General features: G+C 41.5%; 1 protein-coding gene across 1 annotated transcript; it reads left to right on the top strand.

The window, feature by feature from the left end:
• Positions 1-28,611: 28,611 nt before the first annotated feature.
• On the top strand, positions 28,612-62,094 carry LOC121181098 (hedgehog interacting protein). The gene is made up of 13 exons (XM_041036895.1): positions 28,612-29,373; positions 33,127-33,319; positions 38,386-38,530; positions 40,618-40,819; positions 46,485-46,636; positions 48,108-48,281; positions 48,403-48,546; positions 48,847-48,965; positions 50,354-50,477; positions 51,200-51,345; positions 52,651-52,732; positions 59,084-59,232; positions 59,480-62,094. Exons 1-13 carry the CDS (start codon positions 29,104-29,106, stop codon positions 59,674-59,676), a joined length of 2,097 nt encoding a protein of 698 aa, XP_040892829.1. The 5' UTR covers positions 28,612-29,103; the 3' UTR covers positions 59,677-62,094.
• Positions 62,095-72,089: the final 9,995 nt, after the last annotated feature.

Raw genomic sequence — 72,089 nt, 5'->3', positions numbered from 1 at the left:
TTTCATGGCTTTGTGTTATTTTATTCTTGCTCTTATCACAATATTATTGTTACATTGTCATCTGGCGGTAAACTTAAAATGGTAAATGGATTGCACTTGCATAGCCCTTATTTTTACCTTTACGGACAAAGTGCCTTACAATTCGCCAACTTTCACTCACACATTGATCGTGATGGAGATGCCATGCAGCACAATGGCCTGCCCATCAGGAGTAACTTGAGTATCACTGTCTTGCTCAAGGACACTTTGATATGTAGATGGTGGGAGCAAAAAGATTGAACCACCAACCCTGTGGTTAGTGGATGACCCACTCCATCTCCTTAACCACAGCAGCAAAGTGGGTACGAAAGTCATTTCTGACTTCGGTGTGACAGGAGGGGGTTTCTCGAACCAATACGACCATCTGACAAGGACTTCTGATGGAGCATACTGGTGCCATGGGTAGATAATCCACAAAATAAAATGGATTGAAAAACAATACCAAAGTAATTTTATGGCCTCCTGATCATGCCCTTAACTTTGTAACATCAGCAAATGGCCACATCTTGGAACAAAAGCTCGTTTTCTTTAGTTATTTTTTTTTTAGGAATTTTGTCTTTATAAAATCAGGATAGAGAAAGAGAGGGATATGAAATGCAACTGGGATCCCTCGGCTGGGTGTTGAACAGTGGATATGGTGGTTATGTGGCATGTGCCTTAACCATTAAGCTACTAAGGGGTCGTTTTAAAAAGAAATATCACAACTCAAAGTTTTTTTTTTCCATTGCATGGAATTAAGTATTAAGGAGCGCGCAAGGATTTATCTACGTACTTTGTTTCGTGTGAATATTTCACTCCCACTCTCTCTCGCGTGAAATTCGAACTTGGTGTGGAAATACCTGTAGATGGCGCCCTTCACCACCATCATTAAAACACCAGTTGAAGAAATATCTTTTAGAAGAATGATATTCAATCCATTTTACTTTGGTTTTTATTTTGTTACACACCTGTGCATATGTAATTACAGAATCTCGGGTCAAAACAACACAGAATCTTCTTGATACAGGAGCACACTTCAGGTACTTCTATATGAGTATGTGTTTCCTTGTCTGACTTTGGTGTATGGTTGGTAACAAGATATGCCAAACACCATTGTTATTAGTTGACTTAGGCTTTAATGCTTTACATATAAAGAGGAAACAAGCAAGGCTGAAATTCAGTGAAGCCTGAAGTCCATTTACAACTGACAAACACCAGCTTTTTCCTGTCAGAACTTTTGTGCTCTGTTGATTTCATCAATCTGCAGGGAAAACATGTTACAAAACGTGTTCACTCCTGGCATCCATGTTCAAAGAAACAAAAGCTTATCCAAAAATGATTTTCATGTCATTGTCAGCTTCGTGTCATGATCAATTTCTGCAAAATTTTCCACACCACACTCCGACAGTTAAATCAAAACAGTCCTTGGTAATTTGGCTGTTTTCATTCACAGTCCATGTATTTATAACTGCACAAACAGACTCACTTTATGTCTCATCAGCTGACGTACGCAGCATGCCACACACATAGCAGCAGGAAGCAGCCCAGTGTAATACACTTGAAGTTGTTTACATTACATTACAGAGGGAGGAAGGTGCTCAGGAGGCACATCATCATCCTGACCCGTGATCCTGACCTGTGCGCAAGTGGATATCAAACCGCAGTCCACATGTTCCAAACTGGACTGCGGTCAAGAGCAATATTAGCAGGGGTTTGGCAGGAAACTTCAAGACTGTGATTGAACTACAGTGGCAGACATGCAAAGACGTTCAGACAGTGCAGACAGAGTGAGTGTGTCTGCAGCACCGAGGATCTGTCATCCACCACAAAACCTGTCACACTCTCACTACCTCCTTTACGTAATGCTGCATTTGCACGTCATGAAGCATAAAGTTAGGTGATGCTCTGTAACAGCAAAAAAGTTGGTAAAATCATCTGGAACATAAGACTGCGGTGACAAACGTTTCCAAGGCCAGTGACAGATCTGTGTGTGTACAGAAGCCGTCATGATCCTTGATCGTAGATAGAGTGTAAAGCACCAAAAAAGGCTGCATCAGCTTCAGTGTGTTAAACAAGGCATTCGTCGACAAGGAGGGGAGGACTGAGTAGCGATGATATTGCTGGGTTATGTAGCTGCAGCAGCAGCAACACTAGAGTGTAGTAACCCACATAAAGAGATCGCACACACCACTGTAGATTATAAAGCATCTGAAGACCACATTTGTGTGTAACAGCTAGCATTTACACCCGGGTGGCTCACAATGTTTTTTTTTTTTTACTCTTTTTTTACTCATATTTACTCTGTGGAAGGTAATTAGTGAGCTGATCAGAAACCATATTTATTCCCCTGTGGTCAACCACAGCACTCTTTCCACTTTGAAGTGTTTGCTGAGCAAAAACAACAACATCTAAATGCTTCCAGATATTAAGACAAGAACTATTCTCAGCACGCAGTGGCTTTTTTTAATCTACTTGTTCTTTCAAATGGGTGGAAATTATGGCTGACTGAAATAAAGTAATACATATGTACACATGTGCTATATATGGACTACAATATGGACAGATACCATCTCTGTGGTGTTCCACTCCATTCATTTTTCTGTACTCTTCTTAATTACCACCAATTATGGCCATTGCTGCTTGTTATTTTAAACATTACTCAGTGTAGAAACATTTTAAATATTATGATTGAGCTGGGAGGAAATTATGCATGTCCCCACCTAATAAATAATTACACATTATGTGTATGAAAAAGTGCTGTTTGTTCAGTTTTGGAACATCTCTGAGCAGCACTCTTTCAAGGAACATCTTCAATATCTTAAACCTGCATTGCATTATTTTTTTGGCAATTTGGAGGCAACGTAAACAGTTGCTTATTTACACATCCAGCAGTTACAGGGCAACATTATCTGTCATAGTCAGGAAATAATGTCTTGTTTTGTTCTGTCCTGTGTTCATGTTGTCTCGTGGGTTTTGCTTTTATTTTGAAATGTGTTCTCCTTTTGTTTCAGGTGGCTAACCCTTCCTCTTGTTTCCCGCCTGTGTGATTGTTTTCCCCACCCTAATTGTTTCCACCTGTTTCCCCTTACCTGGTGTCTATATATAGTCTGCGTCTCCCCTTGTCCTGTGCCAGTTCGTCTTGTCTTTATGTCAGCGAACCAGCGTTTTTGCCCATGCTACCTTCCCCTTGTCAAGCCAGGTTTTGTATTTTGTTGTTACTTTTCCTTGTTAGAGCTACTGTTTTCATTGCTAGATTTTCCTTTGTTACTTTGTTTAGTCATTGTGCCTTTTGTCCTCGTATGAGTGAGTTTTTGTTCTCACATTATCTCGTTGCCTCTTGGAGTGATTTTCAGTTGTACTTTGTAATAAATTGTTTATTTTGTACTTTGTCTTCGAGTCGTGCATTTGGGTTCAGGTCCAAGTACAGCCTTAACAATTATCATTCATCTTCTTCATCCAAGTCTCTGGTTCCTGAGGGAAATATCTTACTCTTCAGCTGCTAAATGCTCCACTATGTTCACCAGCTAGTCTCTAACTTTATCTGTGTGCTGTTTGGTGCTGAGCAGGTAGTGTACAGTGTGTTTTTTGAACTTTTTGACTAAAAACAGCCTGCTGTGACCAAAAACTACACTACGAGAGCGGTGAGCCAAAGCAGCAAAGTTGGGGTTTGGACGGCTATACAATGAGCTGAGACTCAGTCTAAAGCTCCGTAAAGCTGAGCTGAACTGAGCTGCAGATTCTGGTCATAATTGTCTGTAGGTTCATCGCTCTGAAAATTAAGCACAGAACTTAAAACATACTGATATTTGCTGATTTCTGTTAAAAATGAAAGCTTACATATAATGCACATACCGTACAAGTGCTGCTGAGCGCACACACACACACACGCACGCACACACAAACATGCGCACACACTGGTCAGAGGTCTGTGGTTTGAGCTGTGTTGTAGTCAGACAGCATGATGAAGTGTGTAGAGACCAGAAAAGAAAGGAAAGTGCTTCCTGGGCAGTGATGTGTGACAGGAGATATCAGAGAACTGGTGCAGGGTCAGCCGTCACTGACAGCCACCACACCTCTTGACAGCCACCCGAGACCCTGGGAGTTGTGCTCAGCAGATATGGGTCAGTGGAGGCTGGAGATGTGTGGGTTCATCACCTCAGTGTGTGTGATCATCATTTATTGTTTGTGGGTCTGAACTCTTTTTTTATGTGTCTCTCTGCTTGAATCCATGCTGTCTGATTCCTCAAGGGGCAGAGCCAGCTACCCAGGTGGTCTCGAGTCGTGAGGAGAAGAGTCAGTGTGTTCAGGCAGCGAGCAGGTAACCTAAACCTTCACACCCCCTGCCTGCAGCTGCCTGATCTCCTCCCTCAGGAACCCAGGCTTCTTTTTCATGCCCTGCACTTCGTCCCCCACCCTGCAGAACATTAGCACTACAATGACCTCCACAGAGAAACTTGAGTCCATAAGAACCTAATGGAGTAAGGATGAAGGAGGAAGGCTGCAAGAAGGAGGTAGCTGATCAAAAAAGGATGGACAATTTCAAGTTTACGTTCCACAAAACTCTTGAAGAATGGGTGTTAATGGCACTCAGCTGGACCTTACGGGGGGGGTTTGTTTTTGAGTGCGGTTTTCGATATGGACTCAAGCATTTTTCAAAAGTATCCCCCTATCAGTGGTGAGGCAGGGGGAGAAAGGAGGGGACAGCCATGGCATGTAATAATGGCCTGTCATTTTTCATCAACATTCCCGACAATGCATGACCCAGACTGGAGCCAGAACACACACTTGCACAGAAATACATCACCTAGGTCAGAGGGTCGACCATCATCATGATTACTGGAGAGCTGTGTGTGTGTGTATGTAGAGTGGGGGGTATATTCCTCAGAGTCATGGCTGGGAGTTTTAAACAGGGATTCCTCTTGAGTTTGTAGGAAAAAGAACAGTGCAGAGAGAGGATGTTGGCCTTCTCTCATTCATCTCTATTTGTGCATGTTCTTCTTGTACTTTTATTTGTTCCATCAGGATGTATTTCTTAAGAGAAAGTCAAGCACACAAGCCCTTGAGCTGAGAGCCCTCTGGGAGAGGATGGCTGCGCCACACAGACCCCCACACCCCCACACCCCGAACCCACTCTTAGCCCCCTTCTCAAATTAGATCCCAGGTCTAATCAGAGACAGCTTGGCGTTGTGGGTGGAAACTAGCCACAAACCTCATCTTCAAATGACTGTTGGTTGCTGTGTGAGGCCCCCCTGTTCTGTTGACTGGGCAGGATGGAGCACTGTACAAGGGCGCTCTCAATTCTCTTGACCACACAATGGAAAATGGGAGAGAGACCACACAATAATGAGTGATTTCCAACGCAGCGGCTGACCTAAACCCAGTTTCAAAGTGAAAACTTGCTGTAGTAATACCCCGACAAGAACAATATTCAATGCAGTACAGTGTGATAGCTTTCTTTCTCTTGGATGGCAGGTCAGGACATCAAACACTAAGGTAGAGGAAAAAGTTGAGTCAACAGGCAAAGAGGTGGTTAAGGGACGTCTAAAATGACCTTGAACATAGATAGCTAGCCAGATAGATAAGGACCCCAAATTGCACAGCACACTGAAAAAAAGTTTCATTGAATTTACTCAGTTTTAATGTTGAAAGTGGTTGCACGCAATACATTCATCTAAATCCAGACATATTTTTTAAGTTGGCTGTACTAGTAATTTCAAATAAATTATATAAGCACTTTCGGCATGAAAATTACTTTGTTACTTTTTTGTATTTCCTTAGTAATTCTAACTAAACCCATGTTTAATTTACTTAAATTCATTATGTAATAAATATATTGTGGTTACATAATTTGTTATTGTGCTTTAAATTAAATTGTTTTATTCTACATTATGTAAAACATGTTAATTCAATTCACAATTTTATTTAAAACAATCAAAATGCATATGGGGGTGGCCGAGAACCCCGGTATACAACAATGAGGTGTGGCAGTCTGGAGCAATTCCCAATTCCATTTTATTTGACAAAATTAGAGTCTTGTTCAAAAACTCCACAGTAAAAAATGCACATTGGGCCAACCAGAAAGATAAAAGTAAGCAAAAAAGACGAAAAAAAATTCTCAAGAACACTTCTAATCAAAATAATTAAATTGTTTCATGCTACTGTCACAGGGAGACCCCGTGCACTAAAGTAAGGCACATGTGCGGCACATGTGCTCTTTCTCAGGTAGATTTTAGCAGAATGTTGATCCTGGTGTGAAGTGCTGGTGGTGATGTGTGTGGTATGAACATTTGGAGGAGGGGGTGAAGGAGTCACACTGTTATTGTGTATTCGATTTATTGAATTTAAATTTTGTTGACCTGTCTCCTTTGTTGTACTTCTTCCTCTGTCAGACCAGGAACAGCCAAACCTGAGCTGGAGTGGTCCATTTGGTTAAATAGTGGGGTTCACAGGGGAAGAAACCAAGTGTGCTAGAGTGGGAGGGGTGTTTTGTCTTTTGTGGTGAAATGACCTGTATAAGTATCTTGTTTAAAAAGAAATATGTGTTTTTAAAGTAAATTTAACTGAACTTCTATTTGATATTATGTTATTTAGTATTGGGATTATTGTAAGTGTGCTGGAAGAGATAATTGATATTGATTTCTTGGTGCAGTCCACCAGTATAAAAGTGAGGAGGCTGTGGTGGCCGGAGCCTAAAGGAGAGAAGCACAGCTCCTGAACACAGCTCCAGATTGTAGCTCCAGATTGTAGCTCCTGCCATGGGCCCAAACTTTAAGGGTATAACCAGAAAGGCAGTTTAGAGTGAATTTTTTTGCTCTGTATTATTTTGATTCTTCTTGAGAAGTGCTCTTGAGAATTTCCCCCCTCCCCTTTTTGCTTACTTTTATCTTTCTGGTTGGCCCAATGTGCATTTTTTACCGTGGAGTTTTTGAACAAGAGTCCATTTTATTTTCAAATAAAATGGAATTGGGAATTGCTCCAGACTGCCACAACTCATTGTTGTATACAGGGTTTCTCAGCCACCCTCACATCTACATATGCATTTTGATTTGATTTTAAATAAAATTGTGAATTGAATCAAAATATTTGACATATGTAGAATACAACAATTTAATTGAAAGCACAATAACAAATTAGTTAACCACGATATATTAATTACATAATGAATTTAAGTAAATTAAACATGGGCTTAGTTAGAATTACTAAGGAATCAGAGTAACAAATTTGTGTTTTTGTGCTGAAACTACTTACATAATTTATTTGAAATTACTCAAAAATATTAAGTACAGCCAACTTAAAAAATATGTCTAGATTTAGATGAATGTATTGCGTGCAACCACTTTCAACATTAAAATTGAGTAAATTCAACAAAACATTTTTTTCAGTGCATATGAGATCCTCTATCCTTGAACCTTCCATTTGGAAATGGAAAAACAGATACAATGCAAACATGCATGAAAAATACGGACCCAGATAATGACGAGGATCTTCCATGTGCTGCCAAACAGGTAGGACCTAAGCCACACATCTTCCTCTTCACCAAGAATAACTGGAAAGATGTCAGATTAGACATATACACGAGGGGCAAAATGCAAGGACACTGTGTACGCAGAGGGAGAGAATAGTGGGATGGTTATAAGAGGTAATTTAGGTGCAAAAATAAAAGGAACCATGAGAAAACAAAACAAGTAACCTGTATCTTAACATTAAAAACTACTAATATAGTAACAGCTATTTGACCTTGGAAGACTCAGCAGTTGACGACGTCAGCACTAAATTAGACAGCAATCAGCCGGCGATGAGCCCTCCTAACCCACTGGGATAAAACAGAAAAACAAAGCAGCAGTGGATTTCTGGCAGCATCTCTTTTGGCAAGCCTTCATGATTATCACTTTCTGTGGAAGCATTCATTTTGCTCTCAATTGTAAGACAGAAAAAAGTCTGCTCCCCTTATTACACTGGTAATGATAGATTGCTCTGGCTGAGAGCACATGTCCGGCCAGTCAGCCTGCTGCTTTGCTACCTACACCACTGATTCCAGAGCAAATGGGTCCTTATTTAAATCTTGTCAAGGGTAAAATTGGGGCCGTAGCTAGTCATTACAAAGTGGCATATGAAGCCTAATTTGGGTCATGCTGCGGTGGCTTAAAAGCACTGTGAGTAGTTTTTACTACTCCCTATATGTCTTTGTGAAAATGAAACAAATGTGCTTATTTTCATCATTGACAAATGGAAATTTGTAATGACAAGCACTCTCTCCCTAAGGATGTTTTTCTATTCTTCAACCAATAAACTTTAAGAAAGGGAGAACTCCCACCAGTCAGATGACTTTTGGTGGATGTGGATATTTTTACAACAGCAAATGAATTCTGTGAACAACAGCTTGATGTAGATGTGGCGCTAGCATTCAGTTAAGCATCCTGTGGATCCCCATAAAAGTAACGTCTTCTATGGAGTAAATGTGGGAGTAAAACATTACCTAAACCACAAAGAATAAGACACGGTATCGACTGAGCAAACATTACCATCTCAATTCTTTTTCCAGTAATGAAGACTCCATTTATAGCCAATCTTTTTCTCTCCATGGTGAAGTTATTAATCTTGAGTGCTCATTACAGCTGTTCAAACACTGGATGGCCAAATGACCCATGCACTGGGAAAACACTGCGATCTACTCTGGCAGCATGTGCTAAAATAATGTGAAAGGGAGCATAATAACGTTTGTCATAACTCACAGGACAAGGAGGACGTGCAGAGAGAGGCCTTCAAACCCAAACACAGTGTTTGTGTGTTTGACACAAACCAAAACAGGCAGCTGTTCACACCAGGCCAGCAAACAGAGCAGCGGGTCCAGTGACTGAGGCCCTCCTCAAAGTGCTCGTTTCATCTGTTGAGGAGGTCCAGAGATCAGAGAGACAGAGAGGGGTAGGCACCGAGGGGAAAGTCTCTTATGGGGCCGATGTCAGGGGCCAAAAATAGCGGAGAACGCCTCTCTCTCGGTCTCTCTCCCTCTGTGACTCATTGGGAGTGCGGTAATTAGCGAGAGACGGTTCGCCACCATCGTGGCTGGAACCACACAGCGCATGGTGGTGACAAGGCCCAAAACAAACGCTCCTTAAAAAGGGACAGGGTGGCAGGGGAGGGAGGGTTGAAAAGGAGAGCGTCGGAGAGCGGGAGAGTGAGGATATGTCACACTTGGAACTGATAGGTATTACCAAATTCTTCCAAGCAGCAGGAGGAAGCGAGAAGGAGGGAGGAGGAAACCAGAACGACAAGAGGTGAGACAGAGAAAAAGAGGAGACGAACAAGAGTTGTCTCATTGCCTGGATGTTCATTCCTTCCACATTTTTCCCCCTGAATTTTCCAGTTCTAACTGAAATTAGCTGAACAGTGGAACTCCCTACTTTTCATCCCACCTTACGGACAGAGGTCTGTTCAGGAGCTATACCATGAGAAATCCCCAGTCGACTATAATGGGCTCAGCAGGCTCTGGACATTAAATTACACTGCCTGCACATCAATTAATTCACCTCCATTTTCTCTGCAAACAAAATGGTCCATTCACATATCATTGCAGACCACGCTGAGCAAATAAATGCCTTCATCATCTCTGTATGTTTTGGGTCATTGTTTTCTTTGCATTTTGAGTCATATTGATTTATGTCTGGACCTGGTAGTGTGAATGTGTGTGTTCGATTTTAAAAAAAGATCGAGATACAGAGAAAAGAGGGAGACAGGCAGATAGAGACATGCGCATGTGTGTGTCTGTGTACATTTGTGTGTTTACTGTAGACCTTTGAGATGCTACTGGAAATAAGCCATTAAACCTAACATAGCTCACCATATAAAAACCACATAATATGTTTTGTGGGAGGGATTGTTGGGGATCAAAGACAGAGCTGCAGATATGAGTTTCTGTTCCTGGCTAGTCGAGGAGGGGGGTTGTCATACCAGACATGGTGAGCACATACATTTCCTTGGGCCCTGGGCGTGTGCTGAGGTTCTGCTGGGTGGACTCATTACTCACTGTGAGCCCTGAGCCTGGGGTTGACGGAGAAGCCTGTGTCACACCCACTATGCACTGACCATTGTGTAATCCCTCCTGGGGTTGTGGAATGAGCTTGTAATGATGACTGGTTTGATATGGCTTCACCCTCTGACACACATGCAGAGACGCTCAGGAGGCATTCATGCAGACAGAGACTAAAACCTGCTGTGATGTAAGTGATACTACCCCGCAAGAGCTTCTGTCCATTACGGGAAGCTCTCAGTAGAGTTTCATGCCCAGAAACAAATCTTTGAATCATTTAAAACTGAAATTTTGTAGCAAAATCAATTCTTTCCAAAGGACCACAGTGATCAGCGAAGTAAATCCGTGTGAATCTTTGAGCAGGTTCAGCCACTGACTGGAGAATCCAAAATGGAGGAAGCTATCGCAGTTAATTAGCTCTGTGTCACCATCTGCTTGCAGAACGCTGTGCAGGCAGAATCCTGTTGGTTGCTGTCTGCACCGGTGCTCCCATCGGCTGAAAGTTTACTGAAAGTCTGTGTAAGCCACGGGAACAATCACAATGCTAAAGCTGCCTGTCAGATTAGTGATGGTTGAGGTATAAACGTTATGAACAATCTTTATTTAGGCTTACTTTTGTAGGCGACTGAACCTAACTGAGTGGTTCAAATCAGCAACAGACTGAACTTAGTTTGATTACAAGGCATGTTAACATCATGATGTTATGAATGGTGACATGATCACTGAGTTTGACAAGAAAAAAACAAAATGGCTACGTAGCCAGTGACTGCAAATCTCTAAATTGCACAGGGAACTTGAACTATTCACATGTCCCATCAAGCCATGAAAGTGTGACAGTGAGTCAGCATGCGGTTTGTCTACTGTGACATGTCAAAATGTATTCTGTGCAAAAGCCCTATCAGCAGCCATTCATAAATTCCACCTGTAGCACTTTTGCACAATCCGTTTCCATTACGTTTCCAGATTCATGCATTCATAAACTTTAAAGAATGTAAGAAAAAAAAAATCATTTTGAAACACCAAGATGACCCAAGCCATCCTGAATCAGAAAGAGGCGTGGTGTAGCACTCTGACCTATTCACACTCGGGCAGCATAATTAGGCTCGCCCCCGTGATTTTGTCTCTTTATCAAGAATGTTCACAAATCCCTCTGAATGACATCATCTTGTTCTGGGGTGTTGTAGCCAAACAGACAGAGAGAGAAGCAGCACCAAGCGTAGCATCCAGATCCAAGTCCTCAGCAGTCACTCTCTTGAGCCAGCAGACCTGGACACCAGCAGAGAAAAATATGCCAAATACCTCCCACCCAACCACCAGCCCACCCCAACCTTGCCCCCCCCCCTCCTCCTTCTATTATTTCTGCCCCTCTCCCTGTTCTTGAAAGCTTGGTTACATCATCCTCAGTGTCCACATTTCAATAATGCCTCTGAAATCTCCCACTGGCTACAATACTCAGGGGGGCTGGGATGGAGAAAGAAAAATAGCGGTATGTGTGATAAAGAATAGCAACAAGCATACAGGAATCACTGAGCCTTTGTTGAGAGACAGGAGTTTAAAACATTTGGAACATGCCAATCGGATGTAGCTTTCTGTCTGTCTTCTCCTTCCTTCGCAATCCCTCCAAGTAGATGTGTAGCGGTAAGCGTCTGAATTGACTCAGGCCGGTCAGCCGAGCTGTCTTTTCAACCCCCCCCACCATTCAGCCAGTGGGGGGGCTCTGAGCTCCAAGCAGGCCCAGCCATAGCAGACATTTTTGTGGTGAAATCATTAAACCCACGTGCAGCTCTCTCTCTGTGGTCACTGGGGGTCGTGCTCCTCTGCCTTTAGCTGAATAAATCATAAAGTTTGCCGGGGGACCACACAAGAAGCCAGCCCAGTGCAGCCAGCCCATCCAGCCTATGCAGCCAGCGCAAAACACATGCACACGCACAGCCCCAGACGTTGTTATTTTTCAGAAAAACACCAGCAGTGAGACAGAGACAGAGGAAACGAGACAGAGAGAGGCGAGCAGGCAAAACTGCAAAGGCACAAAAATACAAGAGAAAGAACATTGCATACAAAATAATGTTAAAGCAATTATAAAATGTATAAAAGCATGGGGGAAAAGTCTTCTCAAATGGAAAAGGAATAGGTACAGGGACAGCACAGTGGAAAAAAAACAGACAGAAAGGGAAAGACTGAAACAGAGTACAGTGAAGGAAAAACTGAAGCACAAAAAAACACAGACAGAATCTGAAAAAGATGTCAACAACATTTGCTAGTAACATCAGATCGGACAGAACTGAAAAAACAACATTTTTCAGACCGGGCTCAGGAGCATCATAAAGGAGAGAGATCCTCTCTCCCTCTCTGTCTGGATGACCTCGCCAGACTGATCCTTCAGACAAGACCTTACGACTAGAGGAGGAAGCACTGTCCTGTCTGAGGATCACATACTGTCTGGGGAACACTTAAACAGGGCCGGCTGAGAATGTGTGTATCTGTTTGTGTGAGTATGTGTGTCTGTGTCCATATTTGTGGGATGCACCAATTAATATCATAAATTACTTGAACAGATCACTTCTAAAATTGTCACTGTGATTTTAGAGAGGGAAAAGCTCCTGTTTGAGGACAATTCAGAGTCACGTTTTCATGTTAATTTGTACTCCAGAAAACAGCGCTGGATGTTGTGGTGACAGAAGTATTCAGATCTTTACCTAAAGTTGCTCTAATCAATGTTTTCATATTAAAAATGGATCAAATAACTGCTACGGGGTAGCTCATAGTAATGAATCCACAGATGTTATCACCTGACTAAACTTTCCCTGAGCTTTATGGAGCTTTCTAGCCTCTTTTAGTTCACTGTTGCTCACAACTTTTTGCTTTTTGGTTCACTCTCACCACTGTTTTTAGCAAAACAAACAAACCAACAAAAAAAGCTCAGATAAAGAGACATTTTTCTCAGTTGGTGGAGACCAAAACAGAGCTAAAAGGAGACTGAACATTGGAGTTACCGTACATTTGTCAGGTGGATAGAAACACGACTCCAGGTGAAGGAGGCTGCTTGGTAACATGTTGACAACTTTGTAAGGTGACATTTGCCAGTGCTGTACATTGTACGTTGTACAGCTTTTTGTTCTGCCCTCAAGTGGTCAAAATTAATTACTGCAAGTTTCAGTAAAAGTTGCAATGCTGAAATGTTAAAAAAAAGTTCATTCACATTACATTATGTAATGTATATAATATACTTTTCCTAATCTTCAAAGTAACATGGATGTCATCAAATCTAGTGAGTAACTAGTACATCATTTATTCTGAAATATTGTTATCTAGAAGTATAAAGTAGCATAAAGAACTTCATAATTCTACCAAAGTACAGTATTTTTGTCATTGCTCTGACATCCCACCACCTTTCCAGCAATCATTTTTCATGTTTTAGGCTGATTTTTCTCCAAATCTAATTCAACTCATCAACAGACCTAAACCACCAAACCTCTGCTATCTAATTCTGTTTTTGAACACCCTGCTGCCCTGCTCTGTTGTCCGCTCTTTCTTCACCTCCATCAAGCCTTTGTCACCTGACTAAAAGGTGGGGGTCGTCACGCGTGTCATGGTGAGAAATGTAAGTGGCAGAGCAGCCTGGAGAAAGAGGAGAGGGCGAGGGTGGAGGTTGAAACTCTACCCTCACCGTTAACGGAGGCCATAGCACCTCTCGACCCCAGGCCACACATTTCTGAGTGAACTTTGGCCCTGTGACCACACCAGTGGTGCTGGGTACCTCCTCGATTCAGACACGCACACACATAGACACACACAGTATATCCTCAGACACCCTCTGGCTTGCAGGCAGGCAGCCATTACCTGGAGATTGTATCAGTGTCAGTTTGTGGGGGGATTCTTGCTCCCTGGGGTAAAGCACAGAGGGCAGGCGCCTGATCTCACTGTGAAATGTTAATGTGGAACAAAACAGGCTGAACTCTGAGTGTAGCAATATGTCGAGCCTTGCTCATTGGTTAAGAAACTCTATCCCCTTTAGCATCGACTGGCATGTGACCAAACCCGAAACAAATCAGACAGCTTTGAGTGCTTTGCAAAGCTTTTTAAGCGCTCATTGATGGTTCCACAGTTGGATCAGTGAAGCATGCTTTACAGTATATCTACAGTGCTCTGCCATCATTAAACTGAGACAAAAATCTCCTATTGAAGCTACAGCAAGAGTCTTCATTAGTACTGGTATTTCAATTTTGAAGACAGTAAATTGACCAAAGAATGCAGCTTGCTCCTTATCAAAGTCTAGAAGCCAGGGATCTGGAAATGCCTTGCTTTGTTGAGCGTTTAGTTTATCTGTCCCGTAATTGCACATTGTAAAACTGTCTCTCTGGGCTTCTTGCTATCCCCAGTGGCCAATGTAACCATCTGGCCCTCGCAAAGATCTGAGCAGGAAGTTATGTGAGACGTCAGAGGATAGGAACTCTGATAATGGATATTTAGCCTCACATGAAGTTGGCTGATTCCTCAACATTCCCGTCATTGTCTGAAGTACCTGTCACTGCGTGTTTGGCAACGTTACCAAAGTTGTCAATCTTAACGGGGATTTGCTGCTATAAGGTGTTCAACAAAAAGTTAACAAGCTTTTTTGCACAGTGCACCCTGCATTGGTGTACAGGTGGAAAGCATGCAGACCACTATGTTACTCGACCTTTTATAAATGGTTCATTGAATCAGAAATTCTGGCATCTCTTTACCTAAATGCAGGTGGATGGAGCACACAGCCAAGTCTTTGTGCACACTCGCTTTGCAGTTTCACTATGGAGAGCACCTGCTCTGTTCCTGCACAAATATGTCTCTATTATGAGTTAATGTGTCAACCACATGTCATGGTGAAAATCTTTTTTTTTTTTTTTTTTTACTTTTAAATTACTGATATCTTGTCATTTCAGGGCTTGTAAGGTTATCAAGACACGTGTACTTTGTCTATCTTCACCACTGCGGTCCCAATCATTAACAATAAATCATTCTGTTAACACATATGAGCAGGTGGCTGGCAGCCTCTTACCAGCCAAGTCACACAGACCAATTGTATAGGATGCGAGTGTGTGTGATTACATCCTGCATCCCTACCTACCCAGAGGGTGGAAGTATTTCAGAAAGCTGAAGACAGACCCACTGATATTAAGACAAGGAGGTCTGACGAGAGTCACCCCTTGCAGGGCACCCACTCTGCACAGATCCCTCTTTATGCTCTTGTTTATTATGGTCCCAAGTAATCCATGCCTTGTGCACTACACCAGGGCTGCCATATGTCAACATCTTGCTGGTGGTTTGCAGGGTTCCAAACAACAGATAGGGTGCACTGAACCTACCATGTAAACTTTATAAAACACATTCAGCAGAACTATAATTATTTACAAAACCAGAGCATGGGAATATTTTTAGTAGGGGAGGGGTGACATAACAGGAGTTTGTTGCTCACAGCATTTGTGGTAAAAACTTTATTAGGAATTTTAAATTTTATGAGCACCTTGTTATGATGGCACTTTCAAAACCATCAAATAGGTTGAAATCAAAGGAGCTCTCACTGGCTGAAATGGCGGAGAAAGCTGTATTGTGTATGTGTTTAATTTGCTCAGCTTTTTCCAGCATGGCTAACACACAGGTTTGTGTATGTCAACATTTCACCTTCAGTGTTTAGTGTCTTAACGGTCTAATGGAGGGTTCTGCAAAATTTAGTCTACCTTTCTGTAGAGCAGGCGTGGCAAAAAACGGGTGGGGAGAGGGGTTGTTGGTGAGGAGGAGAGGGGGGTTATTTTTGTGAGCACCCCTACAATGCTCCACCTGTGCCTCAGCCATACCCCAGAGGACCACCCACTTAGGGAGAGAGAGGGCAGTCGAGAATCCCTATAACCTCTTTGGGTGGGCAATAAGGCCTTGTGCTGAAGTAGAGTGTTTCAGACAACTGAAAGACTCAGGAGGAACGACTCTCAGCGAATACTATCACACCACCAGCGAAGAATAGCAAGTGCTGGTGTGAATTAAAGAGGTGCTACATCAGGGCAGCCTCTTTATGTGTGCGTGCATGTATGTGTGTGTAGTACGGCATGGATATCTACGTGTGTGCAAAGTTAATCAAGAGCAAGTGACAGGTCTCTGTTGGTATATAATGAATTAAAAAAAAACTATGCTAATTTAATTATGAAACTTAATTCAGTTAGATATCACCATGCCATAAATGACAGCCTGTCACAATTGTTCAAGCCCTCTAGACTCTCATCTCATCTCATCCCTCCCATCAACACTGTCAGAGTGAATTTCATGCAGATAACCATAAACATTAAAAACTATCGGTTATGATACCGGCATGAAACAGTGAACACCAGATGAGTAGCAGGCCTCCACGGAAAACGCACTGAGGTCGCAAAGGTCATAGACACACTTCACCATTACTGACATATGTAATGCTGAGCAGGTTTGGTGCAGAAGGAATCCTTGTGGTAATACAAAACATCAGGGACAAAGATGCAAATAAGCTCCGATTGTTAACATTTCATCCCCGGTGTCTGCTTTGTTGTATTTCATAACGAAAACCCAAAGAATATAGAGGCATTCTGACCAAGATGATAAGTTGATGATCTTAAATACACAATTCAGCAGTAAAATATATATACACATATTTTATATTAACAGATCTCTTTGGTCAGGTGAACTGAGCATACTTTTTAAATTGTTTTTAAGGTAATATTGTCTAACGATTATAGCATGTTGCCCCCCTCTGCGATGGCAGACTTTTCATCCCATCTTTTAGCGCAGCTGCCCTGAGCAAATTTGTCTGGATGTCACATCATACAAATGAGTTTGTTTTGAGCACCCTCATCTTTAGGGCTCATTCCCTGATAATTTTGAGGGACTGAGCAAAGAAAAACTGCCCACTTCATCAAAATAGAGAGAACATTTAAAGAAAATACACATTGGTCATTGAAGAATAACACATGCTGCATCAATCAGTGCTGCTACAGATCTGGCACGAATAATATACAGCATAGTGTAAATTTCTATGTAGGTAATTCTGGTTGAAAGTCAATGTAAATTAAACATAATAGTGAGGTGCAAGGATGGGCGCCTGGTTGTATTTGCTTGTATCTATCTTTGCTTATGTGTATGTGAGTGATTGATGGCTGAGGAAAGAGGTGAAGGCCTCCTCCCCGGTGGTCTGGCTGGGCTCTTAGCCACTGTGCAATGACCGCTGCTGCTGCTATCCCTGACCCACATCACCACATCATTGACACTAAACCGACCGCCAATCTTCCGTTGGCCCATTGCCTTTGGCACTGTCTGCACTGGAGCTGTTTGGATTATCACCCTGCTTCATAATGAAGACTGAACAATAATGAAGAGGAACACTGTATCCACAAACTACAAGATAAAGTTTGTTTGTCTATCATTATTGTCAGGCGGACTAATATTTTCCTCTTTTTTTTAAATGTGGTGGACAGTGCTGCAGAGGCCAACCCTGCGGTGCATGTGTTAAGTGGCAAACACAAGGAGGATAAAACAGCTCAGGAACACTATCCCGTGTTCAAATAAACAGAGGTGTGTGGGGTCTGAAGAACAAACACACATTCATTAGGTGTCTCGGTGCCTCCAGACCCGTAGTGTTTGAGCAGTGATGCACACGCACACACATGCACAGTTTCCCTTACTCTCTCTTTTTTATCTCTCATTCTCTCTTTTTCTCAGCACACACACACTCATGCAGTGTCCAACCCCCAATTAGACAATCAAACAGCTCCACTGACCCTTAGCTTCTCTGGGATTTGGAGTTTTCACCCTGACATGGGCCGCCCATTCCTGTTTACCCGAGAAACCTGACTGATGGATTGTATTGTTTGGCCTTTCGCAGCTATAATTGGCTTCGTTGTATAGGTTAAAGCTTGGGATATATTCTGCAGACCCCAAACATGCCACGCATGGCCTCTGGGTCAATAACACTCATATCAGTCCATGGCCCCCTAAATGGTAAAGGGGTCAGGAGTGAACGTCATTGGCTTGCTAACGACATCAGTCGGTGGCGATGACTTCACCATCTCAACCTCCCCCTCCATCTCTTTGCTCCTGAACCAGAGACACAAGCTTGGCCAAGTATACCTCCTAACCCCCCCAGCACCAGTAAATATTTAGCCAGGACTCCACACTGTGACACACAGCCAGTCCAAACAACCTGCTAAACAATTATCATTGGCACAATCTGTATGCTGAACTGCCTCCGTCATGTATCCATGCTTTAAAAAGCTGTGTGATATTTTGTTAACTTGAAGTGTCAAATTGTACTGATCGTGCACTTACTATCATCATGACACCACAGAACAAGAAAATATGCATTGCAAGCTGTAAAGTCAATGCTGTAAGTGTCCAGTAGCTTAGTTTGGTGTGTTTCTGCTCTCGCAAGCAACATAGTACCACAAAGACAAAAAGTCTACAATTTTGCATAAAGAACAAGTTGTAAACACACAAGACGGTCAGTCTCAAACATCGATATCACCTCAACTGGGCAAAATAGAGAAGCTGGCAGAGAAGCATCACAACAGCAACAGTACTTTGAGCAATTTTTATAAGTAACCCATCAGAGCTGCAGCACAACACTCATAAGCAAAGCATAAAATGAGAAATACTCGTTTTTCAAACATCAAGGTTGCACACTGGCTTTACAAAAAATAAAGTTTTGAAATCTTTCAGCAGTTTGAAGTCTGAAGGCAATTCTTTAAAGGGTATGTTGTGATGGAAAATAACTTCATTGTGTAGATGTACAAGAGTCATAAATGACTAAACCGCCGGTTGCTAAGCATTCAACAAAGACAGGTACAAACACATGACACCTCTCTGTTTGGCCACTGGAGAAGTTGTCACACTTGGGTATGCAAACATTTGCTAAAATATGGCTTCCTCTCGTGTGCTGCTTGCTAATGAGGCTGTAGGCACAGTGATTTAAGATTGTCCAGTATTTGGAAGTTGATCTTGGAGACCACGCCATTTCCAATAAACGAAATAATTTTCCTCAGTTTTTCATGCATTCACGTTTGTTTTACACTCTCAAGTTACATTTCCGTCTACACTGGAGGTCTACAGCAGTGATGAATCAACACGGAGCTTACAGAAACTGAGCTGTATTTCAACAATTATAGAAGTTTGTATTCTGGGACTGTGGAGACCCAAACTACCAAATACTACTCTCATCAAAATATGCTGTACTGTTCGTGGTAGCCATCCATCCAGATTTTAGGTAGGGAAGAGGGTCAGGCCAGAGACTGAAGTTACTTCTAATCACACTCATACAGGTTTATTGTGGCCCAGTATAATAATTATTTTCATCTTCAAATGTTCGTCAGGCCTGGATGCACACAGTCCTTTTTGGATGAGAAAAGTAAACCATAAACAAAATTCAGTTTGAGTTTAAAAATGCAATACTAATCTTACACCCTAAAGACGGAGACTAGTACTACAAATGTATCTGTAAGAGTGTTTTCTTCCTACATAAACCTGTAGAGCAGCCCTGTCTGGCATTTTAAAAAATGTAATCTGAAACTGACACAAGTAATAACATCAAACACAGAGCAGAGATTAGACTCAAAAGTGATTTCTAAAAGCTTAAACTGTTAGCACTTTCTAAAATCATGACTTAGTCACTGGTATCGATCCACAAACTGATAGGAACTTTAACTGATATTGTATTATTGTTATTTGGAAATTTAATGAGGCAATTAATCTCAAATTTATTGCTCACTCAAATGCTGTAATGTGTACCAAATGTTCATGCTGCTCACTGAGAACAGGACAACAGAAATCAACAGACAACAGAGAGACATCTTCATTTGAATAGCTGCCATAATTTATATTTTAACAAAAAAAATGCACAGCACTTGAACAGCACAGTGTAAAACATGAAATGGGTTCGAGAGCATTTGAATATTACTGATGGGATCCAACCGCAACAGGACTGTCCAGTTGACCACACAAATATTTGGAGTACGCAGTGATACTTGGCAGTCTCCTTCTCCTTGAAACAGCATGCGAGCCACATGTTGTGAAAGACTGGTAGGAAAAAAAATTCACTTTCCCAAGGAAAGACAAGTGTTGAAATGCATCAGAATGTTGCACTGTGGTGCACAAACGATTTATGATCAATCTATCCTCTAATTTGCTTGCTGGTTTATCTCACCAGTATTGTCAAGCTCAGTCAGCTCTCTCTTGGATATCAGGATTCACAGAGCTCTTTTGGTGGGCTGGGTGCACCACAAGAACATAAAGGCTCAGTTCATTTGGCATCTTAATAAAAAACATGCCATATGGCTTCTATGTCTAGGCCTGTAAAATCATAACAACCTGACTAATCAAAGACATTTTGTCCAAGAAATACTGATTCAACTTGTGGCTTGGTGTCGGTAAGACACCACATTTCCTTCTTTATATTCCTCTGGCAAAGGCTGAATGAAAAATTCAACATTTTACAGCATACAACCACAAACTGTACATCTATGTGTATCGATGTCAAACACCTGCTCATGCAGGCCCCCATTCATCTGACAATACTGCTGTTCACAATTATGAGGTATAGTACCAGATAGACTTGATCAAAACAGGCCCCTAAATTAAAGGGTCGGTTCACCAAAATTACAAAACAAACACATTTGTCTCACTTACCCCTTGTGGTATCCATGCAGATAGTTTCGGTTTTATTTGTCCAGTTTTTGAGATTTACCAAAACCTCCGCCTAAATACAAAGGTGTACAGAACTGTATTCCCGAAATTAAAACAAGATTGAGAGTCTACCTTCATGCTACCAGTTCAGTGAGGCTGTACTTGGGCACAGTCGTGGTCTGAATGTGTAAACATGCTCACAATGACAGTGTTGACGTAGTGATAAATTATTCCAAGAAACATGGCACTAATGATGAAACTTTTGTTTTTTTTAAATTAGGTTACAGCGTTAATCTCTTTGAGGCTATGGCCATGCACAGAACTCAAACTGCTGCTTATGGACATGTTAAATAAAAGACGCCGCCTTACAGACAAAAACATCTCTCTGACAAGGAGAGGATGGATAAGCAGCAGAGGGAAACATTTTATCAGAGACTTTGTACATTTCAAGTCATGTAAGTATACTTAAAGTCCTTGGTGGTCCAATACTGCTATCAGCATCTGGAATGTAGCACAGTGGGGACTGCACCCAAAAAAATTCTGTTCTGTATCTTTGCAATTAGCTGAGGATAAACTTCGGTTTTACACTGTCCTGATTTATCCTTTGTTTCTTAAATTATTTACAAAATGATCTTTCCCACAAGAAAGTACAAACATGTACCCTGTGTTTATGGTCACTGACTTTAGTTAATTTGTTGTCTGCTTTAAATGGCTGTGAGGGGAGTATGGAGATAATGAAGCAGCGTTTATGTTTTTGAGTGCTTAGTGGTAATAGGCCTGCAACTGTTTGCATGTTTTATGTTCTTGTGCAGATTGGTCTAAGCGTATGTATGGCAGACATCTGCAGGTTTCAGACCATATTAGAGACAGCCTGACTGTCCATGTGTCAAGGTGACGGAGGGTTTGAGGTATGAGAGGGGGACATACAGTGGCAGACAGGGCAGTGACCCCATTCGTGATGATCTGTGATGAACCCTGCTGAGAGAGGTCTGAGGCCAGGGAAGCAACTGCTCAATCACACTCAGTGTGTTTACATGCACTATTGTAAGCAGGTTATTGTTTATTTTTTTTAATTAACTTGATTTTTTTAGTCATATCAATGAGATTTCTGGGTTTCTCAGTCAGTTGAGACAGCTAGAGTCCTACTAAGAGAGTAGAGTTCCTTGGCCATGTACTTACTGTGTTTTAACACAGTAACTTTGCATGACAAAGAGTAACTGTGTATCCTTGAGTCCAGAAGAATTACATCTAAAGTGCAACTGAAAGTGACAGTAAAACAGATGAGTCTGAATAAGTTGTTTTTCACTGTTGACCTGTTTATTATTAGCAAAACTGAGATACATTCACATGCCAAGTAATGACTTTGTGCTGTGCAGCTCAGAGCCTGTTCTCCTACTGTGCTGTAAATCCAAAAGCTCCTACAATAAATCAAAGAATAAGAAGAAACTCATTATGTAACTGACTGATAGCACTTAAAATATGCCTGTCTTTGATCAAAAATATGTTAAAAGCCAGGGTTGAAACTTGATTAATGACATTAACCAGAATATTGCAGTTGATACAAACCCTGTGTGATTTTCTAATTGAAGCTGACTTTTCTCTGTAACCTGTTTTCTTGTGTGTACGAAAATGTCATGACTGACTCAAACCTGCCATCACTGGGGCCAACATGGAGACCACCTTCCGACACAACACTCACTCTGCTGCTAATGAAAACCTTAAGGCAGTGAGGAGGCAAAACACATCTGAGTAACATCCAGTTGTGCATGACCAATTTGGAGACTTTGTAGCTATGAAAGTGTTAGGCGATACATAAAGAATAATAGCAGGGACAAAGTGGAAATGCACCTGGACATAAATAATGACACATTTTGATGTCACACTGGGTTTAGAGCAAGCTAGGCTAACAAAAGCAGTAGCAAATCTGGCACATTTCAGTTTTCAAGCTGATGCATCAAAGCTACCACCAAATACCTTCCATGGCTAGTATGAACCAAAACACAAAGGAGACCACAGTTTGAATTACACGTAGGGAGGCAATATGAAAATGTATACTGTAATAACTGGGCAGTGTTTTCTAGCAGACACACTTTGGACTAACTGAAAGGGATTAGAACAAAAACATCCTGACAGGAGAAGCTGGCACATTATATAAATGACTCATGCCTGGTAATCAGATCTCAGGCAAAGGGGAAGTTTTCACTTCAGCTTTTTGATATAAAAGGACAATGGCCAGACAAGGAAATATTACTCTGAAATGAGACCTCAAAACAATTCCCTGGGACAATAAAACACAGTGGGTTCCCAAACAGTGACCTTTGTATGGGGGGATGAAAAGAAAAAAAAAATCGAACTGATTCCACACCACACCTATTTGCCTTCTCTGGAGAGCCTGTTCCATTCGCCTCTTTCCTTTTTTGATGTAAAATGATTCCAGTGCAAAGAAACTGTGTAAACCGGGATTTCACAAGTGACCACAAGCCCGGGGAAAACCATATAACGTCCACTTTTGAGAGAAGTTGTACAGCACTGCACTATCAAACCTATCATCCCTCTAAAGTGCGGAGGACCACCTTGAGAGCTACTTTTCCAAATAATGGAAGAAAAATACTTTCCATTTGCTTAATCTAAATAAGAGTGGAATTGATTAATCAGGATTATACAGTATGTGGCAGTAAAGCTATGCTGCGGGAAAGTTTCTTGAATTAAATGTTCAAGTTTAGAGTGACAATTGATGCCTTCCATATCCACCAAGCAAGCAGGAATTTGGGCCATAAACTAGCTGGCATGGTTAAAGGTCAAAACTGCTTGGAAAGAGGGAGGCACTGCTTATATTTGAAACAGTGTCAAAATAATCTCTCAACGAGCAAATCTGCAACAGAAAATAATTGCATCAGAATGGCATGCCGTTTAATTTCACCTGTTCATCTCGCCTGTCTGTATTTGAATGGACAACAAGAGTACAACACACACTTGCTGTACCTCTTTACACTAAACATTTTCACTTGAGCTGATCTGCACACACGCTAGTTGAAAGCCAGCTAATGACATTGGTGGGCCCTCATTTATCAAATGTTTTAGACAGTACATTTAAAAAAACATGGTCTTGCAGGTGCACAGACACACACACACATACACTCACAGATATACACACCAATACACACTCCTCTGTATGGCTTATTCAGATGCCATGAGATGAGAGGAGCACTCAATAGCTCGGGCCTACCTGATGGAGAGCCTGAGAGGCCAAGCAGGAACAGATGGGCTGAGGACGGCGGGGTACTGGGAATGAGGGAGTAAAGGGAGGGAATGAACTGAGAGAGCATCGACAGTCAGGGACCACCATCATTGCTGCCCACACCAGACTACACTTACCACCACCCTCCCGCCCTCATCCCATCCCACCAAATTCATTTGCAGCACAGTGATTCTCAGCTGTAATGAATCTGCAATTTGCACACATATGTACGGTGCCTAACATGGTACTACTTTGGGATCTGTTTAACCCCGATGGAAACATTTACAAACAAGTGACCACAAAGAGTCATCAATCTGCACATTAACCTCTTACTTGCCTTTGGGGGATTGTGCTATTCTCTATTATAGGGTTCAGAAAGGACCAAAGAAACTGCGACAGGGAGGAAGTGGAAATAGTCCCTTTCAAAGCCGACTACAGAGGCAATTAGCCAAGTACTAACAGAACAAGAGCTATGGTCACTTCAATTCTTGGCTTCTTTCTGCTTTAAGAATAGAAAAAAAGGCATGATCAAAGTGAAGTGAGAGATTTGAGACCCTTGAGAGGTAGAAAGACCACTTCTAAGCTCTCTGAGTTGGGACTTAAAGAGTTACTGTGCTCAAACATCTGGAAAGACGTCTCTCTAAAGTGGACAACTGATCAGTTTCCTGCATTTCCTGTCAGGAGCAGTGCAAGCCAGCATAGCTGTATTTATCTCCCTGGAGCTGTGTCATTGTATTGTGTGTATTTGTATGCATCAGGCATTGAGTATCGCGTAAACAGTTACAGGACACTTTGTCTTCTCAACTTGTGCAACCCGGTATGTGTCTCGTGCCACCACGCCAGGGAGCCCTGGGTGGCTTCAGTTACTCATGCCATGTGTATGCTTTAGCCAAACAAGGCCTAAGGACACTCCAGGGTGGTACAGAGGAAGGAGGGGCGAGGAAGCTAAAGGCGAGGTAGTGTGGTCCGATGGTTGAAGCCAGTGATTTAGTGGCTGTTGATACCGGGCAGACAGCCCAGGCTCAGTCACTGACTCACTGTAGATGACGCTGCATAAGTCACTACACTTAAAATGTCCTCATGTGTTTATATCTGTTCAAGTGGAAATCAGGCGCACTCACACAGCTGGAAATCGCTACTGGATCTGATTTTCTGGTCTCTCTCTCGCTTTTCCCTGAAGCTTTCATAAACAGATGGCAGAGGCTCATTAAGCTGTTGTCAGGACTATTAATGACATTGTGAACACTTTCCGAGCTCTGTATGCCTTAGGGCGTACGATTGCCAAAGCTGGGCCATTAAAGAAGGTGTGAGACTAACACAATGCTGCTGTGTGCTGCAAGGTGAGGGATGGATTCCATGAAAGAAAAGTACACACATGGTTGAACGGCTGTTAGCAGCAAGCTGACATTAATGATTTCATGTTAGCGGTGGAGTTGAGAAAAATGGTATAATGTAATGTGATTTCGGCACTGGAGAACTGGAGTGTTCTGGAGTGCATGCATACCATAAATGCTGTACTGTATGTGCTTAAAAAGGCGGAATACATAAAGAGGTATTGTCAGAGCAGTAGTTGATACTAGCACTACTTCAATTTAATACCTCTTTAAGCTCCTTATGTGCAAGTTTACAAATGGTTTATAGAGTCAAACGCCAACTGAAACTATAGGCCCATTTATGCTTCTGCGTTAAGGACCATGCTCTGGTCTACAGTGGCTAGGTGTGCATAGGATCAGAGGTTACACCAGTTTTATAAACTGGAGCAAACAAATTCCTATGTAAGCTATGTGAAGGTCACCATCGCTCTGTAAAAAGTAAATAAAAGCACATGTACATGTAAGCACAGTTACTGTGGGGCATGTAAAGCATGATACAGCCTGACAACACATGCTTCTAGCATTGTGGATGTGATGTCAATGGGTGAAATCTGACGCTTAACTATAAATCAAAACCTACGCCGTAGGTGGGACTCCAGTTAAATCCTTGGGTTGAGTATAAATCCAGCTTTAGGGTTCATCCTTTGAGGACCATGTGTCAGCATGGCCAAAAAGGTAATCATTTGAAAACAGAAGTGGCATAGATGTTGAATATCTTATTAAAACATATTTAAAAATCATAGCAACATGACAAGAGTTTAAAAGAGGCTGACTCCAATTTTCACAGCTATTTGGAAAAGACATTCTGTTCTGTTCATGTTCATGGATTATTACCGAGTCAAATAATGGATAAAAATCCTACTGATTGCTCAGAGTGTTGGCCACCTCTAAACAACACCCGGAGACAACTTTAGGTGGACTTATGAACTGTGAGGTGTGAGGTAGTGGTTTTGCCTGCTTGGAATGGAAAAATTGAAAAAGCACACATGGAGTTCTGTCATCAGCCCTGTTGTGTATGCTCATGATTACAATGCTGAGTTGTGAAGCAAACAATGCAGAAACAGAATAGATAGAGAGAACAGAGTTAACTTTGAACATTTCCTATGTCTGGGAAACAGTGGAGGCGACAATGAGGGGCTCGCAGACCTCTAGACTCATGTTGTTGATTCTTATGTGGTCACACGCAAACCTAACCATCATCCTCTGGGATATCCTCTCAGAGGGTGAGAAGCTGAGCACATAGGAATTTCCCCACTGACCCTGCAGAAATAAAAGGGCAAAGCAGGTGGTTTCTTTTCTGGGAATTGTAATGGTACTATCATATTTAAATTAATATGAAGTTACAAGCATGATTCTTAGTAACCAAATTAAAGCAGAAGGGGCTTTAGAGTTAACCCCTCTCTCCTGAAATGTAATGTAATAAATATGATAAAACCAAAAATGCAGAAACTAAAGTATTTTCTAATAATGTGGAGAACAAATACTGGAGAAGACTTTTTATTTGTATGGATGTTTGCTTATTTCTTCATGTGTCTGTTTGTGTATCTGCTCTGCGCCTGTGCCACAATAGGACTGTGTCAGCTTAGGTCTGTGGAACTGTGATTCTCTCTAATGGTCTATCTCTCCCAGCAGATGTACTCTTCTCTGCTCCACAGCTGCGTCCCACATGTTTTCACGCTGTTCGACAATGCAGTTATATTCTCTTTCTCTGCTTGGATCTCTAGTGTTGGTGGTGGTAGTGGTGGTGGTGGCAGATTCCTTCCCTGCATATGGTCCTGTTCCTTCCCTCTTTTACATTCAGAACACAGCAGTAGCTCTTTGGCTATACTTGGTCCTGAAATGTCTCCAGTTGGGCAACGTAAAGAATGTAGAGGGTGGGGGGTCAGATCTGGCAGGGTCTGCCATGGCTTCATAGCGCACACACAGTCATTTCCATAATTGCCCACAATCAAACCAACCCCTCCTGGATTCCACCCGCTCCAGATTCCTGTAGATAAGCTGAGCTGGGGCTCTGGTGAGTGCCGGAGACCCCCAAGTAAGAACAGGTGCCGCTAATGTAACTGATTTCAGATTCTCTGAGTATCCAAAAAAGGGGGGCTGTTGTTTCTCCAGTAATTGCCATGGTTGGACATTCCCTTTCGGATCGCTATCGTGTGACTTTTCTGAAGAGAGGAATGAAAGAGGATTTGTCCCACATTTGGTTTGGTATTATTAGGAGCCAAATTAAGATGCCTTCCAGCGTGTATAACTGTAGGACAACAAATTGCTGGGCATCAGGTCATGGCGATTGATTCACATTCTAGCCAATTTTACACTGCCTACAACACATGTAATTCTTCTGTAATTTTGTGGCTACCAGGGGAAAAAAAGCTTTTAGATCATATTTCAAAACAAACACATATGAGACGGTTTGTGATGTAGCATAACATTCCCCATTATAACAATGTTAGTGTCTTGCAGAAATATCCATTGCCTCTCCCAAAATGTCAGGTATTCAACAACAGAGACAAATGTATGGATCATTTTTCGGATAACATGTGTTCTAAAACTTGGCTCTGATACATGATATAATTATCTCTGATCTAGTAAGAAGTGTTTAAATCTTATGCACTGTTGAGGGGGGGGATCATATTCTAATTTCACGTGCTGTAGATTAATATCAAGCCGACCATATGTTTTGCATGTAATCTTTATCTTCAGCGTAACGAGTAATTACGCCATTTTCCTCTGAAACGTTGTGGAGTAGAAATATAAAGAAGCACAAAATACTCTGTGCTATCCTCAAACACCTTCCAAGTATGTCGGAACTGTACTGAAGCATGGTATTTGAGTACATTATTAACGTGAAAGACGTTTTCAGCGGCCAACAGTAGAATGAGGTGAATGAGAAGCAAAGAAGAGAAAGACGTCTGTCTTATACCACTCTATTGGACAGAGAGCTGAGGAGAAAGTTACTACTATAAGCGATTTTTCCCCTGGGCTGTTGCTGTCATTTTCCATTTACCAATCAAAAGAAGCCATTACAATTTGTTTACACCATAAATTTAAGACTAAAGAAGATTTTTGCCACGGTGAGTGCCGGTCATTTTCCTTGCATTTTCGGTCGACTAAGCCCGAAAAAGTGAGACTCCCGCCGCCTCCGCTCTGCCAGGTAAACGGTTACCTCGACGTGGACGCCGCACGCGCGCTCCCGCCAAGTCATACGTCACCGTGCTCGCTCCTCTTCTCGCGCGCTGGTTAAAAAGAAGGAGGAAAGAGCACGGGAAAACATGTGAGCGCTCTGAGGACTTTAGTGAGAGACAACTTTTATTTTCTTATGTGTTTTTTGACCCCGTGCATGCACAAACCGCCGTGCTCTGCTCAAAAGGAATTACTCTGAAAGGAACGTCACGGCTCTTTTGCAATACACGGTGTTTTGGGGTTTTGACTTTTTGTGTTCATCAGGATAAATTGTGCTATTCTTTTGCTTTTATTTTATTTTTTTTATTTCTGAGTTGCACTATATAAAAAGAAGCAACTATAATTTATTTCTAAACACCATTCTTCATAGCAGTGAATCAAATTTAGGACACCTGCTCTGGCAAACAGCATATTTGTAATTTCCTTAATAATTGGCTTCTGCTGCTCGGAGAAATATAGCCCCCCAAATAAAAACAAAAAAAGCATATATTGCATTGCAGGTTAACCTCACTTTTTTGTTTTGAAAAAAACGGGGGCAAATATCGTGGGTTTTTATTGTTTTCTCATTTTTTTGTGTCAATTTTATGTTTTTTTAAACTATGAAGCATTTGCAATTTGTGCTCGTCTTGGCCATCGCGGTCAACGTGTGGGAATGTGGAGACGCAAAATTCGGCGAGAGGGGAGAAATTAGCCCCAGGAGGAGACGATGTTACGACGGAAGCTTGCCCAAGCGGCTGAAGAAAAGGGAGCGAAAAGTGTTGCTTGACGGCAGCAGCAGCGGAGAAGTTTGCCACAGGTTGTATCCCCGTGTGTCCTGCTGTCCCACCAGGAGAGCCGCCTATCAGATCCTGCACCGCAGGGATGCCAGGGTAGGTTAATAATGTCTATTCACCACGTTGCATTTTCCTCAAATTAAAGGGACTGGGCTTTTACTGCTAAACGCCTCGGGAGATGCATTTACTGCCAGTGTGTATTGTCATTCTGCCTCTTATTGCCGACAGCTGAATTTCGGGATGGTCAGGGGAAATTGCCCTAAGCAATGCTGCCTCTGATTGTCCTGATGAAAAAGGACATACCTATAGGGGACCTATGTGTCTGTGATACCCAGTGGTAGGTGATCTTAGCGTACTTTTGAGTTTTTCAAATTATACCTATAGGTTTGCCTTGTGAATTCCCGGTTTGTTACATGCACTGTATGTCCTGTTAATTCAACGTGGTTTACGTTGTTAGTCTCCTATAATATCGCAATAATATCCTTAAAATCTTTAGACAGCAACTTATTTTGCTCGTATAGTTTAAGTTTATCCTTTCTATAAGAGATTTACCTGTTACTTCTTTTGCTTAGTACGTTGTGAAAGTAAATGAATTACCAGGTTTTGTCATTTTGTTTATCGAGTGCCTCGCTTTACACAATCTGGTGCAACTCTAATTCAGCGTGTCCAATGCGCTTCAGCGTTACCATGGTAATCACTCGCCGATTTACGTTGCTTCTCGCTACCCTCCACTACGACTGTCAGGAGAAATGGGTACTAGCTTAGCCGTTGAACCGTTTACTTGAAAAGGTAGGACTACGGTTGTACTTTTTTTTTTTTTTTAATTTTGTAAATCAACCAGCGACCACTTTACCGGAGCAGGGAGCCGATATCGAGCTGTTTTCTTGTCGTCGGTTTAACTGCAATTCGTCCTCGGTTGCGGTTTTCGGAGTTAACGTACAGGAATTTGTTTGCTTAACCACGCATCAAGGGGAAAGCTCCACCAAGTGTACCGGGCTCTCGCTTTTACCTAGCTCTCTTGACCGTTAAAGCGTCGACCGAAGTGAAAAGATAAGTGTTAAAATGTCGTGTAAGCTAAGGTTTTTAAACCTCTGGTCGGTTTCCGTTGGGGAAAAGGCAGAAAAAAAGCGACTGTGTGCGCCAAACTTGTAGCGGATTCCGTTGGATCCTCACCGGGCCATTCTCATGTAAACCACTCCTCGAATCATTCAGTGGCTGGGTGGTATCTCACTTTGTGTTGCGACAAAAAGCCATATTGCATCATTTAATTTGCTCAAGTCATGCAAATAAAAGGGGGGAAACTGAATAGGACGAACTCGACTTCTCCTCCTCCCCACTACACTGCCCACACACGGAGCCTTTTCTGATTATGGCAAAAGAATAACAACAACACCATTGTGTTTGTTGGTTTCGCTAATGGGAGAAGCTGGAGAACATCACTCTCACCCAGTCATCAGCCCTGTCCAAGTGTTAATGCCTTTGAGAGGGTGTGTGTCCTTCACTATATCCCCCTGCCAACCAACTTACACCTATTCCCCGAGGACAAGCGCTTTGTTTAAGCCTAGTGTTGCCTACATCAGTGCTTTCTCCCTCTCTCTCAGTCTCCCTGACCATATGAGGTTTGCAGGGCATCTCAGATTCCTCCGTTATTTTTCCTAAGTGTGGCATTGTGTATTAATATGTTTGTTCCGGCAATTTCACTGGCAAAAGCCATTATACAGATGCTATCTTAGAAAGTAATCATGTAACAGCTGTTCTTCCAACATGAAGCTATGCATGGCAGCTTAGTGTGAAGCCAGCTTTGAAAATGTCATGTACACATCTGAAATAAGTTAAGGACAATTTTATTTTCTTATGCCAGTGTTGCTTTGTGTTTCTGATTATGGCAGTTCTTGACCTCTTTTAGCATGTCCTTAGCAAAAGTGCAACAGCTGAGCCTCATTGGTATTTTCTCCCTGCTTTTGAGGAACATACTCACTGAGATTCAGCAAAAGACAACAAACAAAGGTCTACTTGTTCTGGTTTGGATGATGGCAACATTGGAGCCCATCCCAGCAACATATGGACACAGGGCATGGCTGAGAGAACACAAATGCTACTCTCCATGGACCTTGTGCCAGCCCATGGCACACAGAATCAATGGGCAATTTAGAGCAGGAGGGCAGGCATGCCCACAACACTACATGGCAAGAGTGTAGAGGGCATGGAGACAGAAGAACACACCACACATACAATTTCTTGTCCCTCTTCAATTAGTTCTTTATACTGCCCTTTGTGATGAGAGATTTAAGTGTAAGTGTAAGTCAGTGTATTTTCAGGCAGACCCTCAGGGTTTTGCCAGAGGTTCTGCCACCTGTTGGGTAAACACAGCTCTGTACAACTTCTAAACAGAAAATCTTTCCCTCAGTTGCAGTTTGTTCTGCAATCAGAGCAAAGTGTAAGGCGTCCATATGTTGGCCTTGGGTCCGCTTGTGTAATTGACTTCGACAGACTGCTAATTTGTTGATACCAGAGTGGGAATGATGTGTCTGTCTATCTCTAAATTGGTGTTTACACATGGACCTCACACAGAGCAAAGCACTACCAGCCTGCCTGCCTGACTGCCCAAGCAGCACAGCTCTTGACCTAAAACAGATTACATTGTGTTTTATTACAGCTAATTTGTTATGTAAATAATCCTGCTAATTTCTTTTGGATTAACTCTTTGTGTACTTTTGCGTAATGACCCCAAGTCAGGCTTTGAGGCTCTTATTTGGCTTCATTCATTTCATGCCCTGAGATCTGTCAGACATGGGAATTGTAATTTGACTTTAACTGTTTGTGAACTTGGGTGAGTAGGCAGTGAATGAGAAGATTTCTGTGTTTCTTCCTACAAACAAACAGGGTGTTCCAGCCTCAGTGTTTAACAAATTGATATAAAATGATATGAAGGGGATATTATAGATGTGATATTATGTTATTTGGAATAATATAGAAAAAGTGAAAATATCAGTGTACAGATACTTTACCATTACTGGTGAAAATTTGGTTAGAAAGTTATGGTCTCCCTCCTAATTCTTCATTCTACAGATAATGCCATGAAACCAAGAGAGTTGGTGTGTGAACAGACAATTCAGCACAAGACCAATCCTTACAATAACTATACAAACTTACCTTTTTGTCAGATCTGCAAATAATGTAGAATATAAACAGGCCCCATGATAACACTGTCATTCAACATGCGATGTAGCATGTAAAGTAATGTTGGCAGTAGGAAGCAGCAGCAACTAGGTTTATGACATCTAGTGTTGCTTCACACCTTGTTGCCAGCCAGAGACTATCTCACTTTGCATTTGACATATGGGGGCAGGGGGTTGTAAACATAGAGTTGCTATTTGAATGGGCTGTCGAATCTTGAGAGTAATTTTGTTGGGTAGAGATCCCTGCTTTTCTGTGTGGTACCTGGGGAGGGATTGGCTAAATTAGAGCTGTTAAATGGGAAAGTCTGGTGAGGGCTGGAAAGTGCTAAGACATCTGTTTTTTATGGTTGGAACAATCTAAACATTTAATTAAAATCGTTAATGTTACACATTACATGGGCTGATACAGACACATCTAACACTGAAACAGTTAGGTACAAACCTTTAGGGGCTAATTTTTGCCTATAAAAGGTCATTTGGACTCAGTGGGATTAGTTGTTATAGTCCTTGAAACTCTCAGTGTCTTAATGTGTCAGGAATTTTAGATAATGAAGATTTGAAAATGCACCGTACAATCAAAACTTTCCCTGCTTCATAATGTTTATGATGGTAAAAGTTAACAGCCCACCATTTTAATCAGGCATTGGTCCTTGTTGCGTGTGGTCTCCAGATTTTCTCCACCAACAACACAGAATGTGACCGTCTCCTGGAGGAGATCAAGTGTGCTCGCTGCTCCCCCAATGCCCAGGTGTTGTTCCACTCCTTGGACATGGATAAGATGCCACACAGGGAGCCAGACCTGCCGCGGCTCTGCCAGGACTTCTGCCGCGAGTTCTACTACACCTGCAGGGGGCACATACCAGGTAATTATACAGATAAAAATGAGCATGGATGAGACTTGAATTACAGCTCCTGTGCGGTTACCTGGTGATACGCAAGCAAACGTATACCCATGAATAGAGAAAGTAAAAACAGGCATACATTATACTTGCTCATTTCAGTCTCTCATACATTTGAAATGAAAATGACACTTTTGATTGTGATAACTTAAAATTCACATCAGGCCTCATTTCTCATTGACACTCAGCCTGCGCATGTAGAACTGGCAGATTTTTGGACTTATGCAAGAAGTGGTGCGTCAGTAGTCTGGTCTGTGAATATTTATTTATCCAGCTCTTACCTCATCTGACCTCACCTCCACTTGTTACTGAGCTCGTCTCACCCGTTTGCTTGCTTGCTGCCTTTGCTTTACTGTTGCACTTTAATGCATTAGTAAAATTACTTGCCACACTCTGCCTATACAGACACAACACCAGTTTGCCGATTAGTGTGCAGACTGATCCAACATATTTGGTCTAGCAAATAGCACGGCGATATTTGTACTTTTTATTATGCAGTTTTCAGTCTAGCCGTGTTTATGGCACCAGGTGCAGAAAGTTTTGTTCTCTTGTTTCTGTTGGGTTTGTTCAGATCATGGAAGTTTATTTTAAGCAGCATAAACTTGCAAAGATTTTACTTTTTTGAAGACCTTGAGTGTAGTAACAATACACAGATTTGAGGCATTTCCTGACATGTGAATGGAAAATATTAAATTTGCGAAGGTGGGTGTGAGAACGAATTTTTCACATGCACTAACAAAAGCAGGCCCAGCCTGACCAGTGTACCAGAAAACTTGACTGGAGCAGAATAAACTACTTTATGACCTGTTCTTGGATACCTCTCACCAGACTTAACTCCTGGAGTTGATTCTGCATTCGGGATGCATACGCACCCTAGCTGTGGTCTAGACATGACTGCCCAGCACTCGCCTTCCTCAGACATAAACTGTCACTTAAAAACCTGTGTCTCATGCTCTGCCATCAGTATGTTTTCATTTATGTAGTAAGTTCACATCAATCTAAACATAGTTGAAGTGTTGCTTTGCTGACCCCTCTTGTCTCTGACTACGAGCTCTACCCTGAGATGGCAGAATGCGCAGAGCAGGAAAAAAAATCATTGATGCAACAGTTTTCCTTGTGGATATGGTACTATTAAATGATAGGAACCCTTCTGCCCCCTAAAAGCATTTGGTCTTCAGAAGAATTTCCTTTGAAGGGATGCAAGATCAGAGGTACCTGTGCCTTCAGAGTGCATACCAAACATGATCAAACACTTTCTGACTGTCTTTTCTCCTCCAGCCAAGTCTTCTTCCAATCTCTGTCGCCACAAACTGATTAGATCTGCCGAGATTTGCAAACAGAGAACAGTTTCAAACACACTTGTCTGCAACCCACCCACATGGTATGCAGCAGCTCAAGTCAAATATCAAACACATACATTCCATCCGAGTCCATCCTAGTCTGTATCTAATGGCCTGCTGGCATATCATGTACAACACTTGAACTATATTGAGGGTGGCGAGTGGAACTCCACAGAGCATAGACATGGGGAGGAAGAAGAAGACGAAGACTTGTCTGGAGTGACATTACTTTCTAATAAGCTGACAGACATATGGGCTCAGAGAGTCAAACCAAAAAAGCTTAAGAGAGGAATCCAGAGAAGAATCCCCCCTCCCTCTGTTCACTCGTGCCCCCCCCAAACTCTCCACAGATCAGCATATGTGGTGACGAATGACACATTTATTTTTCTACAAAGGTTGTGTGTATGTAAAACTGCTGAAGTGCATCAAGATGTCAAGTACTTAGGGTGGGCCACCCAGGTTGCCTTGGAAGATAACCAGATGGAAGTATAACTTTAGCGCTGGGGAGCCGGGGATATGGACAGAGTTCTGTCTCTCGCTCTCTCTCTCTCTCTCTCTCACTTACTCTCTCACTCTGTTTCTCTCCACCTCTCTCTATCCTCTTCTACAGTGTCTCCTTTTATCACTTATCTCTTTTCTTTTGCAAACTCTTCTTCTTTCTTCTCTTTTACTACTCTCTTCTAATCATTTTTCTTGTTAAACCATGCAGATTTACAATACCTAAGTTAATTATAAAAATACCCTACTAAATACAAATAGATTAATTAGATTGAGTCCTATATGAATTTTCTGCATAAACAGAAGCAATTTAAATTACAATTTAAATTGTTGATCTGGATCTTATCATACAAGCAGTAACAGTGGGTATAACCGCACACATGGACAGACAGTATGAAAAGTCCTTAACTTTTGCTAATTCAAAATCGCTGGCCAAAAGTTTTAAAATGAAACAGTAACCTTTACGGCATCCATAACTGTGGTCCTGCTCCCATGCAACTTTCTACTGGCCCTTGATTAGGCCGTGTACTTAGCCCCCATTTCTCCGTAAAGACATTTACTGCCTTGACTCTCAGTTCTGCCTAGAGGCCTCCCACCTTTCCTGCACTCCTCTTATATCTTCCTCCCCTCGTCACTCATCCCCCCAGCCTGCACCCGAGGTCCCCAACCAGCATGGTTAAGATAACTGCAGACACAAGTGGGTGGGTGGTATAGCCAGAAATGTGTGTGTGTTTCTATGTGTGTTTGATCTTCATGTTGTGTTTAGATGTTTGAGGGGATATCCTATCACCTCTAGTATTTGGTGCGGTCAGCCCTTGCGGTTGGTGTGTGGCAGGAGAGGGAGATGAAAGGAGGGACAGGGAGAGTCCTGTTTGTGTTTTTATCACTGGTGTATTTGCTCTCCCCTGTCCTCTGAGGGACTGACTAAAGAAAACAATATTGGCAAGATTGTTTTTAGGTCGCAGAGGGCCTCTGAGACCCACTGCACACTTTGCTTTTTGCCGGGAATGATGTTGTGACTTCAATTGCTGGAGGTGTAGCTGTATGTGACTACCATGTTTATGCACTTTTTGCTCTAGAAATTAAGCGTTTTAGGTAAAAAAACAAAAAAGAAAATAGGCCAAAGGGATGTGATGAAAGATGTGATGGCAGTTTTACCTTGAATTTGCATGCTAAATTAGTTGAATACAGTCAGTCAGTATTGGGGCTCATTATGTTGCAATGCTACACTCTTTTCTGCAGTTTCCTTAGAGCTGTCACCCTCCCAAAACTCCCCAAACCCCATGGAGTTTGCACTCTGACAACTTCAATTAAATAAATCAAAAATCAAGAAAGGAAGAGCAGCAACAATTATTCCACTCCAGCTTACTGATCAACTTTAGACTTAAATTTAGTTAAAACTCATTTGAAAGCTTTCCACTTGTCTTTCACACCTAAGCTGGAAAACTCAAAAAAACAGTTCTACTAGTTACTGCACATCATCCACCTGCACCTTACTCAGAATATATCTGAATTCTCTTTCTTTTTAGCTTAGTTAGTTCTTTGTACAGATAAAGTAATTATTGTGATTTGTGTACTGTTTCCAGGCTCTCAGTAGTAATGACTTCACCCCACTGTTGTCAAATGCTTGTTCATGTGGGGAACTGTTGGGTCTTTCTCTATAATATTGTAAGGTCTTGACCTTAGTGTCTGAAGTGCCCTGAGATAATGTGTTTTGATTTGTCACTATATAAATCAATTTGAATTGAATTGAATCATGTCTTTGGCAATATAGACAAAGTATTTGTTTGGCAGTACAAGCAAAGAATATCTTTCACTCTGAAAACATTTTTGTTTATTCAGAATTTCATGCCATATGTAACTGGATGATTATTTCATTACCCATGCTGTGCCCATGTGTTGCTCAGTAATGCAAAACAGTCAGACCTGTTTGAAGGATAGAACATGTGGTTATAGAACAAAGACATTTTTTGGATCTGTAAGAACTGAGGGAATAATGAAAAGTTTTTAGCTCAAGTTAATTGAATAAACAGTTTTTTTGTATAGGGAAAACTATCATCCACCATTGCTAACTACAGTGGAGTGGCCTTTTGACATGTGACATGGTGTATACCTCAGCTTGTGTGTACAGCGAGAAATAGCTTATAGAAATAGAAATAGCTTTATACATTTTTTAAGTTCTGAGGTTATGGCATAATATGACTACAAATTTTACTACCATAATTTCACATTATGCGAAATATGAGATATTCTCAGTGTTTCTGCATCAGTGTTTTTCATTTGGTTCTCTCCTTTTGTCACTAAACAGCAAGACACCAAGCCAACTCTCAAATGACCAATGAACCAGCTGATAAATGATATCTTTTAGTGCCAAAAAGAGAGAAAATGACAGCCCTGATCACACTGGATGATTTACTGGTGTATTTTATTTTTGTTTTGTAGCCTGTGTCCACCTCAAGAGCAAACGTGATTTGTCTTATAGCCACTCACAAGGTGTTGCTCCCCATTTCTAATAGGCTCTTCCATTTAAATTAATCAAACACTGGCAGCTGTATACTGACACCCCACACTAGTTTTTAATAACCTAAAGTAGCTATTATTTTATGAAGGGGTCCTCTTTGTTGGAGCAAATGCAACCTCGTCATTGACTACAATGTTGCTGAACAGACTTGAAGCCAGACTCTGAGTTTTTTTCCATAGAAATTCATTAGGACAAGTCCACAAGCATCATTTCATTGATCAAAATAGTGACAGAGCAAACTAAAATTGAGAATTCCATTTTTTTGGTTTCTGGAGGAGGCATAGTTCACTGCAGAGCCCTGTCTAATCTGTGATCCGTTTAGTTTGGCCCACCTTCTCTTCACTTGTTCATTTCAGCCCAGTCTAGCCAGAATTTGGTTTGGCTCATCAAGCATAACTCCAACCCTCCCCAGTACACAAGCACATTACATCCTTTCTCTCTTCCTCTGTCTCTCATTTACTCTTTCCTGCTCTCTTACGCATACTCATGCATGAACACACATAAAGTACAGTTACGATACACTACGTAAAGTACCATAAAAACATTAGGAGAATCTTCATTGGATTTTCTGGGTTTAGCCGGCTGTATGAGCCCAGTTTATCAAGTCATTTAACCACTCAGAATCTACAGTAAGCTCCTCTGTCAATGTCTGTATCTGTTGTGTTTGCTAGAACTGTTCCAAGCCGATGTGGATGAGTTCTGCCAGTACTATGGGAGGAGAGATGCTGGTCTATGCTTTCCAGATTTTCAACGAAAGCAACCACAAGGGCAAGATTCCAACTACTTGGGAGATGAGAAAATAGAAGATATCAGCAGGTTTGTAGTCTGACTTTTACCATGTTTTATACCATTTGAGGATTGCGTTACACTATGGAAGAAATGAACAGCATTATTTTGAATAATCTTTGGCTAGTTCTTAAATGTCTTGCAGCCAAGTGACGTTTCCAGGTTTCATTTGTACTTACAAGTTCAGATTCATGACATTCAGCCGTGATTTTTATGTTTTTGTAGAAACAGGCGTAGCCTCTGTCATATGTTCTGGGTTTACTGGTCCATTTTGACGTGGTCCATACTTTCAGTCAAAAATGTCAGCCATTTCTCCTCTAATCCTTAAGTTTGTCCAGACTGCTTTTGCTCAGCTTTGCTCACATAATGAAAATGCTTATCCTGTGTCATTTTGATTGCCTCCCTGACTGCAAAGGTCTGTACATCACAGAGGGCTTTGCCCTTTTGTCCATGGGGGGATGCCTTTCATCTCTGTTTTCCCTGAGGCAAGAAGGCCAAGCAGCATGTGCACCTGAATAGCAGCAGCCAACATTCAGTCAAAATAGCCTCTAACAGTTAGTGCGGGGCTCATTTGTTGCTTTTGTGCCTTACCCTCTGAGAGGTCCACTCAGGTAGATGAGAATGAGCAGGACTCCTGTTCATTGGAAGCTGGGAGAAAGTGCCAAAATTCAGTCAAACTTACTGGCTATCGTTACAGCTTTTTTTTTTTGGCGCGGAGCTCGAATGCTCATGTGCTCCTTGCGCAATACAAAGGGAGTGGTTGTGCGCTTTTTGCTATTTTCCGGACTGGTGGTGTGTTACTCATCCTGGGAGCACACAGAAAACAGGATAGGACAAGAAAGAACCCATCACTATACATTACCAGTGGTTGTGGTAATTGGTTATACTGCTATCAGTTGTAGCCAATCACATCAGCTATTATTATCACAACGTTGTCTCTGCAGGTTGGTCAGATATCTTGTCAGTAGAGGGAAGGTGTGGGAGGGTCAGTGTGAACCTCCTGCACTACTTTTACGAGATCTTTCAAAAAGACAAAGTTGACGCATCTAGGTGCACTTTGAAGATTGAGCTGGTGTTTTTGGACAAAGATGGAAAATCAGAGATTGAATTGGTGAGAACAGGTGTTTGTGGTGCATTTCAGTGATGTGGAGAAGAAGGGGTTTTAGTAGTAATATTTCGTAGATCTTTATCTTTCATAGATCTTTATAAAATATGTGCGTCCAGTGGATCCGTAGGTTATCATAATCTGCAACACTGCTCATGACTTTCACATCCTTAAGTCACAACCAGCCAGACAGGTAGATACAACACAAATGTTTGAATGTTTAGTTTGCATCGACCTGTTGCATGTTGTCTGAGATTTGATAAAGGCAACCACATAGTCCAACTGTCACTTACATTAAAGTGCAGATGGAAAACACTGTGGACCTGGTACCCTCACCTTCAACAACTAAAATTGTGAAAATAGCTCAGAACAAGTGCTGTGCAATGGGATGTCAGTGGTTCAAGGTGGTGCATAGTAGATTGTACATTGTCTATTTTTACACCTAAAATACAGTGTGTTTGGATAGCCAGTGACACTCCCATGTCTCTGTTTCTCCTCCCACCTTGGCAATTGGCAAGTTGCCAAATTGCATGCACACATTTTGTCTTTCTGCACTTTATCCTTTTTTCCAGTTTTTCTTGTGAGCTGCCTAACAAGTAAAATTCTCCACTGTGGGATCAATAAAGTATTATCTTATCAAATTAGTAAACCAGCAAAGGTGAGAAAAACGTCACTGCACCTTAGCTAAATGCAACATCTGACTTAACTTTTCAAAACCAAAGCATGGGATTGAAAGAGCACATGTGATAGATTTGTTGCTGTGTTTACAGCCTTAGACCACAAAATGACATGTATTTAATTGAGATGGTTAGTCAGATGGCTGTCAATGGAAAATGATGAATGGCATATAAATAATTTCAGGTTAAACTGTTGTCATATCTTATTGCTGATTATTTTATGCTTCTTTCCAAATACTACTACTTCGCATTCTCTCATGCCCCCTCCACTTTTTAACTGGATTATCCACCGCCACCATGGGTCTCTAATCTTCTGTATCATCCTTGTTACCCAGGAAACACAAACACAACTGCTACTGTGCCCAGGAGGTGTTGAGTGGTCTGAGGCAGCCGGTGGCCGTGGTGCACTGTGGGGATGGATCTCAGCGGCTCTTTGTCCTGGAGAGGGAGGGGATTGTGAGGATACTCAACCATGACCTAGAGCTAATCAAGGAGCCTTTCCTGGACATTCACAAGCTGGTGCAGAGCGGTCTGAAGGTAGGAATGAGCCTGCCTTTGCAATCATTGAAGGTATTACAGTGGTAATGATAGTGGTGTGATATTATGGAATAATTAGAGCACAGATGTAGACAACAAAGAGAAAAGAAAAGGAACTTGGCTGATGGAGTCTGAAATATTTTTGTGATACATTTCTAGAGCAGGAAAGTAATGTGGTAGAGCCATAACCCTAGTCTTTACAACTGAACTTTTTGCACCTATGTAAACGCGTGAGGAACATCTCCAGCCAAGACAAACCCTTTGAAAGTGTCTGCTCACTATTAGCATTCAATTATGCAATTACACCAAACAAGCAGTCATTCATCAAATCTGATCGCAGCTAATCATTATGCTATTATCTGCTAATTAACTGTACGCACAGCACACATTGTGCTCACTGCTAATTTTCTTCTAACTCTCACAAGGTGGGTAAATGGCTTTCTTAATCTCTCCCATATTGCTCCTTTAAGGGTTCTAATGTCATGGTGACTTACTCAGTACTTTACATAGTGACCAACTCAGTACCCCACATGATGACTGGAGTGACAGTTTAACAAACGTCTCTCGGGTTTAAAGCGTTGTTCATTTCAACCAAAACGTTTGTGATGTCTGTGATACCTTTTTGCCCTCATTTGCACTCTTAATATAAAATAATGGTGGTTAGTGGTATAAATTGAGTGGAGAGCCAAAAGGATGGATATGTTTATATTCCTGACAGTTAAGTAGCACCAATGTAGTATTTACCTTGTGTGCTTTACCCTCTATATGATAGCATATCAGGGGCAAATAAACATGTGTTCTACTTCTGTTTGGTTTGTGCCAAGGCAATAAAGAGAAACAGAGGTGCACATGAAGTTTCTTTTCTAAATTATATCTTTTGAGCCTCATGCAAAGTTTTTGGAAATTGTCATGTCAGTTGTGTCATAGAGCAGATGTATTTTTAACAAATTGTGTGTTTGTGGTGTGGTGCTAGTGCTTGAAATATCTTCTCCATGACATTGCAAAACATAAAGGGTTTCTATAATGATATATACTGTAGCTCTAAGAATTCTCTCTGGATATCTCACTAGCAAAGAAATTGTCATCTTCAGAGTAATATATTGATATTTATTTTTTTATCCATGATCATTACTGCGTCTCAGATTTTGAATTTGAAAATTGTTCAGGAATTGCTTAGATCGCACAAGGAGATGGGGAGCAGAGATGTTTGGGGGGCACACTCCCAGACAGGAAGTTTATCTATCACGCATGCCTCATGGTCCTCCACTGACAAGGCCCTTTGCTTACAAGGAGTCAAACGGAGCATAGCATTTGAATATGCAACTGCCCTTTGCAGGATGCTCTCCCTGCTCTGCTGAGCTTTCTTATCATCATTCAATCCAAACTAGTTGTGGATAAAGTCATCATTATGACAATTAGACGTAGCTCAATTCCCCCGCAGATCCCAGGAGTCCTATTCTGTGATGTTGGCTGCCAGAACGGGCTCCCAGCCACACGGGGTGGACAGGACCAGGGGAGGGCTAAGGTGTTTACTGGCAGCATCAACAGGATGGAGCTGCCTTTATACAGAGAGAGGAACCCAGGCACCCAGGAGACAGGGCAGATAACAGGTTTATCATCAGCCCCATGCACATGCTTTGATTGTAATGTTCTGTGTTTCCTCCTGCTCTTCTATCCCCCTCCTTCCATGGATCCCCCAGTGCCAATTAAGCTGAACTGCAGAGAAACAATGCTGTGCTGTGGTGATGTGAGCTCCTAACTGCGCTGTGGGTGTTCTTCTCCAGAAATTCAATCTCTAAACTCCAAGCCCCGCCCCGCCCCGCCCCACCACCAACACCAACACACACACACACAAAACGATTCACACGCATCCTATCCATGCCATCGTTATAGTGCTCTCTTCAAAACTGATACACATTTGCACACCTATAACATGATGATGAATTGTAGATGAACCAGAGTGGACAGTGTTCTGATACAGGTGATGGTTCAAAATTGCTGTATGTAGCAGATTCTAACTGTTCTTACTGCAGTCTGGGTGACACTGGATTTTTAAAAAAACAAGAATATTTGAGATTTTAAATGTATAATGAGGATTTAATAACTGATATTTGTAGTTTACACTCATACACATAACAAAAACAAACATTTTTGTCAAATGTTTTGTCAGACTTCAAACAGTGGCAGCATCGTGCACCGTTCAGCTTCAGGAAAGACTTGTGAGTAGTATGTGTGATAATGACAGTGACAGTAGCTGGTGTAACAGGGAGGTGGGAGGCCTCCAATAAAATATTTCACTGTTAAAACAAATAAATCACAGCATGTTATTCTTTCTGTCTGCTCCTCTGCACTATCAGCAGCCATCAGAGGCTCAGAGCTGCTCCCATATGGACTTAAATAAGTGGCCATACTCATCTTCACTATTTACTCTGCCTAGAAGCAGGGGTGGGGTCAAACTCATGTTGATCTCGCTATTATCCTCAGACAGTGGGGTGTCTGCTTGTGAAAGCCGGAGTGCTTACAGAAATTTAGTAGGCAAAAAAATGTCTTACTATGAATTTTATGGCTCTGATGATGGATTTTATCTTGCTCTTGGTTGGTGAGAGGATTACCGTATCACGGGATCGCAGTGTACTTGCTATAGGATTTATGTATTAACAGGTGGAGGGGCTGCAATGAATATTTGACTGTGTGATTTTCATTGCACAAGAGAAAAGCAGAGAATGTCACACAGGAGGTGTGTGTATTGTCTGTGTGTGAGGGAGGGAGGTGTGAGTGTACATGCTTCAGGTAGTCTCGGAGTGAAGGGCGTAGACATTGTTTTGCTCCAATTAACTCATGTGGAATGTCTTTTGGTGGAGGAATGCCCACAAGCCAGTGAGGAAGGATCAAAAGGTCCAGCATAACAATGCATGAGCCAGCACATGCGTCACTGCAACTCAAAGACAGCTGCCCCCACAGAATTGGAAATCGTAGCGTTGTGTTTGTCACTGCCTCCGCCATTCAGACGGGGTCAGCATTCTATGAAATGCACCGTGAGATGTGAGATAACAACCGCTCCTCATCCCTGTACCTCACTCTCCCAGCTTTCTGGGGAATGACGCCAACACTTTGACAGGGCCAAAGCTGGAGCCCCAGAGAACAGAATTGGAGAGAAAAGAGGAATGTACAGGCAGGTGTTTGTGAAAAATGAAGAGATAATACCTCATGAGAGATTCAATCAGAGCCCCTTGCCCAGCTATGGAAGAATGATGGCAATCATAAAAAAGACAAAGATGTTATGGGGAAAATGGAGAATGTGTTTTAAATTGACAGAGGTGTGGAGATGGCAGGCATTATAACCAGCAACATTAACATCTGTTGTCCCCGTAACAGTCAGGATGCTGTAAGATGAAGGTACAATCTATGTAATAAAACAGAGAACCTTTCAGCCTATCCCTCGTCTTCATCTGGAGGTACTGTTGACAAAAACAGAAAATCAGTTTAGTGAATTAAATTTACAACAGACAATATGCAAAACCTATAGTTTCTGTGTTCTCTAAATGAGCTTGTTTATACAGTATATTTGTTTTTGAGCTGTGCCAAGGATATCTTACCTACTCCAGCTTTGGCAGCAGTTTGACCAGGATCGGTGCTCAGTTTGGCACTTTGTCTTTTTTTAATCAAGGTATCGCCTTGGATTGGCTCTGCAGTGAAAGGCTCTCAGATGCAGTGTTTGTTTCTTATGGCTCTGGTGGCAGCTCTGCTGTTCGCCTGCTGCTGAAGGAGCTAGTCATTAGCAAGGGAGCTAATATTTCAGCCCATTTAACCACTGTGTATCTTGGTGGTCCCGCTTTGGCTCCGGATCTAGGCCTCTTTGGAATTGTGGTTTTTGACCTACTCCCTATGGTGAGTTTATTTTGGGGATGTGGGTCACTGCATCCCCAAATCCAACATATGGATTGAGTATTTGAAGGTGAGGTAGAGAATTTCTCTTCCCAAGATGAAACCTTTTGACGTTGTTTGGCAAAGTGCAGTCACCTCTGCTCTGAGTAACATGCAGCTGTATAGTGCTGCATCCACTCCCACATAACTCCTTTTTTATTTGACTTCAATGATCTGACATTTAGTAGTACTCATAAATTTTTGCAGAGGAACTCTGCCTTTTGGGGTGGAGATTTATTTGTCAACTTTCACAACATTTCACTTTATATTCAGATTTATAGAACCCCTGTGGCTTATCATGTGGGCCTCTGTTGTTGCTCATTGGTACTTCAAGTACATTCCTTTGCAAAGAGTCATCCCTTTTGCATTTGCATGTGGCCTGTGTCACTGCTGTGTTTGACTAGGCTGGGTCTAACACAGTCCATACAGAACTAAGAGATCCAGTACAGCAATTTATGATGTGTGTTCCTTGGCCTGTGACACAGGCTACACCTATCCAGAGCCTGCCACTGTAGTCCAAACCAAGATATATTTTTTTTCTGAATTTGTTTCGTTGTACTCTTTTGAGAAGGAATACCTGAAGGATGAGAGAGTTGTGTTAATTGTATTAATTGACATTATGTGCCTTTGTTTGCCATGAGTAAGAGAACTTTTCTGCATGATGCTCACTTTAGCTTTTTTTTTTATGACTTTGTTAGTGAGAGTAAAAAGGATCAAGCTGTTTTGGAGGGATACAATCACACAGGGACCACTTTATAAACATTCTTCACACCTAAGCCTAGCATTCTGTTCATTCTTTTGTCAAGAAGAAATAGTGAGGGAGAGTACAACATAAATAAAGGGCCGACCTGGCTTGCCTTGCTGAGGGAATGAAATGCTATAGCTGATTATTACAGCTAACTATGATGGGAAGACCACCAGGGTAGTGACAACTGATGTAGCTGCCTCCGGGGTGAGACAAGGGTTTACATATTACACAAGCAATTTAGATGTTTTCTAAACATGTTGCCAAGACAGTGGGAGTTGGCAGCTTCTTCCTTGTTTAGGTTTTCTTTTTTCCTCTTTTACTCTGCTCCCCCACCCCACCCCCACCCAAGCCTTGAATTTAGCATGGATTCTGTGTAAACCGAGAAAGACCAAGAGGACAGGGAGCAAAAAGCATGGACTGAAGCACTCTGCACTTTTGTGCTCTCTATGAACTGTGAGTGAGCTAATAAATTCTTTCAGCCACTCAGCGCAGCATTCACGGATATCCCCCAAAGATTACACACACAAATCACTGCACAATGGAGGCCACCGGGAGGGCCTGGGCGTCACAGGGGCCCCCGACCCTGAGGACAAGCGCACATAACCAGGCTGCAGAGAAGACTGGGCAAAGGCGGGGGGTTGTAGAGGAGGTGCAGCTCTACCCAGAGTCAAATGCTTTATAATGGTTGGTAATGGTATATTCAAGGAGGTTGGTGAAGGTGTGAAGTGAAACAGGCGAGGGTAGAAAAGAAAGAATGAGAGAATAGCAGGGGTGTGAAAGGGAATGTGATGGATAAATTAAAAAAAAAGGGGATTAGAGAGGTTGAAGAATTAAAAGGCGTGGGGGGTAATGGGTGTGTAGGGGTTGCATGTAGTGGTCTTGGTGATGATGAAGATGACCGAGGGGGGTGATTCCAACCCCACACAGCTGAGCAGAAGCAGAGGAGGGACATAATTAACTCCTGGATCTTTTGTGTTTCTCATCTGACTGCAGGGTGGAGATGAAAGGGGCCTGCTAAGCCTGGCATTCCACCCCAATTACAAGAAGAATGGCAAGCTCTACGTCTCCTACACCACCAACCAAGAGCGCTGGGCCATCGGACCACACGACCACATTCTCCGTGTGGTTGAATACACCGTTTCGAGGTAATGGGAGAAGTGTGTGCCAAATCTACCTTAAATATTGGTTGCTTAATGCCTGAAAGGACACCAAAACTTCAACTGTCCCACAGTCTGCAACAACTGACTTGTCTGTTAATCACTGTGGACTGTTGTAGACTGGACATGCATTTCTTTATGCACTTAGGTGCGCTTATTTAACCCTAAGGTATTTTTAATTAATCTATATTGGCAAAAGGCATTTTACAATGAAGTCAGGTATATGCTTTCATTAATCTACTCATTCAGTCACTCGCACTGAATAGTGTAATGTATAAAAGGTAAGCATTAAAGGCAACAAAGAAGAGAGAGAGGAAATTTATGATCACAAAATCTTGGACGGATTGATATTATTGACTGTTCAAACCAGCAACACTGATTACACACATTTTTTGCCAGAAACTGTTAATAACAGTAAATATGAAAGCAAAGCACACAGAGTAATTTTTGTAAAGATGCTATGAAAAAAAAGTAGTCTCCTGGGGATTTAGAATGTAGGTCAAATGTCCCAGCAGGCTAACTTTCAGTGTTTTGCTGAGTATGTGATGGCCGTTCATTTGCAACACTCAACTTGATGACAGTAGTATTTTGCCTTTTGCTGTGTAGATTCTTCACACTCCCTTCACAATGACCTGTGATTAAGAAAAACCTTTTCTCACGAACATGTTTAAGTGTTACATTTTAATTTCCATAATCACAGTTGTATGTTTGACTTAATGATCTAATCTTAATTATAGTCTTGGTGTGCAGTCTTGGTGACTGCAGTATATAGTCCTTAATTTAAGGGTCCAAGAGAAATGACAGTTAAAGTATTTGATGGTAGTTTTTTTTTCTTTGGCAAGCTGCTTTTTAAAAATTGCAGGACTACCCAAAATAACACATCATGAAATATTTGTTGCTGATACTGTGAAGCCAAATCCTCACTTTGCACTAGGAATTGTGCAACATTTTAAAGCCTGTGTTACATCTTCAGAGTTCCACCCACTGTCTTTTCCTTAATGAGGCAATGCATTAAATTTAGACTAAATGTCTCCAGACAACAGAGTTTTTAAATGTCATTTAATGTTGGATTTTCTTTGGTATGTCATGTCAGCATTTCTTATCCATGCCATAGTATCATTTTACTCACCAACACAATTATTCTTTCAAGTAATTAGATACCATAAAAGAGTGTACTCATTTATAAAATCATGTCTTACGCTGCATATTTCAAACCATTACATTTCTTCAGTGGCCTTTACCACAGATGAGATTCAGTTTTGGACCAACTGTGGGGCCTTCAGAAGCCTCTTAGGAGGACCATACTATGGTGTATAACTTTGAACATTTTTTGGGATTGTATGGAATCATGTAGAGACTCCAGATAAATATTAGTCACTTCACCATGTAGCAATCGTAATTTTTGCATTGTGATGACAGAAACCAAATAACAGTGATGTTTTATTTATGTTTTCCTCAGGAAAAACCCAAACCAAGTGGACACCAGAACGGTCCGGGTGCTAATGGAAGTAGCAGAGCTGCACAGGAAGCACCTAGGAGGCCAACTGCTTTTCAGCCCTGATGGTCTGTTGCACATCATCCTGGGAGATGGCATGATCACCCTGGATGACATGGAGGAAATGGATGGACTCAGGTGAGATCACAAGTCAGAGGATGATGCATAAATGATTGAGTGCTTTTGTTTTCCCCAAGATTGAATCCTTTTCTAGCTTGTACCATCGTGAAGGTGTTTTTGTTTGTGTGTTTGAATGCAGTGATTTCACAGGGTCCGTTCTAAGGGTAGACGTGGACACAGACTGCTGTATGTTACCCTATTCCATACCACGGAACAACCCATACTTCAACAGCACCAACCAGCCACCCGAAATCTTTGCCCATGGATTACATGACCCAGGCAGGTAAGTGAAACATTTGATGAGAAAGTTCAGCAACGTCTTACTGAAGAAGCTAACAGGTGTTTTGCACAAAAAAGATCCACCCTTCCAAACTGAGATACATCTGTTTTGAACTTTAACAGTTTTTTGTGCAGTCAAAAAATTAGCAGCTAGCTAATACGCTATGTTTTATTACTGGTGTTTTTTGGAAGGAGTTTCTTAAACTGCTGCTGCTGTTCTTACGCCAACAAGCTACCCCGTAGTTGGTAATTGTCAAGGCACTTCTGTTTCTCCGGTATTCACCCCTGATATTCTGTACTGTAGGTGTGCAGTGGATCGGCTTCAGGCGGACAATGGGAGTCTCCTTATCCTCTGTACAGATGCCAGTGGCAAAAACACATCATCAGGAAGAATACTGGAGATTACTAAGGGGAAAGATTATGGTGGGTTTCAATTTCCTTGAGATTGTCCAAAAATGTTCATAATATTTACCTTTTTCAAATTTGGAAGGAGGTCATTATTTTGCAATGTTAATGTAGCTCATGATAAGATGAACTGAGTGCAACCTTTGCCTGAGTTTTGTTTGATGGCATTACATCTTGAGAAAGAAATGAAAATCCATTAACCTCTTGGATAACCTTTCATATTTATTCTGCAGCGAATGACATCTGTTTTTACAAATGTCTTTCATTTTGTAAGAACATGGTGTTTTGGCAACAAATTCACAAAACACACCGGGTTGAGTGCAGACACAGTGAAGGTTAAATGTAAAAATGATGTGATCTAGAAAGATTCCCCCCTTGTGGATAGTAGATTTGCCAAGGGAATGTGAGTATGTGTGCACGAGTAAGATTTAAAGCTGTCAACAACGGTAACTGTCGAGATGACGGTTTAGCATTGTTGAAAACACAGCTGAGAGAGGCCTAGTTCTTCTCACATTGAGAAAATAATCAGTAACACCAGTTCTTTGACAATGCTTATCTGACTCCTCTTCACAAAAAGAAAAAAACTAATTACTGCTATTTGTTCCAAATTACACTGGGCTGATTATTTTTTCCACAATGGGGGATGCTTTGGAAACCCAGATTAATCCTTCACCCTTGATCTCTCACTCCAGTTCAGTATGTCGGTTCTTGTCACAGACCACCTCTCACTTGGCTAGATCCCTGATTTAGCCAGTTACCCAAACTCCAAAGTGATTACAGTTGGGAAAGAAGCACACCAAGTCTTGGATCATAAATTTTTAAAGGCAGCAAACCTCCATTCATATTTCCCCTTGCCAAGACAATTGTAATCAAAAAAACATGCCATGTTGACTCAACATCACACTTACAAATAAAAGATTAATATATTCTCTTCTCCAGTTTTGATAAAGACATGTTAAAGTTGTAAGTTGGCTGCCAGGGAAGAAGTCTTCAATTAGGTTGCTGTCCCATTTAAAAGAAGATTCATTCTTCTTTGTTCTTATAGAAGTGAGTGTCTCTAATAGGAACCACACAGCACACATATTATGTCTAATGGGCCATTGACAAAATGAAGTAAACATTTTTTATCCTTTTGATTCCAACACAAACAAAACACTTACAGACATAAATAGACATAAATTATAATAAGCACTTAAGTAAATCAACTGATTACAACCCCTGAAGGATGCACGCTGATTAATAATGTGAATATTTATTGCTTCTATACTAAAATATCTGCTGGTGATGCGTATAGTTAGCATGTGGTGGTAACATGTATGGTGTTCAGGTTAATTTTCCTGTATGAATGACAAGCAATGGGATAGTAAGAAATGCCTAAATCAGACTTTTACATCCTTGTCCCTCAGAAAATGAGCCTTCTGTCTATGACCTGCAGTCCAGTGGAGGGGCACCACCTGTGGGAGGCTTCATCTACAGGGGCTGCCAGTCAAGAAGACTATATGGCAGTTATGTGTTTGGAGATAAAAATGGGTATGTAAGAAAAAGGGCAGACTGTTCAAACAGTATTGATTAATAATATAACTGAACATTAAGTTGCTGTATGTTGTGCAATCCTTGTAGACTCCCTGCGAGCTCACTGTCAGAAAGTGGGCCCTCCTTTATTTTGAGTTTGATACACTATACTAGCTTCATCTAGTGGCTGCTGGTGTTCAAGTTCAGCTGTTTCATGACTTATCAGACACATCTTCACGCTTTGAGATCAACATGACTCTTCCCTTTCGTCTCACACTGAAAAATGTGTCCTTTGCATCGGCATGTGCCAAAGTAAACACAGAGTTCCATGCACGTGGGGGAAAACAAGTTTGTTTTCAATGTGTGGTTGGTTAATTCTGTGCCTCATTACAGTTTTGGGGAATATTGTTGTGGCTAAGTGAAGGCTCCGGCATGATGTTTGTTTTGAAACCAAAAGCCGAGGTCTTAAATAACACCATGTGGGACATTAGGTGGAAAAGGAAGATGGGTCAGTGAACCACGTTACTAGAAGTAAAAGTTGCTCCAGATCTGAACTGTAACTTGGACAGTGAAGCTGCAAATGAATTGCTTTGTATTTTCCACTTGTACAATGATTTGCAAATGTAAGAAATGTACAGAACACACTATAAAGTATCATCTGAGAGTTCGTCTATATGAAATATACTGACAAAGCAGTGGCTGTTGTAATTAACCTACTCTGTTTGTTTTGTTTGCCTCAGTAACTTGCGGATCCTCCAGAAGTCTACATTGACAACATCAGCAAGTGGTGAACAGTGGCAGGAAAAAGCTCTGTGTCTGGGCTCAGCGGGCTCCTGTGGCTCTATGCTTGTGGGACACATCTTGGGTTTCGGAGAGGATGAACTGGGTTAGTAGGGCAATGATAAGAAACCTACACAGATGCACATATTTCCTCTTTTCTGTCTCTTCTTGGATTCTCAGTCTTGCTTTCCCTGTTTTTTCTTTCTTCCTTTGTTTTGTTCTTCCTCCCTCTATTCAGACAAATGACATCTATGTCAGCTAACATGTTTTCTGAAGTTACTCTGGGGTTTTACCACATGAACCCTTGAAGGCTTGTTGACTTCAAATGACAGATGTCAAAACTATGGAAAAATTGTGGCTTGGAGGCAGTTTGTTGTATATTTATCAGTGGTTCATATATTTACATTATGGTGTGGAATGTTCCACCAGTTAATCTGTACTTACTCTAACAGAGCATAGCTACAAGCTGTTGAAAATCTAAGAAAATTTCAACACCTAGCCAGCAGAAAGTGACATTCAAAACTATGGGGAAACTAATACCTGTTTGACTTTACGTCATTGGCAAAGTCCCAACAGGATATTAAATAGTATATACTTCCTTGTGGATTAATTGTCATTTCCATTAGATAGCAATGATACTCCAAAGACCCACTTACTGTGTTGGGCCACCTACAATGCAATGTTTTGCATGGGTAGAGGGATGTGTTACTGTTCACCTGCAGGGGCTGCAGCATTAAGATAAGATGGGGTGAGCTGAGGTTAGCGGGTTAATATTACACAGAACATTTTACCAGTTGGACCCCGACCAGACTCTCAGAATTATTAACTGTCAGCTCTGGTGTTTCTGATTACAATGAACACATGATGTGGATCACTCACACAGCCATCAGAAATGTTTGATCACAGTCCTTGCCAGGTCTTGGAGTTATTATTTGATGAGGTATTTAAAGATTCCTGCATTTGATCATAATTTGCAAGTGGTGCAAGAATCATGGGAAGGGGGCAGGAGTGTGTCCCAAAGTATGGGCCCCACAGACACATGTTTACAATTTGTCCCCTTATGGAATTTTCTCGCGGGCTTGTTCCTCATTAAATTATCCGCCTGGTTCCCAGTCATGAGTATCCAATTGTCCCATTAAACTCTTTCTTAAAGTCCTTTGGCAAGTGCAGCATTGCAGAAGCTTTAGCTACACTCATTGTCCTCATCTTGTTGTATCCCGTGTCCTGTCCTATAGTCTCCTTTTGTCATTCTTGCTCATGAATTGTATGGACGTTGAAGTGTTAATGCACTTATTTGTGTCTTCAAGCATTAAGCTAATCACTGATGGTATTCACTATTCATCATGTTATAAAGATTGTATCGCAAATCATGCAGATGGATTTTTTTCCATGTGATTTTTCTTCTTTTTAGGCGAAGTCTACATACTGGCAAGCAGTAAAAGCATGGCACAGTCACACAGTGGGAAACTCTACAAGCTGGTGGATCCCAAAAGGTACAATCAAGAACTACTATTTTTCTTGGGTGGTTTGAGTGTGTCAAATTCCTTCAGCCAGCATATGTTTGTACAGTTTGGTGGTTTATATATTTGCACTTTAGGTCCACAAGTAAGTGATCTCCCAGTACTTACACGGACTCCAACAAACTACCCCATCTTTCCTAATTTAATCCTGACTTAATTTTATCGTGAGACTAAGAAAATCACACAGACATGAAGATCTGACGGTTATTCAGCCCTACATCTATAGTTAATAACATTTCACAGCAGTGACATGTTTTCTTTCTCATTTTCCTGCCCAGGTCCTCACTTCTTACACGTCCCCTCCACACTCACTTAACGTATCACTGCAACCAGAACCTTTATGCTCTTCAACAAGTCATCACATCACCACCTGCCTTGGCCAAAACAAATGCTGAGCAGTAACTGGAGAATAACCATAGCATTTCAAAATGTTAGTGTAAAGTATTGCTAACAGCAACATCGACTAGCTGGCAATGTTCACTTTAGTAACCATTGCCTGCTGGTTATTTTCAGAGCATTTGACAGCAGGGTTTATTCTGCTGAGAGTAAGGAAAACACAAAGGCACCTGTTGTCAAGCAAATAGACCTCCACTTATTCTATTAAACACATGTTGAAACATATGCACACGTTCATACATGTAACATAATGCACACTTCATTCGTCATTATGTGGATGAAGTTCAACAACGCTGCAGTACACAAACATCAGCTTTTGCAATGGTGCAATCCAGTCCATTTCCGTGCAGTCTAATGTTTAATTAGTTGATGTTAAACAACTGGAATTTGTGGGGAACATGCGCGTGAGTGCAACTTCATAATTCAAATGTGAGTGTTTGTGTTTGTGTGTGTCTGTGTCTGTGTATGTCAATGTGTCATAATACTTACCATATGCATCACAGTATTAGAAATCATTCTGATAGTGATGGATCTATAAACTGTTTGTGCACAGCCAAGTACATGTGAAAAACATTTGTCACTCAAGACCAGAAAATATGCAGACAGGGCATGAATTCATCCCTCACGATACAGGAGGGATGTATAAGCTTTTCTTTCTGATATATTACCCTGGCAGTAAAGAAATCACTGCAAACATAAGCAGACTTTGTAATTCAAACCAATCGCTTCTTTGGTTTCAATCTGAAGCACATGTATTTCTGCCTATCGTCTTATCAGAACTTTTGTAGGAAGTTGAGAGAGTGAGATCCTGCAGGGTTAGGGCTGTCTGCTGAGGTCAGTAATTGGGTCATGTCCAACTTTGAACTTACTGAATGCACAGGAAAAGTCCCAAATGAATAATATTTCTTTAGGCTAGGTCAGATTTGATTAGCAGAGGCAGATAAAGTAAGAGACGCAGATTCAAAAAGAGCAAAGTTGCATGCCTCAGAATCACAATAGAAACGTATCCGCAGCTGATTATTCCTGGGTGACGACAGTGCCACCCAGGCATTAGCACAATTAATTACACCACAGATGTTTCAAAGGGGCCCTTGTGGCTCGCTCCGTATTTATGTTTTCTGGCATAGCCACTGGACGCATTTCTCCCAAAGAACAATTCTTTCCACCATGAACTGGACTTGTTTAGTCTGTGCAGACCCTGTGGTGTTGGATTCTTGACTTCTAATACATTCTGGCTTCGTTATTAGGATCTTGTTACAGGGAGGATGGAGAGGGGGGTGGCAGGGGGGAGTAAATAGGGTAGCTAACGTGTCTGACCTCAGCGCGTTATCAAGTTTGGTGGTCCTCCCCTTTTTTCTCTTCCATACTGCAGGGACATCTGGACCTTAAAGACCTCTCAGAAAGAGGTTTGTTTTAGAGTATGGTGGTTTTTGTGGTCCAGTATAGCATCTCACACTGTGTTTTGATCAACTGTGTGTTTGGGAACATAGAGGGGGAAAAGAGGAACTGTTAGGGAGAGCGGTAAAGGCTTACAGGGAAACATCAGCCATAAAATCCCTCAGCAGTGTTTGTGTAAACATGTCCTGGCCAGATGACTTCATTTCTAGGTATTTGTTTGTCAGTTGGAGTACCCCTCCAATAATAAATAGGCCACCATGCATTTTGAAACATGCTGAATGTGTGTGGTGTGAGGGTGTATGAGAGAAGGAGAGACTGAAAGCAAGGCAGGGCTTGTTTTTGGTATAGCAGTGGGATAGAAATATCTCCACTCATATTATTGCTATATGATGACTTCAAGATATGTTTAAAGGCTCTGAATAATTAATAACTGTACCTTGGAGTTAAGATTCTCTTTAATTGATCCCAAAGGTTAAGAATGGGCAGCCATTCATATGTTTGATCGTAGGCAAGTTTATTCAAAGTACTTTATATAAGCTGTAAAAAGGTTTTAGGACAAGATAAAAATAAAAATTTAAAGAGTAAAATGCAGTATGCTCTTTTACTTCCTCTATGAGCCTTTAACAACAATTGAACAAAGCAGTAGCCCTCAAACTGAGTGAAATTTCAGTTTGGTTGTGGTTTACTCTGCTCGTATTCTGTAGGCAGGTATTCATCAGCAAGTTTGGCTGCTTTTCAGTCTCACTAAGTCTGCATTTAATAACATAATTATTTATACAGTGAGAACATTATATTTATGCCAGGAACAAATAATGCTAGAAAGAGGCCTTTCTTTTTGAGAAAAGAAAAATAATAACAAAGACATTATGATACAGCACAAGTCAGGAGCCATATAATAAAGTTACATGTTTTCTTATTATAACTCAAAAGGAACACGTTGCCCTTCATCCATGCATGGACAGAATCTGCCTTGCTCTTACTGTTGGTCCTTGGCAATAGCTTAATTGTAACATATAGAGCCAGACCTCCTGCTGATTCCTGGTGTAAAATGCAATTTGCCTTTCTGTTTGTTACAGCCCTTCTTCACAGACGCGAAGGGAAAGCTGTATTATGACGGACTTTTCACACGTTCAGGTTTTGTCAGCTGCAGGCTGGACTGATTGAATTACAGTGAGCACAGACCTTAAAAAGACACTGAACTTTGTATAGGGTCCTGGGACCTGCTTTATGAACTGCATTAGCCATGGAATGTCACAAATCACTGGATGTGCAGGGGAAGGAGACTGCGGCTGCTCGTTTGTGGATATATTTATCTGTATGTGTGCCTCTCTGTTACTGTGTGGGTGGTGGGTATACACGAACATGCACATCTGTGAGCCTGTGTGAGCGTGTGGTACGCTAGCTCCCAGCACGCTGCAGAAAAAGCCTTTTCTTTATTTTCCTATCCCCCCTAAATCTTCCTACATCTCTGCTGTGGTCCTCCCCTTGACAAAGCTGCTTGCCAGTCCCACTGAATAGCCCTGGCTCCTACAATACACAGTAAATTTCTTGCACAATTAAAACAGGGAATGAAGCTACAAAAGAAGCCCCCAAACAATGGAGTCGGATGACAAAACAGCAAAAGAGACCACACTGGGCCGTTTGATTAAGCCATTGTTAGTGTGCACAATGTACACCACTCCACAGCCCTTTTCTCACATATACCTCATGTCAATCAAACAGGCCCTGCGAGCCAACAAGCTAAACACACACAAACACACACACACACAGACAAACATAATAATCAAACAAATCAGGAACAAATTTGAGGCATCCACACTTCTCTGACCAGAGTGGATGTCAGTGTTAAGATATGTTAATGTTTAGCAGAGGGCAGATTTTTCCACAGAACGACAGTCTTAACCCACACCAATCCTCCTATTTCCCTGTCTTATCTTTGCAGTCATTCCTGAACTCGTATACTTAGATCACTTTCCATTTTCATTTTAATTATGATGTGATCTGCTATTTATTTATCTGATTTTTGTCGTCGTCATCATCTCGCTCTCAACTACCTCATGTGTGAGCACTGTCACCCTTCTCCCACTCCCTCGCTCTCACACATACACCACCCCTCCCAAAGTTGATAAATTCCCACAGTGGCTGTTGACCCAGCTGCCTTTGTCAAGTGGCGCTACCAGCAGGTGCTGTTTTCACAGCCACCCTGGCAGTCGTACAAACTGTTTAGTAGCGCTGCTGACCCCTGCCTGCTATTAACAGTGTTAGCTACAGACCCCCCAATCCTCCAGGGACTCTTACTCTTTCTCTCTCTCCCTCTCTTTCTGTTTGCTTCCCTCCTTCGCTCTTTTTTAACTACATGCAGCCTGCAACAACAAAAGCCAGTGTGGATGGAGTCTGGAGTTGGGTGCTGATGGGAGCATGGGAATCAACCTTCCCCCCCATCACCCTCCATCCTCCAAATTTAAAGCAACTTTAACGCACGCACGCACGCACGCACACACACACACACACACACACACACACACACACACACACACACACACACACACACACACACACACACACACACAGTCACAGTATTGTCACTGCCATCAGTCAGTGTGCATCTGGCAGGCATCTGCAACACATTTTTCAAACTGGGAAATGAATAATCACACAGTTAAATAAAAGCAGTTATCATCACACACCATTGTAGTTACAGTTATTTATCCACCAGCTGACAGATTTTTACTGGAGGTCGAAATCTGTATCTGTCTACACAATCAAACCTGTGCAGAAGGTAAAACAAAAATAATATTTACTGTACTAGTGAAGTTCAGAACAGGTGAGACTCAGCTGAATACTTAGACCATCTAAGAGTGAATTCACAGTCAGTTCAACCACCCAGATGGATGTAATATGGTTAATTTACAACACTGCAGATTTCAGTTGTAATGTAACCTTGCTTGGAAATTGTAACCTCCACCTGGTTTTGGTTTCTACTGCTGATTGACCATTTGTTCTCCAGAGGAGAGCAATGAGGCCAGTTCTCCCATGGACTAAGCATTACGTACATATATACACTCACACACACTGACCTCACTACTCATGCCTCTCAGTCTGCAAGAGTCCAGTTACCATGCCTGTGTGTAATAGTGTGCGACTGTGTGTCCTTTAATGTCCAGCAAATAGTGTTGCCTCTCTGGCTTTTTACCTCACTACAACAGAACTGTTTACACATCTATTTTTCTTCCTTTCTCTCTCTTCCACAAACGCACACACAGGCAAATGTGTGTGTGGCCAGTGGGCAACAGGCGGTAACCACGCTTCACATTTGAACTTGATTACACACCCACTGTATTATTTCCAGATTTGTAGAGCGTGATATGAAATAATTCTGTTTCAGCCCATTTGCTGATGTGCGTGTCTGGATGTTTGTCTTAATATGGAACGATTACAATATGTCTCTTTGGTGTTCAGACTTTACACATATGGTGTTGAAATGTGTATGTTTGTGTGTGTCTGCATTTTCCAAATCATGTTTATATCTGCGGGAACCCTGTGTTAACCCTATGCCTTGTTTTGTTCTTCACATAGGGAGAATTTAAGGAAAACATGGTTTAAAATAATAAAAATACCACATTAGCACAGTTATTGTCCCAGCTGTACAGTTTAAGTTCATCTTAGACTGTAGTGGAAAGGTGTCAACACACTGATGGCAAATCAGAGGGAAAAAATCTATAATTTATAGAGATAGAAAAACATTTTAATTCAGATTCAGAGAACTTTATTTGTCCCGAGGGGGCAATTTAACTTCTTTATTATTCAAACTTGCCGTCCCACTTGTAAGATTTTACAAAAACATAAAACACAAACTCTTACAGAACCGCTATCTAGAAAACCTACTGTGAATCCCTGCATATCATCTGAGATTATAAACTGTTTCTTTGCCTCTTTGTACCATTTGACATTGGTGTACAAATGGCTTAAACTATGACAATATACCATACAGAGCAGCAGACATTGTATATCAGGGCTCCACTTTTTCACATCGTGCTCCTAAAAGCAGATATAAGAAGAAGGAAGCTGTCCATTACTAGCCCAGTGAAAGAACCAGTGGACACTGGAGAACTCAATTCTCTTTTGGACGTAATAACCTTGCCAAACTGAGATACAGTATAACTACACACCCTGACTCTGCACTTTGCTTGCCACTCATAAATCAATGCAACCCTGTTTACATCTATAATTATTTTCAGTACAGTCATTGCTATTGGATGTAAGCTCAACATTTAACCTAATTTAAAATAATGAGGGCATGACATAACCTTGCAGCCTCAAAACCAAATATTTCCATTTCTTGTATTCCCTCTCTACTAGACAGCTAAACACAATAATTTTAATGAAACTGTCAATTTATAATAAAACCAATATATAAATTATATTGGTTTTATTATAAATTGCTCAACAAATTACATAAAATGGGACCAGGCTTGTGATGCTTGTGTCCATCACATACTGACTTTCCCTCCTTTTTGACAACTGTTGCAGGCCTCATGCCCCCAAGGAGTGCCAGCGTCAGGTGGAGCCTCCAGAGCTGCTGATGACAGCTTGTTCCAGACACTGTAAGAACGGACACTGCACTCCCATTGGCAAGTGCTGCTGCAGCCCCGGCTGGGAGGGACCCTTCTGCCGTGTTGGTGAGTACCTTTTAGCAGATTTGCATCTGCTGCTTTCACAGTATAATCATTTGCTCAAACAACCATCTGTTCCTTTCCAGATGTGTAAATGAGTTTTAGAAATGCACAACATGCACAGAAGGCCTTGCACAGTTTTTCTCATAAATCATCAAAAAAAACTATGTCAGCTTTTAGGACTCTGATTCTGAATGAGTCAGAACACCAGCTTGTGTTCCTTCTCATCGTCTTTTCCCTCTCTGTCACGTAGCTAAATGTGACCCAGCCTGCCGCAATGGAGGAGTGTGTATGGAGCCAAACAAGTGCCTGTGCAAGAGCGGTTACTCCGGCACCCATTGTGAGAAGAGTGAGCGGGGTATGCCCAATGACCAGGAGAAAGACGGTATACTGGACCACATCATTGACATGACCTCGTACCTCCTAGACCTGACAAGCTATATCGTATAGGGGTGCGCAGAGGGGGGCTGCTCCCCACCGTCATCCTCAAGTTGACACAAATCTACCTACCGCCACCAGCAGACTCTAACGAGGTGTCCTTAATATGGCCTCTTAACCTCCCTCACACCCACACACGCATGTACACATAACATAAAAATACACACACGATCCCCGCCAGACTGCTTTTCATCCACATCGCCATACCAAACTCTTCCTCTTTTCGCCTATAAGCTACTTGCTCTTGAGCACCAGGCCTGGCATCCAAGCCGTGTTCACATTTCAGACAGTCCTGCAGACAGCAGCGAGATGATAGACAAGCATGGCCAAGTTACGGAAGTTCCACTAAGACATTTCCTTTCTCGTTCAGCAAACGCCTGCACATGGCTGACTCCACAGGAACAGGAACTCCACAGGAATAGAACATTTTAACCCAAGACTTTGGATCTTTTCAGGGGCTATCTGTTGCCTGGCTTAAGACCCCCCCCAAAAAAAATGAATGGAGTTTAAGGCATTTCAGCGGAGACAGTTGATTGTTCAGGGGTTCAAATTATGAGGAGCTGCTTGGCTCAAGATCCAGTTTGTGCTCATGGTCCCTTTCAAAACCCAGCAAAATAAATGTCTACATACAACACACAGACTTTGAAGGAACCTCATCCTCAGCTGTAAAAAGCTGAGAAGTCTATGAGAGTCGTGGGTCACAGAGAGCCCACAGTGCTTTGTGCTAAACTATTCTAAAGGCACTAATACAAGAGGGATAAACCATGTTGTCTCACTTTTGATGTTGTATTTAGTTTGTGGGCACATTGTCATAAAAAGCTATAACAGTATACAGTATGTATACTTTGTTTTGCAACACACTTTTGCTATCGATGTACAGAGTGGATCTACAACAGAGAACTGTTACCTAACACAGAAATAGGAACGACTGAGCGAGAACATTGTACTTTGTCAAAGCCAGTTTCATACAATCTGAACGGAGTTACTAGCTCCCATGCACTGTATTCATTTTTTTGTTTCATTCACTTTATTATTCAAACTGAATTTAAACTTATTAAAAGCGCAATGAGAGTAGTTTCACATTCAGACACACACACACACACCACACTAGCACAGGTATGGTTCAACAAACTGCTTTCATTGTGTTACACACTGAAACTGAACCCGGACTCAAAACTACAAAGGGAAGAGAGCGCAGTGATGTATATTTCCAATAGAGCTTACCTAAGTACTACTTAGCATTGCAAAAAAAAACTATAGCATTACTATTGTTATCATAGAGGAGGGTTTATTTTTTTAAGTGTAATAATATATGGGAGAGAATGGTGTTTATAGAAAGCAGTTTTACACTAAGCTTGTCAGTTCATGTCATTTCATGTTGTACTTATACATATGCAGCTTTTAAGAAAGACACGTGAGGAAACATTTCTTTTATTTTTCTGTTTTTTCCCTTTTTTTTTAAACTCCAGTGCAAATTTAATGCATGTCTGTGCCTGCATTGAGTAATTCGGAGCAGTTGGCTGAGTCCATCAACTTTTTTTTCCCCTGACATGTGGCTTCATTACCACTGTCAGAAATGTGTCTCTGTTTGCGAGATGATCAAAGATCCCATCGGGCCACCATGTCATTGTGGGAGCAGCTCACAGTCAGAGGCAGATCTTATCTGTGGAGATCAGATTTAAGATTAGCCTGAGGATCTGTCAAATGGAGATAGGTTTGAAAAAAAAAGTCAAGATTGGACGTTACACTCTAATTAACATTAACAGAAAACAGTTAAACAGACTGGGATTGTCTGGACCCACACTGGTGCATTTATGTATTAATTATTTTTAAGCTCATACAGATGCAGCATGCACACATCCACGCCCATGTTCATCTAACTAATAACTTACCTCATTAAGAACTCTGCATTTGATCTTTTGCCATTTCAAATTCCATAAAATAAGCCTTGTCACAACCATCAGTCACTGCGTTGAACAGTTTTAAAGGCAGTTATAATTTTACATTTTTAATGTAAATTATACACTTTTATTTTGAAAAACAAGTTTCAGTTAATTGAAGTTCATTGTCCATAAAAGACATACTTGTTGCTCATCTCCCACCTCACTCGTGTTTGCTGAAATAAATCAACTCTACCAGGTCTAAATGAGTCAAAATGGAATTCATGCTGTAAAATGGAAAATTATCTTTTTTTTAGCACTTAATGTGAAAGTTGCATTGTAGCTGCTGAGACGGCGTGGTGTGAATAGAATAACCATTTTCATTATTTAAGTAGTTACACAAATAAAATAATTATTTAAGTTCTCTATGTTGTTTTTACCATTGTACTGTATGTGACAATTTTTTTATTCCTGTATTGTAAATAAAACTAGGGATAACTTTGTTTCTCTTCAGAAATATCAATATGTCTATTAAAATTTATAGCATGTCTGAAATACTCTTGTCTCTTTTGTTTTGGTATTAACGGTGCTGTTTGGACAGAAATATTAGGAGAAACTTTCGTTTTTACGCGTCTTTCATTTCCTAATAATTTTCTAACAATTACATAGGAAGTTTCCGGGACAGAACTTCAAACCCATTGAAATACTCATTCGGTATTCATTTATTATCAAGGACCTGACTTTCTATAGAAAATAAACAACATATTAAATTACTTGCTTAAGATAAATTATTCATTTTTGCATGCTCAGTGGGCCTGCTGTGAACCGACTAAAAGACTACCCAGACTTACGTTAGCAATTCCTTTAGTAGCAATTACTTTAGCACAAAGTCCTACACATAATCACCTCATAAAAGTTATAATGATAAGTATGTGAGAAAGGAGTGGCCTATTTTCACATCCAACTGAGCAACATTAGCATTTATATGGAGCTGTGTTTCTGGCTGCCTGATGAATGTAAGTTCAGTGTTAACTTTCCTTCAGTTTTGGTCTCCACTACCTTTTTCCCCAAGTAGTTCTTTGTCTGTCTGCAGTGCTGGTCAGAGAGTGTACAGTGAGTTTATCAGAGCTTTCTAGATGAAAACAGCTGCTTGCTGCGGCCAGAAACGATAATGAGAGCGGTGAGAATCAACAGAACAGTAGCGGGTAAAGTTACAGGCTGGAATATCTGAAAGAGTAGGAGTGAAAAGCTAAAGTAAATGCTAAAACCCTCTGAGCTGAGGAGAACGTTTTTTTCCTCCTTAGTTTCATCACTATGAGTGACCTCTTTTACAGCGCACTTAGCTGTCTGATCAGTTTTCAAACAAAAATACTGATTAGGGCAGCTCTATGTTGGGTGGCAAACTCCATTTGCTGAGGAAGATTCTTTTCAAAATTCTGAATAAACTTTCTGGGGCGTCCCCCCGGTTTAGGGATTACGATGCCATCCATGACTTGGTTTGAGTCAAGGGTCAGTTTAAGGGTCTATTTATATAGACCAATGTCGCAAATTGTGAATTTGCCTCAGGGCCTTTACAATCTCAGACGTCAAATATGGAAAGAAAATTGGTAATTAAATCTATAGGCAACCTATGCTTTAGCCAGGGCTCCATACTGGGAAGTGTCAGCTGCAACATTTCCACTGATGGTTTTTCCTCCAGGCAGGTAAAAAGAGTAAAGTGAAGGATGTTGAGAAAATGTTTAAGTTAAACCAGGGCCAATGTGGCTACAGTCCCAGGGTTTTCCTTTTACTGCTGCCTGAATGGAAAAGCTGCCTGCAGATCTGACAGTGAGGAGAGAGCTGAGTGATGGCTGCTATGTCATCGTGCAGCGTCATGGCATCACTGAAAATTCCTCTTTCGAAGTGGAAATTCTCCGCTTTGTTTTTGGGAAGTACGCAAACACGTTCATGCATGAAGGCACACACGCAAGAGCCACTGCTGATGGCAATATTAATTTCCTTCTTAAAATACCAATGAGGCTTTGTGTTGTATAATGATTGTGAGTGGAGACCACCCACCTCACTCTGGTCTCATTCACACACACACACACACACACACACACACACACACACACACACACACACACACACACACACACACACACACACACACATAGGAGCACACGCTGCCTTATTTAGAGTAATGCAATACTAAGTTGTCTATGCACTGTTCAGATCCAATCAAAATTGCATAAAGTGGAACTGTCCAATAGTGCTGCGAGGTCCAGCGTATATTTGAGTTTATACACTATCTGTGGCATGAATCATTACTTTTCATTTGGAACAGTTTTCTTTTTCCTTCCCAAAGGGCCCTTGTCTGGCTATCTTTCCCAAACAGTGTAACCCAGTACTTTGAATAAACATGAGGAGCCTGTATACCAAATATTTGTAGGACTGAGATGGCTGGAAGTGCATGCTATAATATTGTGTACATGAGTGAAAGAGTCAGCACAAGCAATACTTATAGGGTAACAGGAGGAGACCTACGGAGCAGAATAAAAAACAATAGCCCCGTGATTAAAAAGACACGACATTCTGTCTCTTCACATCCAGAACAAAGTGAATAATTCATTATACTGAATTCACTTGTGTTTCGTTTCTGTAGTAATTTATTAGGTCCGCAGGGAGCTACAACTGATGTTCAGCACCTGCCCACTGCCATAGAAATCAAATACTGAAATAATTCATTGATACATACAATTGGGTTTAGGATAGATACAGTGGGTGTGGAAAGTATTCAGACCCCTTCAAATTTTTCACTCTTTGTTATATTGCAGCCATTTGCTAAAGTTCATTTTTTTTCCTCATTAATGTACACACAGCACCCCATATTGACAGAGAAACACGAAATTGCTGAAATTTTTGCAGATTTATTAAAAAAGAAAAACTGAAATATTACACGGCGGTAAGTATTCAGACCCTTTGCTGTGACTCTCATATATTAAACTTGGGTGCTGTCCATTTCTTCTGATCATCCTTGAGATGGTTCTACACCTTCATTGGAGTCCAGCTGTGTTTGATTATACTGATTGGACTTGATTAGGAAGGCCACACACCTGTCTATAAAAGACCTTACAGCTCACAGTGCATGTCAGAGCAAATGAGAATCATGAGGTCAAAGGAACTGCCTGAAGAGCTCAGAGACAGAATTGTGGCAAGGCACAGATCTGGCCAAGGTTACAAAAAAATTTCAGCTGCACTTAAGGTTCCTAAGAACACAGTGGCCTCCATAATCCTTAAATGGAAGACATTTGGGACGACCAGAACCCTTCCTAGAGCTGGCCGTCCGGCCAAACTGAGCAATCGGGGGAGAAGAGCCTTGGTGAGAGAGATAAAGAAGAACCCAAAGATCACTGTGGCTGAGCTTCAGAGATGCAGTCGGGAGATGGGAGAAAGTTCTAGAAAGTCAACCATCACTGCAGCCCTCAACCAGTCGGGCGGAAACCTCTCCTCAGTGCAAGACACATGAAAGCCTGCATGGTGTTTGCTAAAAAACACCTGAAGGACTCCAAGATGGTGAGAAATAAGATTCTCTGGTCTGATGAGACCGAGATAGAACTTTTTGGCCTTAATTCTAAGCGGTATGTGTGGAGAAAACCAGGCACTGCTCATCACCTGTCCAATACAGTCCCAACAGTGAAGCATGGTGGTGGCAACATCATGCTGTGGGGGTGTTTTTCAGCTGCGGGGACAGGACGACTGGTTGCAATCAAAGGAAAGATGAATGCGGCCAAGTACAAGGATATCCTGACTTAAACCCAATTGAGCATCTCTGGAGAGACCTGAAAATGGCTGTCCACCAACATTCACCGTCCAACTTGACAGAACTGGAGAGGATCTGCAAGGAGGAATGGCAGAGGATCCCCAAATCCAGGTGTGAAAAACTTGCATCATTCCCAAAAAGAATCATGGCTGTATTAGCTCAAAAGGGTGCTTCTACTAGATATTGAGCAAAGGGTCTGAATACTTATGGCCGTGTGTCTGCAAAAATTTCAACAATTTCGTGTTTCTCTGTCAATATGGGGTGCTGTGTGTACATTAATGAGGGAAAAAATTAACTTGAAAATTTTAAGGGGGTCTGAATACTTTCCGTACCCACTGTACCTGCAAAAAATCAATGACTTATCTCTCTTGTTGCCATAAAATGTGGAAGTTGGAATTGAAAAGCCCAGGATGTCCACTTAAAAGGACAGTACGATTGAGATAAATTCTATATGATATTTTGACCTAGGGGTCTCAGACTCGTGTCCCCCACAGAGGACAAAAATGAATTGCCGGGTCTCAGGAGGTTATTACTCTCACAGATTAAAAGATTCGGCAAATGTGAACTATAAAAGATTATTTTAATTCTGGGTTTATGCACATGGACTTATACTGTGGCAGTGCAGGTACAGTATGGTGGCTTACGCAGTGGAAAAACCATATATAATTCTATCCAGCCACATATGGAAACTTGAAAACCTCTGTGTGAAATATGTATTTTAAGTGGCTAATAGGTTAATAGCCTTTTCTGGGTTTTGTAAATAAAATATGATACTAATATTTTTGATTTACACAAAAAAACCACATCTTCCAATAAAGCTGGTAGAACTAAATTATTAAAAATGTGGACCACCAATGTGTTTTCTACAACTACAACCCACAAAAAGAGAAAGCCCCCCTCACCCCTCCAATTTTCCCGTTGTCTGGCACTCCTCCTTTATCAAACCCACATCAAAACCCATTATTCTAACTGTTGACTCAGATGATTTGATTTTTCTGATACCACCCATGTCCACCCATGGCAGTTTTAAGGAAACGTCTCCCAATGTTCATTATGGTTGTGACATCCCTTCAAGTCTTGTTTAACTCTCCATGCACCACGAATAACTATTTCCACTTTGATCTAACTGTACATTATCGCTTCACCACAATACCACAACTCTGTGGAAATCGCTGTTAAATGTATGTTGTACATTTGATGTCATGTGTTAACATATGAAGTCATGATGTCTTGTCAGGGTGGGATCCTAGCTGGGGAGCAACTTTGATTAATCTTGTGCGTTAACTTCTGTGTTTGTCCTCACTGGCACTGCTCTCTTGTGATTTTGAACATAAATTGTGGCCCCTCCAGCTTCCAGCATATTGATTTATGTGAGAATATTGGATCTGGACTGTGTAAACATTTGCGTTGGTTGCTTTAGTAAGTCTGTAACTGCACTTGTGTGTGTGTGTGTGCATATGTCTACATCTGTGTGCATGTCAATCCCCCGGCTGTATATCTGGTTTTGTCACACCCCTAATTGCGTAGTGTATTCTGTGACCTCATGTGTTTACCATGGGCTTACTCAGTGAGTACTACTGTGACGACCGAGGCAGCTGAAATCTCATATTCCCTGGCCCCGGGTCACTTGCTAATGAAGACACACTTTCCGACCAGCCTGCCGCTGCTGCTGCTGCCTTTCACTTCTGCTTCACTGAACTCTCAGCTTATCACATAACACAACAAACCGCACTCCACGACCACCTTGGAGGAGGTTTGGGTGGATTTAGGCTGTTGATTTTTGTCAGCTTTTCTCATTAGCTGAGGGATTTTTTTTTCCTGCTGTCCTCACACCTCCACTATCTCATATTTCACACTTCCTCAATTCATCTCAGTTGCCTCAGTTATTTCCCGTCCTGAAGCATTTCCTCTTTTCTTCTTTACATCAGCTCTGGTATTCATCCTCGTCCTCCCCTCTGTTCAGTCTCTCCATCCACTCCTCATTCCATCACTCCCCCTTTCCCTCTCCTTCCTCAATTTTACTGCTCCTGGATTCAGAGCTTGTTTACTCTCCCGGACCACAGCACTGACTCGCATCCATGAAATGATGCAATTAAGGTTCCCACTGGGGCTCAATCTGTCATGTTAACACATGCTAAACCCCCACAGAGGGCTGAGAGCAGCACTGAGTGCTGGGCGACAGGTAAGACTGACGGGGGTGAGGGGTGGTGGTTTAAAAAAAGAGGTGAGCGCGAGGTCTTGTACTGCGGAAACATCAAACTGCAACAGAGAAAATTTGGAAAGGTGTGATACCACGAAAACAGCGATAGGTGATGATTCTGTTCTGAGAGAAAACATCAGTTTTATGTTTGTGTGTGTGTGTGTGTGTGTCAGTGACTGGGTTTCTGAATGTCCACGTCATCCCAAAACTACTATTTTTTACTTGTATTTGTGTATTTATGTTTATCTGAGAGACTAATTGAAAGAAGGGCTTAAAGAGTTAATGAGAAATTATTCTGTATACAGCAATGTGCACAGCCGAAACAGTTGAAGATATACAATGAAAATGAAAGCTGACGACAGTATCCCCCTAATGGAGTCTAGACAGTGGTGGTGGTGAAAGACTGAATATATACAGCTGATAATCTGTATCGATGTGATGTGAAGCAGGATTCCTGAGCTAACTGGAACTGTAGCCGTTCAACAGCTGGTTCTGATGAAACTGGGTGGAGGTGAGCTCCATCAATTGGAAATGACGGCTGACAGCAACAGGGAAAAGAAAAAAAAAAACAATGGTTCAAATTTGACAGCAATGAGACGATTGGCTCACGGCGGTCATGCCAAAATATGATTGGTTGAAATGAACTGTGAACATCCTCTTGGTGCAGTCGGACCAGGTTTTTGCTTCCCATGAATTTCTATGAGAAACAGGGCGAGAAACATTCGCTTGGACTTTCACAACCCCGCTTTCCGATGTCCAGCCAGTGTGAGTGCAAGTGAGTGCAAAGACTGATGGAGATTGATGACAATAAAATGTTGTGCTGCTTTTATGTTTACAACCCTACCCATGCTATTTCCCGCCCCCCCCCCGTCCCAGCTTTTAACCACACCATGTGAGAAAATTTCGCCTGGTTAATTTTGGTCTGACTTTAGTCAGCTGACTGAACTTGCTGCCACCAATTCCCTTTGATGAAGTTTGTAGAGCAAGTTCAAGCAGGGAGACCATTCAGTTTCTTCATCACTGCATCAATTTCACTCAACTCCACTCCCATTTCTTGGGGATTGTATGCAGGCTTTCCTTTCCACCACTGATCATCTTAACTGTGATAAATTTAAACTTTTCTACTTGTTTCATCTCACTGCTGTTGTATAAATCTACTGCCTCACCACCCCACCACCACCACCAGTGTTAAGGCCCCGTCTATGGCTCCCAGTGGATCTCTAATTGGCTTTTGTCTATAGGATCTACAATACCACCATAAATCTATTATTCAATGCCAAAGTCATTTCTTTAAGCAGAACAACAACATAAAATGGTTTCTTTTCAAACTTTTGTTTTCATGCCCCTCTCTTTTTGTTTTTTTGTTTTTCCAAATAAACCATTAACAATACTCCACAGCACAGGAATGAATCAATAATTGCAGTATAACTTTATCTAGAACAAGAACTGGATGTTTGTTTCAATGCATGTTTCTCATGAGTTACTGCTGGAAAAATGAAAAATGCTAAATGTTGCCCAAACAGCCTAAAAATGTTATTAGACACAAAAGACACAAGAGTCTTGCTCAATGCTGACAGTGAGCTCAGAGCCCAAGAGGAAAATTGTGTTTCTTCGTGTTTTGGATTTGACTCACATTTTTCCTTTGTTTTCACTGTCAAAAAATCTGTCCGTCTTAAACTTGACATGTCATTTTTCTTTCAGAAAATCTTGCTAACCTGAATCTTGACAGCCTCACCAACATCAGAGCACAGCATGAATCTGATTCATTCAGCTTGAAATGGCTCTATGCCTCCAGGATAAACAGAGAACCACTGACATAAAGCTTTTCTCTTGTAGTGTCTTTCCTGACTGAGGAGAAAAACATTGTACAAAAAAACCATGTGTATGAGTGAGATGCGCTACTGTGAGTGTATGTGAGCGGTGTGAAGGTCCTTACAGTGCATGAGTGAGTTTGTATATATCACATATTTCTGCGCGTCTGATCTATGTGAATGTGCGTGTGGCTGTCAAAGACAACACATCTCTCTGTCTGCTTCCCCTCTCTATGATCCTCAGCAGGGCTAGGTAAACAACTGATGTTGGGTGGAATGGACCACCTAGGTATAAGTTTCCATGTGGGGGTATCTCCTGAAAGCAAAGCAAGAAAATTTTCCGAAACACTTTAAAAAGAGTTATGCAAATGGTTTACGGCAGCGCTCGTGTGGCTGTATTGTTATATTAATCTGTATACACTGTGGCTCATCTTGGCAGGGCCCTTTGTTTGCCTTCACTCTTAATCTGCAGGGCTCATCTCGAGCTTACATCACTCAGAGTCAACAGAGGGACATCCGCTGCAGCCTTACTGCTAACACTAGAGCTAACACTGGGGTCAAAAAGTGTGTGTGGGTGTGTGCGCGTTTTTGCGTGTGTCAACTACAGAGACCGAGCAAAGCCGAAAAAGGTCAGCAAGTTGAATGTAAGCGTCTACTAATGTTCACAGGCACCTGACCACTGCAGCAGAGCAAACTAGCCCTGGTCAGTATCTCTCATTTCCAATATAAATGGCCCCAGAACAATTTTCTGGCCCTTTGTAACCAATATTAATTTTCTGTTGACCATGTTCTCGTACATATTTGTTCTTCAAACACTGACTTCCCCTCAGTACCTTCCCGCCCTACGAGAACTAGAGAAAGGAACGGCGAAAGGAAAAGAAAGTAAAGCACAGTTGGTTTTCTGTGCTTGCAAAGATGTGGTTTCCTCTGACTGAAGTGGGGCCATAGCTTGCATCAGCCCTCTGTCCGTGTGTCTGTGTGTCCAGGCCAGTGAACTCTGCCAGATGCCTGCCGCCGTTATCTGCACAGGCACGGCCCGTTCTGCTGCGCTCCGTGGGCCAAACAGTTTATCTCACACCACTAGCAAAGAGGTTGGGGTTTTGCGCAAGTGATAGAATACACACATGAGAGAGAGAAAATCATGCACGAGCACGAATGCATGTAGGTCCTCCAGTAAGTATTGTCCCACTGCAGCATGTATCTGCTGTACTGTACAAAATTTACTCATGACCAATTCCTTCAACTTAAAATATAAAATGACAAGTTAAAAAATATGAAACAACCATTTCTCCGTTTTTTCCCCCCCAAAATCAGTTTATCCCTCAACCCCACATTTCTGTGCAGCATCTTCACAGGAGACAGACATTTGGTACAGACGTTCATGTTAACTACAGAAATCATGACGTTGAAATGATTCTTGTGACAGAGGACTGTTTTGACAGAACCAGGTTAGCTGTTTCCCGTCTGCTTCCACTCTTTATGCTAAGCTAAGCTAATCACCTCTTGGCTTTAGCTCCACGTTTAATGTACAAAGAAAGAACAATTGCCTTTTGTCCACCAGAATTGTTTTTCCTTAAGTGCCTGACTATTCCTTTAAGGTGTGAACTTTAAATTATTAAAACTTTTTAACAAGTCAAAATTCAAAAAACAAAAACAAAAAAACAAAAAAACAAAAAAAAAACATTTACTGTCAAGCATAAAGGCAAAGAAAAGCTTGGTACACACACAAAAAAAATCTGCTGTCACATACATGCTTTTTCAATAAAACCCACACACAATTGTACCCCCATAACCCCAGCTCCAGCGTTAGAGCCCACTCTACAAAATGAATCATAAACAAATCAAGTCACTGTTATTGCAGAAATGGAGCTTTACAGAATAAACATACCCTTTTTCCTCAGTGAAATACTGAACTGAATAAGAAATATTGCTTATTCCTTCTCAGAAAAATATTGCCCACTCATCAGTGCCACATAAGGCATAAACACATATGGTGTATAATTTTCCTTGGCGATGCTCTGGCGTATTTTGCATGGTTAAGTGTTTTTCTGTGGTGCTGCCTTGCCATTTGCCAAAGCCCTAATCCTCGTTTTGGTACAGAGACTGCCTGTGGTGGTGGTGTACTGTGTGTGCATCCTAATCTCTCCAAAGCTCTGTGTCTAATGGCTGCACTGCCTCTCTGTACACTGTGTACTTCCAGTTTAGCTATAGCCTAACAGGCATGACAAAGTGGTGACAGGAAGAGGTTGTTATGCAAACACACTGGGGAGGAAGGAAGGAAGAAAGGAAGGAAGATGGGAAGGAAGGAAGAAGCTCAGTTTGCAATTTTGTGACCATATAAATCTTATATTCATATATTTTGCCCCTGACTTTGAAATGTCTTGTTTTACTTGTGTGTGGCAAACATTACTGCTGTGACAACTTTTCTGCATCAGAAAACATTAATTACATTGTACAAGACCCGTCAATCAATTTGGCAGTGATAGTAGGTTCCAGCACTGTGTTGTGAATAGTAATGGGGGTTCGAAAATGTCTTTAGAGCTACAACTAATGATTATTTTCATTGGGAATAAAAAAAAAAAAAAAATCAAACTAGTGAAGAATGCCCATAAAAATTGTGAGAGGTGAGACTGTTGTCCAAAACCCAAAGCTATTCAATTCACATTTATATAAACAGAAAATCCTCACACTCGAGCAGCTGAGCTGGAAAGCAAATTTTGGGTCTTTTGGTT

Source organism: Toxotes jaculatrix, chromosome 4 (genome assembly GCF_017976425.1).
Source record: "Toxotes jaculatrix isolate fToxJac2 chromosome 4, fToxJac2.pri, whole genome shotgun sequence".
Lineage (NCBI taxonomy): Eukaryota > Metazoa > Chordata > Actinopteri > Toxotidae > Toxotes > Toxotes jaculatrix.
This window is presented reverse-complemented; position numbering and strand designations above follow the sequence as displayed.

What these genes read in the sequence shown, in the direction of transcription:
- LOC121181098 (XM_041036895.1), top strand. Translation starts at nt 29,104, where the DNA reads ATGAAGCATTTGCAATTTGTGCTCGTCTTGGCCATCGCGGTCAACGTG. An exon ending in AAAATAGAAGATATCAGCAG is followed by an intron (nt 38,531 to 40,617) that starts GTTTGTAGTCTG and finishes CTTGTTACCCAG; the next exon opens with GAAACACAAACACAACTGCT. An exon ending in TACTAAGGGGAAAGATTATG is followed by an intron (nt 48,966 to 50,353) that starts GTGGGTTTCAAT and finishes CTTGTCCCTCAG; the next exon opens with AAAATGAGCCTTCTGTCTAT.